We start from the raw sequence: 72,089 nt of genomic DNA on the forward strand, positions 1-72,089 counted from the left end.
CAGGTGACAAACTGCACAATGCAGAAGAGTTGTGGACAGCACTGAAAGAGCATTCATATATTTGGATGACACAGCTGAACCTACAGCCAGGTATGGTCGTGTGTGACAATGACCGGAACCTGGTAGCTGTTCTAAGGCAGGGTGAGCTCACACATGTACCATGCCTGGCCCATGTGCTTAACCTCGTCATTCAACTTTTTCTGAAAAGCTACCCGGAGCTGCCAGATCTGTTAGTGACAGTACGTCGTCAGTCTGCCCATTTTAGAAAGTCAGCAACAGCTTCAGCCGCCCTTGCCGTGCTTAAGCAGCATTTGCAGCTTTCAGCTCAATGACTGGGGTGTGATGTCCCCACTCATTGGAACACTACGCTTCATATGTTGGAAAGGATTTGTGAGCAGAAGAGGGCAGTTGTTGACAACCAACATCAATAAGGCCATCAATATTCAGTTCAGACTCCACACATAAGACCTCAGGAGTGGACATGGATGTCAGAAATGTGTACCATCCTACAAAACTTTGAGGACTGCACCAAGATAGTGAGCAGTGATCATGCCATAATTAGCATCACCATACCGCATCTCAGCATTCTGAAAACCTCTCTGCTCACTGGAGGAGGAAGACAGAGTAGTGTTGCTTGCTCTTGGCGGTTAATAGGTCATTGTTGACCTTAGTTAGGGCAGTTTCAGTGGAGTGGTGTGACTGGAAGCCTGATTGTAAGTGGTCGAAGAGGGAGCAGGAAGATAGATGGGAGGACAGTTCAAGATGGACATGTTGTTCCAGTAGTTTTGAGGCATAGGGGAGAAGTGATATAGGGCGATAGCTAGATACAGAGGGGTCAAGAGAGGGCTTTTTGAGGATAGGTGTGATTGAGGCATGTTTAAACCACCAGTTGTTAGTGATAGGTTAAAGAGATGGGTTAGGGTTGGGATGAAGACTATGGCGAGGTTTGGGATGAAGTGGGAAGGGATCGGGTCAAGTGCGCAGGTGGTGTGATGCAATCTTGAGAGTAGAGTGGAGGATCGATCTTCTGTAATGGTGGAGCAGTTGATTTTGGAGGTGGAGGACTGGGTAGTTGGGAGGAAGGGCTCTGGGGGTTGTCGACTAAACGTCTTCTGTGCTGCTACAGGCAGTCCAATTTTTGGCAATGGTGTCTATGATGCCCATAGTATATTTTTAAAAAATGTATCCCCTTGGGGAAATTTTTATCAGCCCATGCACTGCGTGTATGTGCATTACAAGTGTAGGAGACACACTCCTTTACATTGGGCCTAGTTTTTAATGAGGCCTTCAGCAATGTCTCCTCATTCTCCACCATTAGATCACCATTCACCATGCTTAACGTGTTCTGTGCTGCTCTAGGCAGTCCAATTTTTGGGAAGGGTGTCTATGATGGCCGTAGTATATTTAAAAAAAAATGTATCCCCCTTGGGGAAATGTTTGTCAGGCCATGCACGCATGGGCATTACAAGTGTAGGATACACACTCCTTTACTTTGGGCCTAGTTTTTAATGAGTCGTTCAGCAATGTCTCCTCATTCTCCACCAATAGATCACCATTCACCATGCTTAACGTCTTCTGTGCATCTACAGGCAGTCCAATTATTGGCAAGAGTTTCTATGATGGCAATAGTATATTTTAAAAAAATGTATCCACCTTGGGGAAATGTTTGTCAGCCCATGCACTGCGTGTATGGGCATTACAAGTCTAGGAGACATAATCCTTTACATTGTGCCTATTTTTTCAGCATTGTCTCCTCATTCTCCACCACTAGATCACCACGCTCAGTGTGTTGTGTGCAGCTACAGGCAGTCCAATTTTTGCCAAGCCTGTCTATGATGTCCATTAAAGATTTTTTAAAAAGGTACCCCCATGAGGAAATGTTTCTCAGCCCATGCTCTTCGAGTATTGGCATTACTAGCCTAGTAGACCTGCTCCTTATCATTGGGCCTAGGTTTTAATTGTGCTAGTTGGGCAGGGGAGTCTATGTGCACATATCCACATAATTTCAAGGATTGCAGGCACTGTATGTGAGTCTGTAGATCTCCCTGCATACATCAAAAGGCTCCATTACTGTCTGCTGATGCGTATTTTATATATACAGTACCTAGCTTCAATAGTTATCCGTGGCAATTTTTTTTTTACGATTATACCTGCTCATTTTCTTATAAAGCAATCCATAGCCTCCTTTTTTCAACATTTATTTGCTTGGTCATGCTGCAGACTACAGCCAGGTCATTGCAATACAAGAGCGTTAAAATATAATTTTTTACCTATTTTTGGGGGGGCCCAGGCATCAGATGTGAGTAGGCCTAACAATCTGCCCTTTTTTGGGGGGTACTATTTAATATTTTGTAGTGTCTTATAACATTTTTGGACACCATTTTGCGGCCCCAAAAAACTTTAGCTGGCCCCCAAAAAATTAGCTACAGTTGTTATATTTATCTCTGTGTGTTGCACGCCACACACAACGCATATCATTGCGCTAAATATCTTAAAGTTTTAGTACTCCAATTTTATTTTTGGGTGTCATAGCCAACTTCCTGACAAAATTTTGGTATGCCAAAAAAAGGCCACATTCTGATCAGTCTGTTATCTCTGGCTGACGCCTGGTGTATCAGTGGTGTCAAAATCCATGCATTGCAGGCATACATTGCATTCTTCTGTCTGCTACCTTTGGTCTACCCAGTATTTATTTATTTTTTGTTTTTTTTAAATATATATATATACAGTATATATATACTCACAGTCTGTTCTCTCCGTCACCCGCCTTGTGTATCTGTGGTGTAAAAATCTTTTGTTTGCAGGCATACGTTGCATTGTTCTGTCTGCTAGCCTTGATGAGCTCAGTCTTTATTGTTTTACAAAAAAATTAAGAAAATTCATTCAGTCTGTTATGTCAGGCTGAGGCCTATTATAGCTGTGGTGGAAAAACTGTTGCTTTGCAGGCATAAGTTGCATAGTTCTGTCTGCTAGCCTTGTTCCACTCATTTTAATTTTTTTCAAAAAAATCAGAAAAAAAAAATTATACAGTCTGTTATGTCACTCTGAGGCCTGGTATATCTGTAGTGGAAAAATCGTAGCTTCGCAGGCATAAGTTGCATAGTTCTGTCTGCTAGCCTTGTTCATCTCATTTTTATTTTGTTTTTAAAAATCAGAAAAAAATAAAAAAAATATGTGTACAGTCTGTTATGTCACGCTGAGTCCTGTTGTATCTGTGGTGGAAAAATTGTAGCTTTGCAGGCATAAGTTGCATAGTTCTGCCTGCTAGCTTTGTTCAACTCTTTTTTTTCTAATATTTACCTAAACCCCCCCAAAAAGTCCTTGATTTCAAGCAACACCACCCGCTTCATCTTGATGCGCATTTGCTATGGGATCTTGAATAGGTTCTGCAGAAGAACGTTCGCCACGTCCTATTTTCTCCAGGTGTAAAAGAGCAGCCAATTATTCATATCTCGTGGGCTGATCAGGACGGGTCCCCTCTGCTCTCGCAACCAATCAGCAAACTGTGGATTATATTCAGCAGATTTGTCTTTTTGCACGATTTATTTCCGGAGGTGTGATTCTCCCTTCGAACTATAGCATTTCGGTATCGAAATTCATTCCCCAGTCATGTATCTCTTTCTGAACGCTCTCATCCTTATGTATGTAGTTCATGAACTTCTCAACTTCTGGTTCTGGTGGTATGCGGGTGTGAACGGCCAGGTCTTTCATGACGTTGAAGTCGTTTCTCATTCTGTCGGTTAGACCTGTTGGGTTACAGAACTCTGGCACCAGTACGATGGCTCCGTCTGTGGCTCCTGGCTTGGACCTCCGGGGGATGTTTACAATTAGTGGCTGGATCATGTCTTTCACTTGTTCATTGTATTGTTTCTTATAGTAGTCCACAAAGCAGATCTCGCTTCTGTCTGCCATCTTGAACGTGGACACTGTAGTCATGTTCCTGGCGATCTCATCTAAATGGTAGGTTTTAGTGTTGGGCTTGGTGAGGGCGATCTGTCCGATCAGCTCCTTGCAGAAGGGGTCCTGGAACCGCTGAGGGCCACAAGAGGAGAAGAGTCTGCTAATGATGTCATGCACAGTCTCATTCCTGAGGACTTTATGGCTGACATCAATGCTCAACATGATGCTGGACCCGTACTGGAGGAAGGAGGTGGAAAATCCCAGGCAGATGGCAAATCGTGGGCTCTGACTTCGGTGGTGTCGCTCGGGTTGTAATAGTTGCATCCTATCTGCTTCTTATCCATTATCTTCAGGAGTCTTTGGAACATTTTCTCGAAATGGAAGCAGGTGGGTGAGGTCGGTGGAAGCTCATTGGTCAGGGTGATTGTTATCCGCACGCTTTCTCCATTTCGAGTTTGGCTGAACACCTCGGTGACCATATTCAAAAACAACACGGTTCCATCAAACACCCGTGCCTTCCTGATGGTTCTTCATGCTGGTACAGGAGGCCATACCGCAAACGCTTGGACTCCATGGTGGGGTTGAAGTCAACGTGATACTCGTACAGGGCCCACTGTGGTCAGGACACCAGCTTGATGTGGTTGGTCACAAGAGCAATCTTGGTTCCAGAGGTGCCAGCTTTCGATTTTTGGACGTATTCGATAGTCTGCCAGGTGTTCACCCTGACGTCGTGGAGGTCACGCCTATGGCCACCCCGTTCCCCGATAGACCCTTCTGCAAGTCCAGCTGACACCTGCAGAACCTCAGGTGAGGGTTTCTCTGCTGCCGCTGCTGGCAGACCTCTCTGGCACCCTCTTTCGATGAGCAAAGGCTCAGGCGCTGTCTGCTGAGATCTGACAGCTGGCTGGGGTCCTTGGGGCTGCTGTACCTGTCCAGGAGGTCTTTGTGGGGCTTAATCCTGCACATGAGCTTGGCCGCGGGCCGGGGATCTTGCTCGTCAGCTCATATTTTACTTCGTACACAAACCACTCACTAGTGTGTATTGTGCCTAGTTTTTAATTAGGCCTTCATCAATGTTTCCTCATTCTCCATCAATTTTTTGGCAAGGGTGTCTGTGATACCAATTAAATATTTTTTTAAAATGTATCCCCCATGGGGAAATGATTGTCAGCCCATACACTTAGTGTATGGGCATTACAAGTCTAGGAGACCATGTTCCTTTGTAATAGGACAGTTTTTTTATGAGGCCCTCCTCCATGTTTCTTCCAAGGGGGATTGGGGTGCGTGCAAATTTGGGTCAAGGCGGCCCTTGCATTCAATGCATAAGGAAACAGTATGGCAGGACCAACAGAAGAATGTGAAGTGGGTTTTCCTGTGGCCAGCCAGTACCTGGGTTCAAAGGCTTATTGGGGTGCATATGACTTGGTAGCAGGGCAGGCCTTGCAGTTAATACATAAGAAAACAGTATGGCAGGACCAACTGAAGAATGTGAAGTGGGTTTTCCTGTGGCCATCCATTACCTGGGTTCAAAGGCTTATTGTGGTGCATATGACTTGGTAGCAGGGCAGGCCTTGCATTCAATGCAACATTTTTTCAGGAAGCCCTCCTGTACCTCTTGTAAAGGGGTATTGGGGTGCTTTGCAATTCTTGGCAGCCCAGCCACTCACTGCATAGGCAATAACAGCATAAGAGACCCACTGTTTAATAATGGCCCTTTAAGAATATTAATGCTGCCTGATGCCTCACTAAAAATAGGCTTTGTGTCTTTTAGAGTCCCTCCTTCAAAAATGAAACAAGATGTGTCTCCTTATGTGTCACACACCACATGGTCAGCTAGGGTAGTTAAATGTTACAATGACATTTCCCAGTGAATGCATTTGCATTGGTTGAAAGCAATGTTAAATTTGAAAAACGCATCAAAAACGCTGCGTGTAAACATAGTGGTGGAGGAACATTTTGGTCTAGGGTTAATTATTTTGCATATATTCAAGTCATTACCCTGGAAAGGATGTACCTTAACATATTTCCCAGCAAAATCCATTTTGGGTTCGTTTTTGTATGTTTTTCGGTGCACCTGTAAAAATGGCGTAAAACTCTGACAACATTGCTTACATCTGTGACCTTGGAGTCAGAAATGCTTCCGGGGGTGATCCCCATTATGTTCCCATGTCATTTGAACAGTGTTTCCATCATTTTCATATGTTCTTAGACCTTAAAAGGACCCCCGGCGGGATCACGGTAAAAATACTTGGGTTTCCCATAGACTTACATTGGGCTTGTTGCTCGGGTCGAGTACCCGAATATTCCAATTTGCTCGACCCGTGCAACGAGCACCCAAGCATTTTAGTGCTTGCTCATCACTAGTAATCACTGTATGGTTCTTTGCTCCATGTCCTCGTGCTCCGGCAGCAATGCATCCTCTTTCATTGTGAGCAGAGAGCTTTTCAGAATGCAGAGAAGCAGGACGGTGATGTTAATTATGGTGTCATCGCCGCTCACCATCTTGGTGGAGTCCTCAAAGTTTTGTAGTATTATACATATGTCTGACATCCATGTCACTATTGAGGTCTTATGTGTGGAGTCTGAACTGAATAACAATGGCCTTGTTGAGGCTGGTAGTCAAAAACTGCTCTCTTCGGCTCACAAATAGTGTTGAGCGATACCGTCCGATACTTGAAAGTATCGGTATCGGAAAGTATCGTCCGATACCGGCAAAGTATCGGATCCAATCCGATACCGATACCCGATACCAATACAAGTCAATGGGACTCAAGTATCGGACGGTATCCCTGATGGTTCCCAGGGTCTGAAGGAGAGGAAACTCTCCTTCAGGCCCTGGGATCCATATTAATGTGTAAAAGAAAGAATTAAAATAAAAAATATTGCTATACTCACCTCTCCGACGCAGCCTGGACCTCAGCGAGGGAACCGGCAGCGTTGTTTGCTTAAAATTCGCGCGTTTACTTCCTTACGTGAAGTCCCGGCTTGTGATTGGTCGCGTGCCACCCATGTGGCCGCGACGCGACCAATCACAGCAAGCCGTGACGTAATTTTAGGTCCTTCAGGATTTTAAAATTACGTTCTGGCTTGTGATTGGTCGCGTCGCGGTCACATGGGCGACGCGACCAATCACAAGCCGTGACGTCACGGGAGGCAGGACATGCGCGCATTTTAAAATGCGCGCGTGTCCTGCCTCCCGTGACGTCACGGCTTGTGATTGGTCACGTCGCCCATGTGACCGCGACGCGACCAATCACAAGCCAGAATGTAATTTTAAAATCCTGAAGGACCTAAAATTACGTCATGGCTTGCTGTGATTGGTCGCGTCGCGGCCACATGGGCGACGCGACCAATTACAAGCCGGGACGTCACGGGAGGCAGGACACGTGCGCATTTTAAAATGCACGCGTGTCCTGCCTCCCGTGACGTCACGGCTTGTGATTGGTCGCGTCACCCATGTGACCGCGACGCGACCAATCACAAGCCAGAACGTAATTTTAAAATCCTGAAGGACCTGAAATTACGTCACGGCTTGCTGTGATTGGTCGCGTCGCGGCCACATGGGCGGCACGCGACCAATCACAAGCCGGGACTTCACGTAAGGAAGTAAATGCGCGAATTTTAAGCAAACAATGCTGCCGGTTCCCTCGCTGAGGTCCAGGCTGCGTCGGAGAGGTGAGTATAGCAATATTTTTTATTTTAATTCTCTCTTTTACACATTATTACATTAATGTTGTTTCGATACCGATACCCGATACCACAAAAGTATCGGATCTCGGTATCGGAATTCCGATACCCGCAAGTATCGGCCGATACCCGATACTTGCGGTATCGGAATGCTCAACACTACTCACAAATCCTTTCCAACATATGCAGTGTAGAGTTCCAACTCATGGGGACATCACACACCAGTCGGTGAGCCGGAAGCTGCAAACACTGCTGAAGCACGGCAAGTGTGGCTGAAGCTGTAGATGACTTTCTAAAATTGGCACACAAGCGGCATATTTTAACTAACAGATCTGGCAGCTCTGAGTAGCTTTTGAGAAAATGTTGAACGACAAGGTTAAGCACATGGGCCAGGCATAGTATGTACCCCCCCTCAGAGCCACCACCAGGTTCTGGCTATTGTCACACACAACCATGTCTGGCTGTAGGTTCAGTGGTATTGCAATGGATTATATACGGATCTCAAGGTGATTGAAATAGGTGCAAAAGTAGGGTATACATCCCAAAATCAATATAAGTAAAAAAAAACTTGGCACTCAAAAATGTATTGTTTGAAAAAAAGGTTCCAATTTATTTTGCATACAATGATCAATTTAACGTTTTCAGTCTGGGTATAGACCTTCATCAGACACTAAGGAGATATACAAAAGAAATATGTGTCAAAGAAGTGACAAATGCAAATACATCAAAATAAAGTGGTGGTGACGAACATAAAAATCGATTGACATCGTTGTATAGACAATAGTAGAATGTCCTATCTTCAATACATTATCAGCCTTAATACAGTCAGGGAGAAAATATTCAGAGTCACAGCTATTAACAACATAACATCTATATCAATCTTTTAGCTAGATTTTTAGAAGAGCTTCTAGCATAGCAATGACATATAAAGGATACAACGGTGTCCCATGGAAAAGTCAAAATAGGAGGTATTTCTGCCAGTATAGCAAAGAATAGAGCCGGAAGATCAGTGTTCTTTAGAAAGATCCCTGTTGTGAATTCCGTTCTTGGGCTCCATCCTGTGGTCATGAATGGTATTTTTGGGAGTTCTGCTCTTGGGCTCCCTCTGGTGGTTTCAAGTGGAACTTAGCAGCTGCTTTCACTAATCGGTGCCCTGGCCTTGTTATTTAACTGGGCTTTAGGCTGTAGTTGATGCCAGCTGTCAATGTTCCTTCCTGTGGATTCAGTCTTTTCCTGGAAGTTCTCTGTTGGCCAGTCCATTTCAGCTTAAGATAAGTTCTGCTAGTTTTTGGGTGTTTCCCTGCCTATGACCTTTTGTTCAGTTTAAGTTATGTCTCTTTTGTCCAGCTTGTCATCATGAAATATTCCGGCTAGTTGGAAGCTCTGGGGTTGCAGATTTGCCCCTCCACACCGTGAGTCGGTGTGGAGGTTATTTTTGTAAACTCTGCGTGGACATTTAGTTTTTATACTGACCGCACAGTAGCCTTTTCTTTCTGTCTATTTAGATAGTAATGGCCTCCTTTGCTAAAATCTAGTTTCATTTCTGAGTTTGTCATTTCCCTCTTCACTCACCGTCAATATTTGTGGGGGGCTATCTTTCCTTTGGGGGTTTCTCTGAGGCAAGATAGTTTTCCGTTTCCATCTTCAGGGGTAGCTAGTTCTTAGGCTGTGAAGAGGCGTCTAGGCAGAGATAGGAACGCTCCACGGCTATTTCTAGTGTTGGTGTTAGGAGTAGGGATTGCGGTCAGTAAAGTTACCACCTCCTCAGAGCTAGTACATTATTTGTTTTACCCACTAGGTCATTTCAGTGCTGCTCCGTAATCACTAGGTCATATAGGTGATTACTGTCTGTAGAGCTGCCACCTCCTCTGAGCTTGTCCATGATTGGTTTTACCCACCAGGTCATCTCAGTACCACTCTGTAACCACCAGGTCATAACAGTACAGCTGGCCCACAAAGTGTTAAATGCATCTCAAAAGAGGGAAGAGAAAGTTCTGAGTCATAGTTTTTTTTTTTCTTGTTGCTTGTTTCGTCTTTTTTTTCTCCTTGATTTTTGGATAGTGCAGGAGCTTGGTACTGATATGGAAGTTCAGGGTCTGTCTGCGCGTGTTGATCATCTCGCTGCAAGGGTACAGAGTATCCAAGATTATGTTGTTCAAACTCCTGTTTCTGAGCCTAGAATTCCTATCCCTGATTTGTTTTCTGGGGATAGATCTAGGTTTTTGAATTTTAAAAATAATTGCAGATTGTTTTTTGCTCTGAGACCCCGTTCCTCTGGTGACCCCATTCAGCAGGTGAAGATTGTTATTTCTCTGCTGCGTGGTGACCCGCAGGATTGGGCATTCTCCCTTGAGCCAGGGAATCCTGCATTGCTCAATGTAGATTCATTTTTTCAAGCACTTGGATTGCTTTATGACGAACCCAATTCTGTGGATCAGGCAGAAAAAATGTTGCTGGCTGTGTGTCAGGGTCAGGAAGCGGCAGAAATATATTGTCAGAAATTTAGGAAGTGGTCTGTGCTTACAAAATGAAATGAGGATGCCCTGGCGGCTATTTTCAGAAAGGGTCTTTCTGAAGCTCTTAAAGATGTTATGGTGGGGTTTCCCACGCCTGCTGGTTTGAACGAATCAATGTCTCTGGCCATTCAGATTGATCGGCGCCTACGTGAACGTAAGGTTGTGCACCATATGGCGGTGTCCTCTGGACAGAGTTCTGAGCCTATGCAATGTGATAGAGTTTTGACAAGAGCAGAACGGCAGGAGTTCCGACGTCAGAATGGGCTGTGTTTTTACTGTGGTGACGCTACTCATGCTATCTCTGATTGCCCGAAGCGAACTATGAGGGTTGCTAGTTCGGTTACCATCAGAACTGTACAGCCTAAATTTCTCTTGTCTATTACCCTGATTTGCTCATTGTCGTCCTTTTCTGTAATGGCATTTGTGGATTCTGGCGCTGCACTGAACTTAATGGACATAGAATTTGCCAAGCGCTGTGGTTTTTCCTTGGAGCCTTTGCAGAGTCCTATTCCCTTAAGGGGGATTGATGCTATGCCATTGGCCAAGAATAAACCTCAGTAATGGACACAGTTAGCCATGAACATGGCTCCAGCACATCAGGAAAATATTCGTTTTTTGGTGTTGCATAATTTGCATGATGTGGTTGTGCTGGGGTTTCCATGGTTACTGGTACATAATCCAGTACTGGATTGGAAATCTATGTCTGTGACTAGTTGGGATTGTCAGGGGATACATAGTGACATTCCTCTGATGTCAATTTCCTCGTCCCCTTCTTCTGAAGTTCCTGAGTTTTTGTCGGATTTCCAGGATATATTTGAGGAGCCTAAATCCAGTCCTCTGCCTCCTCATAGGGACTGTGATTGCGCTATTAATTTGATTCCTGGCTGTAAGTTCCCTAAGGGTCGACTTTTCAATCTGTCTGTGCCAGAGCATGCCGCTATGCGAACTTATGTAAAGGAGTCCTTGGAGAAGGGGCATATTCGCCCGTCTTCGTCACCGTTGGGAGCGGGATTCTTTTTTGTTGCCAAGAAGGATGGCTCCTTGAGGCCCTGTATAGATTATCGCCTTCTCAAAAAGATCACGGTCAAATTCCAGTACCCTTTGCCTTTGCTCTCTGATTTGTTTGCTCGGATTAAAGGGGCTAGCTGGTTTACCAAGATTGACCTTCGAGGGGCGTATAATCTGGTCCGCATCAAACAGGGTGATGAATGGAAAACAGCATTTAATACGCCCGAAGGCCATTTTGAATATCTTGTGATGCCTTTCGGGCTCTCTAATGCTCCATCTGTGTTTCAGTCCTTTATGCATGATATTTTTCGGGAGTGTCTGGATAAATTTATGATTGTATATTTGGACGATATTTTGTTTTTTTCCGATGATTGGGAGTCTCATGTGAAGCAGGTCAGGATGGTATTTCAGATTCTTCGTACTAATACACTGTTTGTGAAGGGGTCTAAGTGCCTTTTTGGAGTTCAGAAGGTTTCTTTTCTGGGGTTCATTTTTTCTCCCTCGGCTACTGAAATGGACCCTGTTAAGGTCCAGGCTATTTATGATTGGACGCAGCCCACATCTGTGAAGAGCCTTCAGAAGTTTTTGGGCTTTGCTAATTTTTATCGCCGCTTCATTGCTAATTTTTCTACTGTGGTTAAACCTCTGACCGATTTGACCAAGAATGGTGCAGATGTGGTGAATAGGTCCTCTGCGGCTGTGGAGGCCTTTCAGGAGCTTAAGCGTCGTTTTACTTCTGCCCCTGTGTTGCGTCAGCCAGATGTTTCTCTCCCTTTTCAGGTTGAGGTTGACGCTTCTGAGATTGGGGCAGGAGCTGTTCTGTCTCAGAGAAGTTCTGATGGCTCTGTGTTGAAACCGTGTGCTTTCTTCTCAAGAAAGTTTTCGCCTGCTGAGCGTAATTATGATGTCGGCAATCGGGAGTTGTTGGCTATGAAGTGGGCATTCGAGGAGTGGCGACATTGGCTTGAGGGAGCCAAGCATCGTGTTGTGGTCTTGACCGATCATAAGAATCTGATTTACCTTGAATCAGCCAAGCGGTTGAATCCTAGACAGGCTCGGTGGTCTTTGTTTTTCTCCCATTTTGATTTTGTGGTCTCGTATCTTCCGGGATCTAAGAATGTGTAGGCTGATGCCCTGTCTAGGAGTTTTTTGCCTGATTCTCCTGGAGTCCATGAGCCGGCTGGTATTCTCAAGGAGGGGGTGATTCTTTCTGCTATCTCCCCTGATTTACGGCGGGTGCTTCGGGAGTTTCAGGCTGATAGACCCGACCGCTGTCCTGTGGGGAAATTGTTTGTTCCTGATAGATGGACTAGTAAGGTGATTTCTGAGATTCATTGTTCAGTGTTGGCTGGTCATCCTGGGATCTTTGGTACCAGAGATTTGGTTGCCAGGTCCTTTTAGTGGCCTTCTTTGTCACGGGATGTACGTTCCTTTGTGCAGTCCTGTGGGATCTGTGCCCGGGCTAAGCCCTGCTGTTCTCATGCTAGTGGGTTGCTTTTGCCTTTGCCTATCCCTGAGAGGCCCTGGACGCATATTTCCATGGATTTTATTTCTGATCTTCCTGTTTCTCAGAAGATGTCTGTCATCTGGGTGGTTTGTGACCGGTTTTCTAAGATGGTCCATTTGGTACCTTTGCCTAAGTTGCCTTCCTCCTCTGATTTGGTTCCTTTGTTTTTCCATCATGTGGTTCGTTTGCATGGTATTCCGGAGAATATTGTGTCTGACAGAGGTACCCAGTTTGTTTCTAGGTTTTGGCGGTCCTTTTGTGGTAGAATGGGCATTAATTTGTCTTTTTCTTCGGCGTTTCACCCTCAGACAAATGGACAGACGGAGCGAGTCAATCAGACCTTGGAAACCTATTTGAGATGCTTTGTGTCGGCTGATCAGGATGATTGGGTTACCTTCTTGCCGTTGGCCGAGTTTGCCCTTAATAATCGGGCTAGTTCTGCTACCTTGGTTTCACCTTTTTTTTGTAATTTTGGTTTTCATCCTCGCTTTTCTTCAGGGCAGGTTGACCCTTCGGACTGTCCTGGGGTAGATTCTGTGGTGGACAGGTTGCAGCGGATTTGGACTCATGTGGTGGACAATTTGACATTGTCTCAGGAAAAGGCTCAACGTTTTGCTAACCGCCGTCGGTGCGTTGGTCCCCGGCTTCGGGTTGGGGATTTGGTCTGGTTGTCTTCTCGTCGTGTTCCTATGAAGGTCTCTTCCCCTAAGTTCAAACCTCGTTTTATTGGTCCTTATAGGATTTCGGAAATTATCAATCCGGTGTCTTTTCTTTTGGCCCTTCCAACTTCGTTTTCCATTCATAATGTGTTCCATAGATCTTTGTTGCGGAGATATGTGGTGCCCGTGGTTCCCTTCGTTGACCCTCCTGCTCCGATGTTGGTTGGGGGGGAGCTGGAGTATGTGGTGGAGAAGATTTTGGATTCTCGTCTTTCAAGGCGGAAACTTCAGTATCTGGTCAAGTGGAAGGGTTATGGCCAGGAGGATAACTCTTGGGTTTTTGCTTCCGATGTCCATGCTGCCGATTTGGTAAGTGCATTTCATTTGGTTCGTCCCAATCGGCCTGGGGGCTCTGGTGAGGGTTCGGTGACCCCTCCTCAAGGGGGGGGTACTGTTGTGAATTCCGTTCTTGGGCTCCATCCTGTGGTCATGAACGGTATTTTTGGGAGTTCTGCTCTTGGGCTCCCTCTGGTGGTTTCAAGTGGAACTTAGCAGCTGCTTTCACTAATCGGTGCCCTGGCCTTGTTATTTAACTGGGCTTTAGGCTGTAGTTGATGCCAGCTGTCAATGTTACTTCCTGTGGATTCAGTCTTTTACTGGAAGTTCTCTGTTGGCCAGTCCATTTCAGCTTAAGATAAGTTCTGCTAGTTTTTGGGTGTTTCCCTGCCTATGGCCTTTTGTTCAGTTTAACCCCTTCACCCCCGGAGCTTTTTCCGTTTTCGTTTTTCGCTCCCCTCCTTCCCAGAGCCATAACTTTTTTATTTTTCCGTCAATTTGGCCATGTGAGGGCTTATTTTTTGCGGGATGAGTTGTACTTTTGAACAACATCATTGGTTTTACCATGTCGTGTACTAGAAGACGGGAAAAAAATTCCAAGTGCAGTGAAATTGCAAAAAAAGTGCAATCCCACACTTGTTTTTTGCTTGCCTATTTTGCTAGGTTCACTAAATGCTAAAACTGACCTGCCATTATGATTCTCCAGGTCAGTACGAGTTCATAGACACCTAACATGACTGGGTTATTTTTCACCTAAGTGGTGAAAAAAAATTCCAAACTTTGCAAAAAACAAAACAAAACAAAATTGCGCCATTTTCCGATACTCGTAGCGTCTCCATTTTTCGTGATCTGGGGTTAGGTGAGGGCTTATTTTTTGCGTGCTGAGCTGGCATTTTTAATGATAGCATTTTGGTGCAGATACGTTCTTTTGATCGCCCGTTATTGCATTTTAATGCAATGTCGTGGTGACCAAAAAAACGTAAATCTGGCGTTTCGATTTTTTTTCTCATTACGCCGTTTAGCGATCAGGTAAATGCTTTTTCTTATTGATAGATCGGGCGATTCTGAACGCGGCGATACCAAATATGTGTAGGTTGGGGTTTTTTATTGATTTATTTTGATTGGGGCGAAAGGGGGGTGATTTAAACTTTTATATTTTTTTTATTTTTTTCACATTTTTTTTTACTTTTTTTTTTAACTATTACCATGCTTCTATAGCCTCCATGGGAGGCTAGAAGCAGGCACAGCCCGATTGGCTCTGCTACATAACAGCGATCATCAGATCGCTGTTATGTAGCTAAAATGCAGGTGTGCTGTGAGCGCCGACCACAGGGTGGCGCTCACAGCCACCGGCGATCAGTAACCATAGAGGTCTCCAGGACCTCTATGGTTACAATGTACAAGCATCGCCGACCCCCGATCATGTGACGGGGGTCGGCGATGCGCTCATATCCGGCCGCACGGCCGGATGCGGTAGTTAAATGCCGCTGTCTGCGTTTGACAGCGGCATTTAACTAGTTAATAGCGGCGGGTGATCGCGATTTCACCCGCCGCTATTGTGCGCACATGTCAGCTGTAAAAAACAGCTGACATGTCGCGACTTTGATGTGCGCTCACCGCCGGAGCGCACATCAAAGCGGGGGTCCCGACATGTGACGTACTATACCGTCACATGTCGGGAAGGGGTTAAGTTATGTCTCTTTTGTCCAGTTGTCATCATGAAATATTCCGGCTAGTTGGAAGCTCTGGGGTTGCAGATTTGCCCCTCCACACCGTGAGTCGGTGTGGAGGTTATTTTTGTAAACTCTGCGTGGACATTTAGTTTTTATACTGACCGCACAGTAGCCTTTTCTTTCTCTGTCTATTTAGATAGTAGTGGCCTCCTTTGCTAAAATCTAGTTTCATTTCTGAGTTTGTCATTTCCCTCTTCACTCACCGTCAATATTTGTGGGAGGCTATCTTTCCTTTGGGGTTTTTTCTGAGGCGAGATAGTTTTCCGTTTCCATCTTCAGGGGTAGCTAGTTCTTAGGCAGTGAAGAGGCGTCTAGGCAGAGATAGGAACGCTCCACGGCTATTTCTAGTGTTGGTGTTAGGAGTAGGGATTGCGGTCAGTAAAGTTACCACCTCCTCAGAGCTAGTACATTATTTGTTTTACCCACTAGGTCATTTCAGTGCTGCTCTGTAATCACTAGGTCATATAGGTGATTACTGTCTGTAGAGCTGCCACCTCCTCTGAGCTTGTCCATGATTAGTTTTACCCACCAGGTCATCTCAGTACTACTCCGTAACCACCAGGTCATAACAGATCCCGCATAATAAGAGTTGGGGGTAGGTAGTCACCAGATACCTGGAGGGTTGAGGAAAGGGTTAATAGAATAACCTGTATATGTTCTGTCACACAAGTTAGTAGTACAGTATGTAGTAAATTTGATTATGCGCATTTTAGTGGCCATAAGGTTTTGTAACGGCCGTACCTGTATGTTGCTTGTTTAGGGAACCATGTGTCCTAGCACAAGGAAAATTAACAGTGCTGTGGGTCTGTTAAACAGACCGGGTAAATGTAGTCCAATGTAGCTGATAGGGTAAATAGGATAACCCGTTGTATATTCTGTAATAAAGGATAGTGGCTCAGTATGAAAAAAAAGCCACATATAGAGTGGACAAAGTGGTCATATGGATTCAAAGGAGTTGTAGTACCTGTTTTTCGCTTGATAAATAAATCATGTGTCCTGGTGCAGGGAATATGGTGAGCTGCGTCACCTGTGAGATGCGCTGTTGGTCTATTGCACAGACCGGCTTTTTATAGCCTGGTAAAACCAGGAAGTGCATTGGTCAGGTGTGTCAGGTCATGTGATCTGGATGAGATCACAAGACCACGGCAGGTGGAAGGTCCTGCTATATAGTTTAGCAATGTGCAACCATGTGACAATAGGAGTAGTAAGGTCCTGAAAGCAGAGTGTGTACGCACTGATTGTTTTGGTTATATTGCCCTTGGCAATAGCATTTGTTATGCAGCTTAGGTATCGTGCCCTATTATGGAAATGAGACTATTATGCAAAAAAAAATGTACGGGAGGGACGACATACTGTACCATGTGATTGACAGAAGAGGATAGTGACAAAGGGAGAGTCTACCGGTTCTGAAAGGAATGAGAAAACAAGCATTAGTGCAAATGGAATATGTATTGCAATGCATAACACTGTACATATAAATATCAATGGTGGCATCATTATAACCAAAGAGCCACACATTAAAGAAAACTCGCTATGTCGTAGTATCTATTCAGACCTTTTGGTTCCAGGGTCTGTAAAAAATAAATCCAAAATGCTTCCCTTTTCTTCGGAATTTTTATCCTGTCCTGTCCCCTTCTGGATGGTTCAATTTGTTCCAAAACCTGGAATCTTAACTGCGTTACACTGTGACCCATTTTGTGGAAGTGGAATGGAAGTGGTAATTGTGTTTTGTTACATCTAATGTTTGATTTATGCTGTGAAATTCTATCCCTGACTGCCTGAGTGGTTTCTCCCACATATACAAGACCACAAGGACATTTGATGGCTAGTGTTGAGCATTCCGATACTGCAAGTATCGGGTATCGGCCGATACTTGCTGTATCGGAATTTCCGATACCGAGATCCGATACTTTTGTGGTATCGGGTATCGGGTATCGCAACAACATTAATGTAATAATGTGTAAAAAAGAGAATTAAAATAAAAAATATCGCTATACTCACCTGTCCGACGCAGCCGGGATCTCAGCGAGGGAACCGGCAGCGTTGTTTGTTTAAATTTCGCGCTTTTACTTGGTTACGTGAAGTCCCGGCTTGTGATTGGTCAGGGCGGCCATGTTGCCGGGACGCGGACCAATCACAGCAAGCCGTGACGAAATTACGTCACGGCTTGCTGTGATTGGTCCGCGTCCCAGCAACATGGCCGCCATTAACCAATCACAAGCCGTGACGTCACGGGAGGCTGGACATGCGCGTATTTTGAAAAGCGCGCGTGTCCAGCCTCCAGTGACGTCCCGGCAACATGGCCGCCATTAACCAATCACAAGCCGGGACGTCACGGGAGGCTGGACATGCGCGTATTTTGAAAAGCGCGCGTGTCCAGCCTCCCGTGACGTCACGGCTTGTGATTGGTTAATGGCGGCCATGTTGCCGGGACGCGGACCAATCACAGCAAGCCGTGACGTAATTTCGTCACGGCTTGCTGTGATTGGTCCGCGTCCCGGCAACATGGCGCCGTGACCAATCATAAGCCGGGACGTCACTGGAGGCTGGACACGCGCGCTTTTCAAAATACGCGCATGTCCAGCCTCCTGTGACGTCACGGCTTGTGATTGGTTAATGGCGGCCATGTTGCCGGGACGCGGACCAATCACAGCAAGCCGTGACGTAATTTCGTCACGGCTTGCTGTGATTGGTCCGCGTCCCGGCAACATGGCCGCCCTGACCAATCACAAGCCGGGACCTCACGTAACCAAGTAAAAGCGCGAATTTTAAACAAACAACGCTGCCGGTTCCCTCGCTGAGGTCCCGGCTGCGTCGGAGGGTGAGTATAGCGATATTTTTTATTTTAATTCTTTCTTTTACACATTAATATGGTTCCCAGGGCCTGAAGGAGAGTTTCCTCTCCTTCAGACCCTGGGAACCATCAGGAATACCGTCCGATACTTGAGTCCCATTGACTTGTATTGGTATCGGGTATCGGTATCGGATTGGATCCGATACTTTGCCGGTATCGGCCGATACTTTCCGATACCGATACTTTCAAGTATCGGACGGTATCGCTCAACACTATTGATGGCATATATAACGAATGTGGATTCCCACGTGTAAAAGCCTTTGATTGAATGCCCGCGTAACTGTTTCATAAAATGGCCCAGTGTTTTCTAAAAATGGTATAAATTCGATGGAAATATGGATGGTAGGTATGGACAAAAGCCATCCTCATTTGTAGTACACAGTTAGACCAGGCATCTTTTCAGAGAAAGCACAATGTCCAATATGTGGCCTGTATTTTTTACCCCAAAATACTGAATAGAACAAGGGTAACAGACAGCAACTGCAGTGGAATGGAGGCTTGAAATGCTCAAATTTGTAGCCCACAGAGAGATCAGGGGTCTGACAGAGAAACCACAATGTCCAATATGTGGCCTGTTTTCTTGTTTTTCCACCAAAATACTGTATAGAACAAGGGTAACAGGCAGCAAATACAGTGGAATGGAGGCCTGAAATGCCCAAATTTGAAGTCCACAGTTTGATCAGGGGTTTGACAGAGAAACCACAATGTCCAATATGTGAATAAGCAAAAAAGAAAAGGGGGCTCTGGATTGCTTTGGAATAAAATAATCAGGATTAAGATGCCAAACAAATTCTTCCTAGCCAATGATACCTGGGGCTAGGTACATATGTAATAGGTAGCAGCAGCAGACAGTAATGGGATGGACCCTCTTGATTTATGTAATGATATCTATATATCCACATACAGTGCCTTCATGCCTTGCACTGATATGTATAGAGCCACATACACTCCCCTGCCTACCTAGCACTGCAATCTATATACTCCGTAATTAGTCCTTAGAAGGACTGTTGGTTTAGCTGTATTTGTGGATTCTATGATGGTAGACCCGCACTAACTAATAAACCCCCAAATCTGACCCTATCTCAGCAGTAGCTCTTCCTACACTCTCTTAATCCAGAGCTGAATGAACTGAGCAGGGCGGCGCCAGGTCTCTTATAGACCTAATGACACTGTGCGGCTAGACAGTCACTGTAATACCACAACAAAGATGGCTGCAGCATTACAGTGCGTGGCACACAATCCCTGCATGTTGATTGGCTCTGTAAGGAGCGCCAATTATGCAAGGTGAGGACCCGAGCTCCCACCGAGCAAACCCGGAAATGCTCGGTGCTCGCCGAGTACCACAAGCACAGCGATGCTCCGCCGAGTAACGAGCATTACGAGTATGCTCGCTCATCACTAATGACTCAGGCCCAAGAGTCCTTTTTTGTCTCTAACATGGTTACTAAGGGGATCTTGTGATGCCATTGCAACAATTTAAATAACGCTGTTGCGATTTACAGAGGTATTTAAGTAGTTAATCTTTCCTGATTGGTTGCAAAACAAGCCATTTTCGATACAGGAGGGTGTCAGCTGTCATTTACAACTGACACCCATGGGAATCACCGGGTGGCGCTATTTCCTTATTCCTCATCGCTGTTTTAATGCATTTTGGCAGTCATTAAGAGTTTACCATGACTAGATGGGCTTGTATTTGCTTGTGATGTCTGGTCTGAGGTCTGTATTTTGGGATTAAAATGGGGAAATTGTAAACTAATGAGAAATATTTTGAAACATTGTACAACAATAATAATTGTAATTAATATGACAAATAGATAAAAAATAACTGTAAGGTGTTGTGAGAGAAGCAGTCCGTATTAAGTATGTAATAAGAATTGTGACATGAGAGAAGATAAGATTCTGAGGTTAGCCTTTATTGAATGCAAAAGTGGAACTAATTCTTCTAGACATTTTATGCCCTGGAACATAAGCAATTAGATTATGGCGACACCATATGTCTTCTTAGTATAGTGAGAAAAATTAGACATTATAACATGACATACTGCGCTATTAAGGGCATGTACTCTACATGTTCCAGATCTGTACCAGTAGTCAGCAGTGTAGCAGATGTTTAAAGATTTTTAACAAGTTCTTCAGTAACATTGCTTCAGAATACTTATAAGTAGATTATGTAAAGATCCCACTTTGTGTTTTAAAATAATAAAATAATAAGAATTGTCCAGGTACTTTTTTGTGATTTTCTTTTATAAAGAAATAAATAAAATGCATGCTGCAGAAGAAAAAAAAATATCAATATAACCAATTGTATATCTCTTTTGATGGAAACTTTCTTTTAACTTCACAGTACCCGGTATGAAGTGGATTCCTTGAGAAATATGTATCAAAGTGATTTGTCACTTCTTTTTTTCTGCAGATGGGTTTTCAAAACCTTGTTGGAAGAAGTAGTGAAAAAACTTGTCATATGGACAGTAAAGTGCATTTTCCTTTGTATTCAATAAGGATAATCAAAGCATATTTGAAGCAATTTTTGATGTGGATTTTGGCAGATTTGCTTAAAAAAATATGAATCTACACAAAGAGTAGGAGTACACATTTTATTTAGGCGGTGTAAGGTGGCCGTCAGATGAGACCTTGAGGGGCGATATGTGTCATTGCTAGTGTTGAGCATTCCGATACTGCAAGTATCGGGTATCGGCTGATATTTGCGGTATCGGAATTCCGATACCGAGTTCCGATACTTTCAATATATCGGATATCGGAATCGGAAGTTCCCATAATTCAAAGAGCCAGAATTCAGCCAATGAGGAATGATTACACTATGTTCCAAATTATTATGCAAATGACATTTTTCTCTGATTTTTCTAAATGGTTGGTGCAAATGACAGTCAGTCTAATAAAAGTAATCACCCGTTAGAGTATACATCGAATTTTATTGAATAAACCTCCCAATGATAACAGTATAATCTCCAAAACGAATAAAAACTTAAAATGCACTGTTCCAAATTATTAGGCACAGTAGAATTTCTAAACATTTGATATGTTTTAAAGAACTGAAAAGGCTCATTTGTGGAATTTGCAGCATTCACATTCACTGAACAAAAAAGCTATTTAACTCCAAAACATCCTAATAGGCCAAGTTACATGTTAATATAGGAACCCTTCTTTGATATCACCTTCACAATTCCTGCATCCATTGAGTTTCTGCTTGTATTTCTTTGCATGAAGTCAGAATAGCCTCCCAGAGCTGCTGTTTGGATGTGAACTGCCTCCCACCCTCATAGATCTTTTGCTTGATGATACTCCAAAGGTTCTCTATAGAGTTGAGGTCAGAGTTTATCTCCTTTTATGCCCATAGCAGCCAATGACTCAGAGGTATTCTTTGCAGCATGAGATGGTGCATTGTCATGCATGAATATGATTTTGCTCCTGAAGGCAGATTTCTATTTTTTATACCATGGAGGAAAGTTGTCAGTCAGAAACTCTATATACTTTGCAGAGGTCATTTTCACACCTTCAGGAACCTTAAAGGGCCCTACCAGCTGTTTCTCCATGATTCCGGCTCAAAACATGACTCCTCCACCTCCTTGCTGTTGTTGCAGCCTTGTTGGGACATGGTGGCCATACACCAACCATTCACTACTCCATCCATTTGGACCATCCAGGGTTGCTCAACACTTATCAGTAAACAAGAATGTTTGGAAATTAGTCTTCATGTATGTGTGGGCCCAATGCAACCATTTCTGCTTGTGAACACTGTTTAATGGTGGCCGAATAGTAGGTTTATGCACCACAGCAAGCCTTTGAAGGAGCCTACACCTTGAGGTTCGAGGGACTCCAGAGGCACCAGCAGCTTCAATTATCTGTTTGCTGCTTTGTAATGGCTTTTTAGCAGCTGCTCTCTTAATCCGATGAAATTGCCGGGCAGAAATCTTCCTCATTATGCCTTTATCAGCACAAACACATCTGTGCTCAGATACAGCCACAAATCTCTTAACAGTGCGATGATCACGCTTAAGTTTTCGGGAAATTTCTAATGTTTCCATCCCTTCACCAAGGCATTGCACTATTTGATGCTTTTCAGCAGCAGACAGATCCTTTTTCTTTCCCATGTTACTTGAAAACTGTGACCTGCTTAATAATGTGGAACATCATTTTTAAGTAGTTTTCCTTTAATTAGAATCACCTGGAAAACTAATTATCCCATTTGTTTAAGATTGATTTCAGTGATCCATTGAGCCCTGAGACACAATACCATCCACGAGTTTATTTGAAAAACAAAACAATTCAATCTTTATCACACTTAAATCCAATTTGCATAATAATTTGGAACACAGTGTAGAAGTGTGGGCACATCCTGTTCTGCATGGTAGGCATGTAACTACTGGCATGGCTGTGATTGGCTGCTGAAATGATGTCATGATGCACTATAAAAGTCGCCGGCGCCATTTTAGGTCCACTCTGCTGTGAATTCAGTTAGGGACAGGACGCTGTGTTCTGACTGAGGGCCAGTTTAGAGATAGCGATTTGATTCATTGTGCTTTACCCAGGCTAATTTAGCAACCGCTGTGTGAGAATCTTGTTTTTGCCTTGCAGCGCTGTTCACGGCTGTCTGCAAGGTGTCTGTGTGAGTGCAGCTCACTCTGTAGTCTGGTCTGCAGCCACCGCTGGTTGTAGTCAGCTCATGGTGCGTCACTGCCTCATACCGTTCCATTGTCCATTTTTCAATTAGTGCAGTCTGCTGCACATTTTTTCAAATGTATCCTATCAGTGGCTTTCTGTCCGTATCCAGCTAGATTGTGGAAAAACACTATATAGGATTACATAGAGGAGCTTTTTTTGGCCTTGCAGCGCCGTTTAGCGTTGTCTGCACGGTCTCTGTGTCAGTGCAGTTCACTCTGTAGTCTGTTCTGCTGCCACAGCCGGTTGTAGTCAGCTCATGGTGCGTCACTGCCTCATACCGTTCCATTGTCCATTTTTCAATTAGTGCAGTCTGCTGCACATTTTTTCAAATGTATCCTATCAGTGGCTTTCTGTCCGTATCCAGCTAGATTGTGGAAAAACACTATATAGGATTACATAGAGGAGCTTTTTTTGGCCTTGCAGCGCCGTTTAGCGTTGTCTGCACGGTCTCTGTGTCAGTGCAGTTCACTCTGTAGTCTGTTCTGCTGCCACAGCCGGTTGTAGTCAGCTCAGGGTGCGTCACTGCCTCATACCGTTCCATTGTCCATTTCTCAATAAGTGCAGCCTGCTGCACATTTTTTTCAAATTTATCCTATTAGTGGCTTTCCATCCATATCCTGCTAGATTGTGGAAAAACACTAAATAGGATTACATAGAGGAGCTTGTTTTGGCCTTGCAGCGCCACTTACAACTGTTTGCACGATCTCTGTGTGAGTTCAGCTCACTCTGTAGTCTGTTCTGCGGAAAAAAAAAGTTTATAAAGTTCACCAAACACTCCACTTTAGAGTTGTGTAAGCCACATTAGCTCATATTAAAGTCTAGTCCACACTTGATAAAATTAGTGTTCCTTATACCTGTTAGCAGCTGTTCAGGAGTAAGCACATTAAGCCCTTAGTACTTTTCTGCCTATCTTTATCAGTCTAACAAGATGAAGAAGGCAGAGAGTAAGGCACGTGAGCGTGGACGTGGAGGTGGAGCAGGGAGAGGACATGGGGATTCTGTGCCTGCTGCGGGCACCGGTGACTCATCATCCCCCAGTTTTAGCAGGGAACAGTCCTTCATGTGCAGCTTTGTAGGAGCTCGCCGTGCCCCGCTGCTGCGGGTCGAACAAATTGAAGCCGTTGTCGGATGGATGGAAGCTAACGCATCGACTTCAATTAGTGCCACATCCTCTCAGGCACAGAGCACTGAAGAGCACCCATCTGTCTCTTCACCACCTGCCAAATTGCCCAGGCAGTCAGAAAGCCCAGGACAGGAGCCATCTCTACTTCTGTTCTCTGAATCTCTTGGCTTGGAAAGAGGGGGCCAGCCAAGCAGCATTGGAGAAATGGAAGAAGAGGCAGTATGCAGTGATGCCCAACAGCTTTGTCTCTCTGACTTTGAAGAGACGGGTGGGCCAGTGCCTACGGTCAGCGCACCTCAGTACGCATCTGATTCAGGTGCCACTTTCAGGTGCACACTGTGCTGCCGAGACTACCCAGGAGAAGCATTTGGTGGAAGAGGGTAGTGTAGATGATGAGGTCCTTGACCCATCATGGCGTGAGGTACAGGAAGGTGGTGGGAGCAGCTCTGAGGAAGAGATTCCCCGAATGGCCCAAAGAGGGAGAGGGAGGGGGAAGACTGCGGTGCCTGTAGCCTCCACTTTGGCACCCATTAGGAGCATGCCTCTTCCAAAAGTCAAAACGGGTGCACCCAAGACTTGCAGTGCCTGGTCCTTTTTTGACACAGTTGCAGATGACATTTGTTTAGTCAAATGCAAGGTGTGTCATCAGAAAGTCAAAAGAGGGAAAAGTGTCAGCAACCTCAATACCACAATTATGTGGAAACATGTGCGGACCAAGCACGCGGTGTAGTTACAAAAACACACTGAAGACCTAGGCCAACCTACAGCGGCACTAACCACCCCTTCAGCTCATGTTGTTGCCTCTTCCTCCAGCTCACACACAGCTGGTTTGGCTTCCTCACAGGATCACCATGGAAGAACCTCTGGCACTGTTGTCCAGAGACCCAGTGTAATTCCACCCACAGCACCACGTTCCCAGTCATCCTCACACTCCCAGCCCAGTCTACAGCCATCAGTATCACAGGCATGGGAGAAAAGGTGGACATTCTCGGCAAACCCCCCCCGAGCACACGCTCTGAATGCTGGCATTTCAAAACTACTGTCCCTTGAAATGCTGTCATTCTGGCTGGTGGAGACTGACACCTTCCATAAATTGATGGCATTGGTAGTCCCACAATACAATGTGCCCAGCTGCTTTTATTTCAGCAGGCAAGCCGTCCCTGCCCTGCAAAAGCATGTGGAGGGAAACATAAAACACGTGCTACTGAATGCAGTCAGCAGCAAGGTCCACCTCACCACTGATGCTTGAACCAGTCACCACGGACAGGGGCGATACCTTTCCCTCACTGCCCATTGGGTAAATGTTGTGTAGCCGGGTACAGATCATGCGAGTGGAGCAGGACGTGTTCTGCCAACTCAAAGGATTGCAGGAATCCAGTCTGTACACATTGACTCCTCCTCATACTCAAGTTTCTCAGAATCAGCGCTGCAGGAGTCGTCACAGTCCACCTCCACATGGACCCATGAACGTTTACCTGTTATGACCGATATGAGCACAGCCGTGGCCAAATGACAACAGGCCATATTGAAATTAATTTCTTTGGGGAATCGAAGCCACACAGCGCAAGAGCTCTGGAATGCCATCAAGCAGGAGAGCGACGTGTGCTTTGTGCCAGCGAATCTCCAGCCAGGCATGGTAGTGTGTGACAATGGCCGAAATCTGGTGGCAGCTCTGGCCCTAGGCAACTCCACTCACATCTGGCACATGTCTGGCACATGTGCTCAACTTGGTCATGCAGAGTTTTTTGAGGGACTATCCGGATCTTGATGAACTGCTGCACAAGGTCCGCCTAGAGTGTGCTCACTTGTGGCGTTCCAGCATGGCAAGATCGCGCATTTCAGCTCTGCAGCGCTGATTCCGCCTTCCAGGACATCGCATCATATATGACCTACCCACCAGGTGGAATTCCACGTTACATATGTTGTAGCGGTTGTGTGAGCAGCAGCCAGCAGTAATGGAGTATTAGTTGCATCAGGCGCAAAGAAGTCGCACTGCGCGCCGTTCAGACTTCACAACCACTGAGTGGGCCACTATGAAGGACGTCTGCCAGGTTTTATGTGCCTTTGATGATTCCACATGGATGGCGAATGCAGATGATGCACTAGTCAGCATGACTGTCCCCCTTATCTGCCTGCTTGAAAGAACACTGCAAGCGCTAAGGGCTGATGTTGTGGAAGAGGTGGAGGATGAGGAGTCACCAATTCCATCTGCTTCTGGACAGTCAGCGCAACGTGGTTCTTCACAAAGGCCTAGGCAGGGGACACTTTGTGAGGAGGAAGAGGAGGAGTCAATGGAAGAGGAAGACATCTGTCCAGAGGAGGGAGTTACACAATTCTCCAGTAGTCAGTGTGTAGAGCTAGGGTGGGGTGATGCAGAGCAGGCAGAGATCATGCCTCAAGCAAGGGACAGCGTTTCTTGGCCAGTTGGCAGTCTGCAGCACATGGTTGATTTCATGCTGCAGTGCCTGAGAAACGACCGCTGCATTGCCCACATTCTCAGCAAGGCTTATTATTGGGTGTACACCCTCCTAGATCCTCACTACCGGGACAGCTTTCAAAGCCTCATTACACCATTGAACTGGGAGCGTAAAATGTGGGAGTACCAAGACACACTGGTGCAGTCCATCATCTTCTCCAGTCCAATTGAGAGCAGTGCTGCTAGTGTTTTACAAAGCAGCTCAGTGCGTCGAGGCAGTGGAGGAAGCTCTGCACAAAGAGGGAGCAGAAGCTGTTCCTCAGCACAAGGCAAGACCAGTATGGCCCAACTGTGGCAAAGTTTTGTGTGCCCGCCACAAATGTCTACACCATCACAGATGGCTCCAGTCAGCAGGAGGCAACATTTCTGTCAGATGGTGACAGACTACATGTCTTGCCCTCTCAGTGTACTCCCAGATGGCTCTTCCCCCTTCAAGTTTTGGGTCTCTAAGCTGGATACATGGCCAGAGCTTAGCCAGTATACTTTGGAGGTGCTGGCTTGCTCTGCTGCTAGTGTATTATCGGAACACGTCTTTAGTGCCGCAGGTGGTGTACTAACAGACCGTCGCATGTGACTATCCTCCGATAACGTTGACTGGCTTACTTTTCTGAAAATGAACAAGGCCTGGATCTCGCAGGAATTTGCCACTCCTCTTCCAGATTAAATAATTGGTTGGCTACAGTATCCAGGTCTCCTGTTGTGTTCATGTTTCTACCACCTGAACTTTAATCCCTGGGCTCCAACACCGCCAGTTGCTGCTCAGAAGTGCCATCAGCACAGTCAACACATGACCCAGTGTTATTGGGTTTCAGTAACGTCAGCTGATCCCCACCTGTGTATCCGGCAATGTGTCCTGCTACCTCCACGCTGACACTACAACAGAAATTTAAGGGAACATGTCCCCCCCGCAGTAATGCTGCACAAGGAAAAGGTGGCTCTTTAAGTTGTGCTCCTTGCACACGCTGAACTTAACACTTATAAAATGTGTCCCCTCATACCATGAAACCGTCCCGGAGGTGGGACTTTCCTTCATAATGAGACGTATCACAGCCGTCATTCCTACCCCCTTGGCGCCGGGCGTATCCTCAGCGTTGTTTGAATCTGTCCCGGAGCCTGAGCTGTTATGTTAAACCTTGGGCATGCGCAGTTAGCGCTGCCTGTCTTTTGACATCATTTGGTGTCAGGATGACTGCGCCTGTGCGGCTGCGCTGACCAAGATCCCGCCACGCAGTGTCTTCTGATTTATTCACACTGTGGGGCTGGGATTCATGGGCATGCGCAGTGCATATCTTCACCTCAGGCTCTCACTCATCTCCCTCCACCTTCTTCAGACTGTGCGCCGTCAGCTGATCCCTAATCGCATGCCACGGCCGTGACGCCGCACAGTCTTGCTCCCCTGCTGTGTGTGCGGCAATAAGTCAAGTCTGTTCTTCCTGCTGTCCCTGGGCTCCAACACCGCCAGTTGCTGCTCGAAAATGCTGTCTGCACAGTCAACAGTTTCTCCTCTGTTATTGGGGTTCAGTAATGCCAGCTGCTCCCCTGCTATGTGCGGCAATAAGTCAAGTCTGCTCCTCCTGCTGTCCCTGGGCTCCAACACCACCAGTTGCTGCTCGGAAGTGCTGTCTGCACAGTCAACACTTGCTCCTTTGTTATTGGGGTTATGTAACGCCAGCTGCTCCTCTGCTGTGTGTGCAGCAAGCAATAACTCAAATATGCTCCTCCTGCTGTCCTGGGGCTCCAACACCTCCAGTTGCTGCTCGGAAGTGCTGTCTGCACAGTCAACACTTGCTGCCATGTTATTGGGGTTCAGTTACGTCAGCTGCTCTCCTGCTGTGTATCCGGCAATGTGTCCTGTGACCTCCACGCTGACAATACAACAGAAATTAAAGGGAACCTGTCCCCCCCAGGCATTTGTAACTTAAAGAGCCACCTTGTTCAGCACTAATGCTGCATTTGGACAAGGTGGCTCTTTTAGTTATTCTCCTTGCACACGCTGAACTAAGCACTTATAAAATGTGGCCCCTCATACATTCAAACCATCCCGGAGGTGGGACTAAACCTTCTTTAGAAGACGCAGCACAGCCATCATTCCTACCCCCTTGGCGCCGGGCACCACCTCCTCAGCGTTGTTTGAATCTGTCCCGGAGCCTGCGCTGTTATGTTATCCCTTGGCCATGCGCAGTTAGCGCTGCCCATCTTCTGACATCACTTGATGTCAGGGTTGTCACTGCAGGGCTGGGATTCCCAGCCCCATAGTGTGAATAAATCATAAGACACTGCGGGGCTGGGATTCATGGGCATGCGCAGTGCATATCTTCTCCTCTCACTCATCTCCTTACGCCTTATTCAGACTGTGCGCCGTCACGTGCGTGGCATGTGATTAGGGATCAGCTGGCGCTGCATATTCTGAAGAAGGCGGAAGGAGATGAGTGAGAGGCGAAGATATGCACTGCGCAAGGCCATGAATCCCAGCCCTGCAGTGTGAATAAATTAGAAGACACTGGGGGGCATGATCTCGGGCAGCGCGACTGCACAGGCGCAGTCAGGCTGACATCAAATGATGTCAGAAGACAGGCACCGCTAACTGCTCATGGCCAAGGGATAACATAACAGTGCAGACTCCGGTACACAAACAAATAATGCCCAGGAGGCTGCGCCCGGCGCCAAGGGGGTATGAATGACAGCTGTGCTGTGCCTCATTAAGAAGGAAAGTCCCTCCTCCGGGATGGTTTCACGGTATCAGGGGCCAAATTTTATAAGTGTTTCATTCAGCATGTGCAAGGAGCATAATTAAAAGAGCCACCTTTTCTTTGTGCAGCATTACTGCTGCACAAGGTGACTCTTCTAGTTGCTAGCGCCTGTGGGGGGTGAAAGGTTCCCTTTCAACTTGCTCCTATTAGGCTTCAGCCTACACTCTGTTTGTTATGTAATCCCTGGGATCCAATACCGCCAATTGCTGCTCTGAAGTGTCTTTGGCATGGGTACACCCTCCTGCCTTCCTGGTTCCAGCTATCTGGGTAGTGTCAAGGTCACTTTGCCTCCAATACGTTGTCCTGTCGTGTTGCGGTCGGGTCAGCCGACTCTATGGTGCATGCAGTTTAGGTGCTTCTTATGTGGGCTGCGGGAACTGGCAATCAAGGCTGGTTCTGTAGTGGCAATAGGACAAGCTCCCCCTGTAGGACTGAGGATTTTTGGTTCGTGGCCTAGCAATTTTTTATTTTCCTGTGGACCTTCTGCTGCCTATCTGAGTTCCAGCACCATTAGCTGGTTCTTAGGAAGACAATCTTGAATAGGTTCCCCTGGTTCCAGTACCATCAGCTGGTTCAGGGCAGAGCCTTTGGCTTAGGTGCCTCCTTCTGGGTATCCGAGTTCCACCAATGTCAGGTGGTCCTTGGTAGTGCTTTCTGGCATGGGTACCTCCTGCTTAGTAACCAGGTTCCAGTAACGTCAGCTGGTCCTCGATAGTTCCATTGGCTCTTGGACCTTCAGCTACCCATCCGGGTTCCAGTACCATCAGCTGATTCCGGGCAGAGCCATTGACTGAGGTGCCTCCTTCTGGTTATCCGAGTTCCACCAACGTCAGGTGGTCCTTGGTAGTGCTTTCTGGCATGGGTACCTCCTGCTTAGTAACCAGGTTCCAGTAACGTCAGCTGGTCCTCGGTAGTTCCATTGGCTCTTGGACCTTCGGCTACCCATCCGGGTTCCAGTACTGTCAGCTGGTTCTCGGTAGTGTCTTTGGCTCTTATACCTTCTGCTCCCCATCCTGGTTCCAGTACCATCAGCTGGTTCCAGGCAGAGCCTTTGGCTTAGGTGCCTCCTACTGGGTATACAAGTTCCACCAACATCAGGTGGTGCTTGGTAGTGCTTTCTGGCACGGGTACCTCCTGCTTAGAAATCCAAGTTCCAGTACTGTCAGCTGGTCCTCGGTAGTTCCATTGGCTCTTGTACCTTCGGCTATCCATCCGGGTTCCAGTACCGTCAGCTGGTTCTCGGCAGTGTCTTTGGCTCTTATACCTTCTGCTCTCCATCCTGGTTCCAGTACCATCAGCTGGTTCCGGTCAGAGCCTTTGGCTTAGGTGCCTCCTACTGGGTATCCGAGTTTCACCAATGTCAGGTGGTCCTTGGTAGTGCTTTCTGGCATGGGTACCTCCTGCTTAGTAACCAGGTTCCAGTACCGCCAGCTGGTCCTCGGTAGTTCCATTGGCTCTTGGACCTTTGGGTAGCCATCCGGGTTCCAGTACCGTCAGCTGGTTCTCGGCATTTCCTCAGCCTTCTTGTACCTTCTGCTGCATTTCCAAGTTCAAGACCCTAAAGACGATGACCCTGAAGACCACCCCTAAGACGACGACGACCCCAGAGACAACGACCCCTGAGACGACGACTCTGGAGACGACGACCCTGAAGACCAACCCGAAGATGACGATGACCCCGGAGACGACGACCCCGGAGACGACGACCCTGGAGACGACGATCCTGAAGACCGAGAAGCAGAAGAACAAGAAGCTGCAGAACAAAGAGAAGAAGAACATTAAGCATATGACTAAACATCAGAGCTAAAGATATTATCTAAATTATAAGCAGAAGAAGACTAAGCAGTATATGGTGGTGAGTCCGTTCCTCCTCGTGGTGCCTCTGGAAAAAGCCTGCTGCTGCAGGCCAAACTGAACGCTGACAAATCCTGTTGTAACTCTTTTGTGACAGGCATAACAGAAGGTGTAATCTTCAAACTTTTATAGATAACAACTTCAGGAATGCCTGTCACAAATAAGAGTATGATGAAGAAGTAGAATATGAAAAAGAATAATAGTTTAATAAAAAGAATATGAAGAATGTAACAAAAAAGAATAATAGGAAGAAGGTGAAGAAGATGAATAAGGTGAAGAAGAAGTAGATGTAAAAGATGCTGCTGCTGAGGATGATGAAGAAGAAAGTGTCGGAGAAGTAAAAAAGAAGGCAAAGAGCATGGAATTAGTGAAACATCAATATCTGACAAAATATGAAAAATCTTAACATAGTCAACATCTTTGTAACTCCGAACGTCTTAAATTTTTTTTTTTAATTCCTGCTATTCAATTTGATTGGGCTAAACCTCTATGCCTTTAATGTCTCCTCCACCTCCCCCAATACATCCTATATTATTCTTAGTTGTTTTCCTTCATGTAGAATGAACCTACAAGGAAATAAATAATTTATTTTAATTCCGATATTTTGGTCCCATTGACTTGCATTGGTATCGGGTATCGGTATCGGCGATATCCGATATTTTTTGAATATTGGCGATCCAATCCGATACCGATATTTTCAAATATCGGAAGGTATCGCTCAACACTAGTCATTGCGTTTATAAGCTGCGGTGATGTGAGCTCGGAAGCATGCCAAGCACATATAGTGCTGAGAGAGTTATTTGGGACATTCCAGGGCTGGGTTTTAAGAGCTGTCATAAGAGATGGGTGGGATTGACAGCTCACATATCCCAACCCCAGGGGCATGGTTTGGCTGTGTCTGGAGCTGGATATGTGTGGATCTCCATTGTGTTGGTCTGTGCTAAGGATTTGTGCCGGATAAGGCTGTGTTTTCGTTTTGTCATCTGTAGTGGTTTATGAACTTTAAATAAACTAACCTAGACATTGCAGCAATACAGCTTCCTGTGCCTACCTCTTGCAGCTGAGTGAGCACAATCCTCTACAGTGGGTACATCCAAAACCCACCTGAAAGGTGGTAAGCTACTAAATGATCAAAAGATAGGAGGGGGCAGGAATAAACAAGGCTAGATGGAGGCCCCCCCCATGACTGTGCTTGGACATGGGCTTTTTTCAAAAAATTGTGCTGTGTCGAATAATTGGGTGATAGGAGGTGTGGGAGGGGTTGTTAGTGGGAGGCGTGGGGCTATATCAGGGAAAAAGTGCGGGAAAAGGGCACACTTGTTTACCAAGTAAGCATGGGTCAGAGACAGAGAGAGCAGCCCCCCCTAACGGTTTGCATTACCTGAGTGCGGGATGGAGTCGGTGGATGCATTGGTGGAGCGCTTGAGGGATGTGGCCAGGTCCAGGAGAGGAGGATGACTGGAGGAGCAGCTGGCGGCGCTGCTCGGATCAGCAGGAGCACCGGAGGCCAGCTGCAGGCTCGGCAGGCGCATGAGGCCCCCGCAGAGACTCTCACCTGAGGTGAGCGTGCATGGCAGGTCCAGGCCTAGGAGCCCCTCCGGGGACCCTGCAGAGGCTGGGTGCAGCAGTGCGGCGTCCCCCCACTGTGCTCCTTCCGGCAGGAATCCTCCTTGCCGGCCGGCTGGCGCTGGTATCAAGAGCAGCGTTCATGGAGGAAGAGCCGCACCGGAAGTGAGGCTTGCAGCAACGCAGCAGGCTGCACCGAGGACCAGGAGTGCAGCGGTGGGAAGAACGGAGCCCAGGAGAGGTGTCTCGGTGGCCAGGGCAGGAGGGAGCACACCTGGGGCGGCAGACACCAGCACAGATGATGGCGTGGCAGACAGCAGAGGAATGGCTGCAGGAGCAGGGCCCATCAGAGGGCGCACGGGAGGACGGATTTCGGCGGGCGCTGCGGTGCAGGCGGCTTCTAGGCAGAATGAAGCAGAAGATGTGCATCGGACGGGAAGGGCTGCGGGCAGTGGGGCCCCACTGCCTGACAGGCATGGAGGATGTGAGCCAGACAGGGAGCAGCGGACTACGGAGCAAGTATGGTCCAGGTCCGGGAGAAGGTCAGTCGAGCGAGGTTTGGCAGACGCTCCGGTCCCCCCTGGTGACGTGGAGGCCAGGGGCGTGGGCCAGGAGCAGCGCAGGGGTGCTGAAGATTCATTTTCTGACAACTAGCCAGAGGTGGTGGATGATCGGTGGGATTCAGGACGCACGGCTGGCAGGGACACAGCACCTGCGCAGCTCGGTGAGTACCAATCTATGTCTAGTTTGTTGCCCAGGGGGGTTTTTGGTGCAGAGGTTAGGGGTGATCAGGCGTCAGGTGGGCGGGCGATGGATATTGGAGGGAGCAGCGGGTCGGCGGAGCCTGGGCTGCGTGATGTATTGGTGAGCGTGTCGCAATTGTTGAGCAGTTTGCAGAGTGGGGCAGTGAGAGAGGCTGGGGTGTTGCTGGCCCGGGCATGGCTTCCAGGGGCAGGGGTTTCGGTGCAGTCTATACGTGATTCGGGTAGTTTGTTAGTGGCGAGCAGTCGCCATCGGTGTCTGGAGTGTCCGTATCTGTGCAAACGGAGAAGGATAAAGGGGACACGGTGAAGTTGGATGATAGAGCTAAAGTCGAGGTGTACATTTGTTTTGAGGGGCTGTTGGGGGCTCATTTGAAGAAGGAGGTCAAGGAAAAGATTTGGCGCGACGATTATGTGGAGATATTTTCCCTACTCCCGTTAGAGAAGTTTAATCTCAATAAGGGAAAAAAGGACGATAGCAAGAAGGAGGAAGAGGAGAAGAGGAGGTGGCGACTTATACCACAGACATTTGTTAATTTGTTACGAGTGTTTGCAATCCTAGCAAGCGTAATAGGTGAGAAGGCTCTGGAGAATTGTTCCGGCTTATTTTGTTATCTGGATGCGATTGGGGAAGCGCAACGTACTTATGGTGGACAGGCCTGGTTGCGCTATGATGAACAGTTCAGGCAGAGGAAGGTGGTCAGGCCTGAGATACGCTGGGATCAAAAGGACATAGGACTTTGATTAAAAGTGATAGCGCCAAGCAGGTACGGGCAGTCCTTTCACGGGAGCGGAAGTAGTGCCAGCCAGCAGGCGGGACATGCCAGTAGTGGTCAGGGGTCGCAGGGATCAAAAGAAAAAACAGGAACGTGCTGGCAATTTAGTGAGGGCCAGTGCAAATTCAGGAACACCTGCAAGTTTAAACATGTGTGTTCCCACTGTAACGGAGGTTCACATGGGGCTTCAAAATGCTTCAAAAAAGCAAGAGGCAAGCCGGCAGTGGGTGCCGGTCAAGGGGGAGACGCCGGTGAGGTTGGAAAAGATGGCCCCCTTTCTAAGTAGGTATCCTGATCGGGAGAAGGCCAGTGTTATTAGTAAGGGTTTTGCGGAGGGTTTCACATCCCTCCTCCTGACCATGTGGTTTCGTTTTTGGTTAAAAATTTGAGGTTGGCTGCGGTTCATGCAGTAGTGGTTAGTGACAAGTTGAAAAAGGAGGTGGAGTTGGGGAAAATGGCTGGGCCGTTTCCTTGTTTATCGGTTGAAGGGATGATCGTCTCCCCGTTGGGGGTGGTCCCCAAAAAGGAACCAAATAAATTTCATTTAATTCATCATTTGTCGTACCCAAAGGGGTTGTCTGTGAATGATGGCATTTCGCAAGAGTTGTGTTCAGTTGTTTATACGTCATTCGACATGGCGGTGCACTGGGTGCGTCGTTATGGGTCGGGAGCTTTGTTGGCAAAGACGGATGTGGAGTCTGCCTTTCGTTTGTTTCCGATTCATCCGGACAGTATCCCGTTGTTGGGATGTTTATGGAATGATGGTTATTATGTGGACAGATGTCTACCGATGGTTTGTGCCATTTCATGTTCCTTGTTCAAGATGTTTAGTACCTTTCTAGAATGGGCCGTCAGAGAGGTGGCTGGTGTTCCGTCCGTCATTCATTATTTGGATGATTTTTTGTTCATAGGTCCTCCCGATTCGAATGTGTGCAGAAACATTTTGGCGGCCATGGAGTGGGTGGCAGATCATTTTGGTGTTCCCCTTGCTAGGGAAAAAAACGAGGGCCCTTGTACGATTTTAAGTTTTTTGGGTATCCTGATAGACTCAGAAAAAATGGAATGCTGGTTGCCTGATGATAAATTGTTGTCCCTGAAGCAGGAGGTGGGTCGCGTTGTTAGGCTCAAGAAGGTAACGTTGAAAGAGTTGCAATCTTTGCTCGGTCGGTTGAATTTTGCGTGTAGGATTATGCCCATGGGACGTATATTTTGCTGGAGGTTGTCCAGGGTGACGGCGGGGGTGCAATCCCCGCATCATTTCATTTGACTTGGTCAGGAGCATAAAGACGATTTGTTGGTATGGCAGAATTTTTTGGTGCAATATAACGGTCGCTCTCTGATACAGCAACAGTTGGTTAATAATTTTGATTGCAAGATTTATACGGATGCAGCCGGCAGTGTTGATTATGGGGCTTATTGCGCAGGTCAGTGGAGTGTTGGAGCGTGGCCGGACAGTTGGCACAAGAGCGGTTTCACAAGGAATCTCGCTCTGTTGGAGTTGTTTCCCATTGTGGTGGCTGTGTTAATTTGGGTGACGTGTTTGCGAATCGCAGAATAACATTCCATTGCGACAATATGAGCGTGGTGTCCGTGATCAACACGCTATCGGCATCGTCGCCTCCCGTGATAAAGTTGGTGAGAGAACTTGTTTTAAGATGTTTGAGGATCAATACATGGATTTCAGCGGTGCATGTAACTGGTGTGCAAAATTAGTTAGCAGATGCCTTATCTCGTTTACAGTGGGAGAGTTTCCGGGAGCTGGCACCAGAAGCAGAAGCATCAGGAGCGGTATTGTCACCACCTAGCGGTCCGGGGTGCCTACTTTCTCTTCCCCGCCTGTTCTTCCCTCCTCCGGTCCTCTCCTGAGCCAGCAGGGTCATGCTCCGGTCATGCGCCGGCACTCCGGGGTCCGTCCCTGCAGACATGCTGCCCGGGTCCTTGCTCCCTTGTCTGCTGCACTTCCTCCTTCCTCTCCCTCTCCTAGGGAGTGCATAGGGGGCGGGCAGGCAAGCTCTCTGGCTTCTTAAAGGCCAGTCCGACCCTACTCACCGCCCCTCCTCCCGGCCTATCACTTTGAGGCTGGAGGGATAAAAGGATCTCAGTCACTCCTGGTCGTCGCCTGGGCAACTTCTATTATCCTGAAGTTGCTTCTCCAGGTCTGGTCTTGCTTGTCTTTCCAGTCCCATTTCCCTGTCTTACTCTGTGTACCTTTTTCCCTAGGTTCGAGCCTGGTCTTCTCAGCATTCCTAGTCCCGGATCCTGTGCGGTTCCCTGCAGTCTTCTGCCTGCTTCCAAGTTCCACGTTCTGCCCTGTTTTGTCTCTTCATTTCTTCCCAACCTCCTAGGTTGGTTTAACACAGGAGTCTGCCTCATCGGACCCTCTATTGGTGGTCAAGGGGAAATCCCTGTATAGGGGTCACTCCAAGCCTTGGACTCCTTAGAGGCCCTCTGGTGTTTTGGTCCTGTGGCCTTCCTTTGGGGTGTCTTCCCTAGTATATGTGTATTTCAGTACAATAAAGCTTTTGAACCTGCTTTCCTAGTCTGGCTCTCCCTTCCTGGTATCAGCAACCATTGTATTTGCGGTCCAGTGGGTCCACCCGATAGATCCATCTATAGGGCGTGACAGATTTTGCCCAGGCCATGGACCCCGCTGATGCCAGGTTCGATGCTCAGAGGGAGCTCGCTAGTCTCCGCCAGAGCCAGGAACAGGTTGTTGCGTTCATGCGTACCCTTGAGGCCCGTCTAGGTTCCCCTCAGGGGGTGGATGCATCTTACTCCTCTCATCTTGCAGATCTCCATCAGGAGCTGGATCAACAAGGACGGATGCAGACCCAGATGCTGAATTACATGACGTCTGTGGACGAGCGGCTCTTGAATATGCAGCGGTCTTCTCCTGCCCCAGTTGCTGCACCCGTGTTGGATCCCGGTGCCGTAGGAGGCGTCTTCTCTTCCCCTCGCCTCTGCAAACCTACCAGGTACTCTGGGGATCCAAAGATGTGCAGGAGATTCATCAACCAATGCCAGCTGCATTTCAGGCTTCTCCCTCATCAATACCCTACGGATGTGGCGAAAGTGGCCTTTCTGGCATCACACCTGGAGGGCGAGGCCTTGGCCTGGTTCAACCCACTACTAGAGTGAGAGGATCCCATTGTATCCGATCTGCGGGCCTTCTTGGACACCTTCCGGAAGATCTTTGATGAGCCAGGTCGGGTGGCTTCGGCCACGGAGGAGTTGTTCAACTTACAGCAAGGTACTCTCTCGGTTGGCCAATACGCCATACAGTTTCGCACTTTGGCTTCAGAGCTTCGCTGGTCTGACGAGCCCCTGATCGGTGTCTTCCGGAGAAGGTTATCCAGTCGCCTGAAGGACGAGCTTGCCGTACGAGACCTTCCCGGTACCCTGGACGAATACATCTCCCTTGCTGTCCGGATGGACCGCCGCCTACAAGAACGCACCAAGGAGAGAACCCAGGAGAGAAGACCACCTCAATTGGCACCCTCTTTTCAGAGGCCCCTGTTAAAAGGTAACGCTTCATCTTCCATAGCACCCGAACCCATGGAGGTGGATCATCTCCAGCTGAGTCCCCGGGAGCGTGAGGAGAGAGTCGCCCGGAGGTTGTGTCTCTATTGTGGTGGCTCCAACCACTTCCGCCAGCAATGTTCCAGAAGACCGGAAAACTCCTCCACCTAGGACAGGTAAGAGAGGCCATCCTAGGTGAGAGTGATACCTCTCAACCGTTAACTGTTTCCATACAGGTGAGAGTCGGTGACAGGCGGTTTTCAGAGTTGGCGTATTTGGACTCGGGATCTGCAGGTAACTTTATTCAGTGAGACATGGCTCTCCGTCTCGGCATCCCTATACACCCCCTGCAGCATCCCCGCATCATCACCACCATTGACGGGAGACCCCTACAAGATTCCGTTGAGGGCATTACCAGTGAGGTGGAGCTTCAGATCGGAGCTCTCCATACTGAGAGGATTGCCTTTTATGTGCTACCCTCTCTCTCCCCACCTTTCATGCTCGGTCTGCCATGGCTGCGTACGCATGAGCCAGTCATAGACTGGCGAAGTGGGGAGGTCCAGCGTTGGGGCTCGGCCTGCCATAGCCGTTGCCTGCTGTCCGTCCGGCCTATCCGTTTGCCTCCCTCACCTACATCCTTGCCCGGACTTCCAGAAGCCTACTGGGCATATGCGGATGTCTTCGATAAACGAGAAGCGGAGGTCTTGCCTCCGCACAGGCCTTATGATTGTCCATCGATTTGGTTCCAGGTGCTTCTTTTCCTACAGGACGAATCTACCCTCTGTCCCCTGCTGAGACTCAGGCGATGTCAGAATACGTCACTGACAGCTTGGCCCGGGGATTCATCCAGAGGTCCACATCCCCTGTTGGAGCCGGGTTCTTCTACGTGAAAAAGAAGGACGGGTCTTTGCGTCCTTGCATTGACTACCGTGGATTAAACGCCATCACGGTAAAGAATAAGTACCCACTGCCTCTTATTCCAGAGCTCTTCGATCGGCTCCGGGGAGCCCGGATATTCACCAAGCTGGACCTATGAGGGGCTTACAACCTTGTCCGCATCCGGGCCGGTGACGAGTGGAAAACCGCCTTCAACACCCGTGATGGTCACTTCGAGTACCGGGTGATGCCCTTCGGACTGTGCAATGCACCAGCCGTTTTCCAGGAGTTCGTGAACGACATCTTCCATGACCTGCTGTACGTATGTGTAGTGGTATACCTAGATGACATCTTGGTTTTCTCCCCAGACCTACCCACACACAGAAGAGACGTCCGACGAGTTCTCCTTCGATTACGGGAGAACCGCTTGTACACCAAGTATGAGAAATGCCTCTTCGAGCGGACTTCCCTGCCGTTCCTTGGACACATCGTCTCTGACTCTGGGCTGGAGATGGATCCTGATAAGGTGTTGGCCATCATGAACTGGCCTTGGCCCGTCGGGATCAAAGCCATCCAGCGGTTCTTGGGATTCGCCAACTACTACCGGCAGTTTATTCCGCACTTCTCGGATCTGGTCAAGCCCCTCACAGCACTCACACGCAAGGGAACACCTGCTAATGGATGGACTCCAGAGGCTGAGTGCTCCTTCCTGGCACTCAAACGGGCCTTCTCCTCCGCACCAGCCCTACACAGGCCTGTCGCGGAGAAGTAGTTCTTTCTGGAGGTGGACTCATCCTCCACAGGAGCCGGGGCCGTCCTCACGCAGAAAGCCGCCTCCAGACGTATGGTCTCTTGCGGTTTCTTTTCGAAGGCCTTTTCCCCCTGTGAGCGGAATTACTCCATTGGTGACTGTGAGTTGCTTGCCATCAAAATGGCCTTGGAGGAGTGGCGTTACCTCCTAGAGGGAGCGGTGCACCCAGTGGTGATCTACACTGACCACAAGAACTTGGCCTATTTCCAGTCTGCCCTGAGGCTCAATCCTCGCCAGGCCCGTTGGTCCTTATTCTTTGCCCGGTTTGACTACTGTCTTCATTTTCATCCCGCAGTTAAAAATACCAAGGCTGACGCTCTCTCCCGGTCTTTTCTTACCGATGATCAGGAGGAGGAACCTCGTCCCATCATCGATCCATCCAAGGTGATCATGGTTGCACCTGTTGTGAAATTGGATTCTGGGCTCCCCCGGTGGCCACTTGTGGAATTTAACTTGTGTGCATCATCCCCTCTGTTCACCTGCTCCTATCAGGATGTGGGAGTCGCTATATAACCTTGCTCCTCTGTCAGTTTCATGCCGGTCAACAATGTAATCAGTAGCCTTTCTGTGCATGTTCCTGCTACTAGACAACTCCCAGCTAAGTTGGACTTTTGTCCTTGTGTGTTTTTGCATTTTGTTCCTGTTCACAGCTGCTGTTTCGTTACTGTGTCTGGAAAGCTCTTGTGAGCGGAAATTGCCACTCTGGTGTTATGAGTTAATGCTAGAGTCTTAAAGTAATTTCTGGATGGTGTTTTGATAGGGTTTTCTGCTGACCATGAAAGTGCCCTTTCTGTCTTCATGCTATCTAGTAAGCGGACCTCGATTTTGCTAAACCTATTTTCATACTACGTTTGTCATTTCATCTTAAATCACCGCCAATATATGTGGGGGCCTCTGTCTGCCTTTTGGGAAAATTTCTCTAGAGGTGAGCCAGGACTGTCTTTTCCTCTGCTAGGATTAGGTAGTTCTCCGGCTGGCGCTGGGCATCTAGGGATAAAAAAACGTAGGCATGCTACCCGGCCACTTCTAGTTGTGCGGCAGGTTTAGTTCATGGTCAGTATAGTTTCCATCTTCCAAGAGCTAGTTCTCATATATGCTGGGCTATGTTCTCTCGCCATTGAGAATCATGACATGCACCACTCCGACTGTCGCAGGTAACCCCAGGTAAGACGCTGGTGCCCGAACTGAATCGAGAACGTGTCCTTCGCTGGGGACATTCCTCCTTACTAGCCGGTCATGCGGGTCTGACAAAGACTCTACAGTTGGTCGGTCGGCACTACTGGTGGCCTGGGATGCGTCAAGAGGTGACAGACTACGTCTCTGCCTGTTCTTCCTGTGCCCGCAACAAGACCCCCAAACGGCTTCCCACCGGTCAACTCTTACCCTTGCCTATACCATCAAAACCATGGCAACACATTGCGATGGACTTCATCACGGATCTTCCCACATCCTCCGGGAATACTGTCATCTGGGTCGTGGTGAACAGATTTTCCAAGATGGGTCACTTCGTTTCTCTGCCTGGTCTTCCTTCGGCACCCAAGCTGGCCGAGTTGTTTGTTCAACATATCCTCCGGTTGCATGGGTTACCCTCCAACATTGTTTCCAATAGGGGAGTTCAATTCGTGTCCCGATTCTGGCGGTCTCTCTGCAGGAAACTCGATATTGCCTTGGACTTCTCTTCGGCTTATCATCCACAGTCTAACGGACAAGTGAAACGGGTAAACCAGGTGTTGGCAGGTTTTCTACGACACTTTGTCAACGCACACCACGACAACTGGACGTCCCTACTGGCTTGGGCGGAGTTCTCGTACAATAATCATGTTGGTGAGTCTTCACGTAACACTCCATTTTTTATTGTATATGGGCAGCACCCGAGGATCCCGACTCCCTTGAATATCATGACTTCCAATCCTGCAGCAGAGGCCGTGGCCCGCGACTTCGCCAACATCTGGAACAAGACTCGTGTAGCTCTTGAGAAAGCATCCCAGCGTATAAAGGACCATGCCGACAAGAGAAGACTTGATGCCCAGATGTTTCAACCGGGTGACAAGGTATGGTTATCAGCCAAGTACGTCCACCTTAAGGTGCCCTCCTTCAAGCTTGGACCTCGGTACATCGGACCGTTCGAGGTATCCCGGAGACTCAAAGATGTGTGCTATCGGCTACGTCTGCCTCCTTCTCTGTGAATACATAATTCTTTCCACCGTTCCCTCCTCAAGCCTGTGATCCTCAACCGCTTCTCCCAGGATCCGGGAGAGCGTCCTCCTCCGATCTCGGCCTATAACGAGTATGAGGTCAGTGCCATTCTAGACGTGAAGAAGAGAGGGTGTGCCACATGGTACCTGGTCGACTGGAAGAGGTTTGGTCCTGAGGAGAGGTCCTGGGAACCGGAGGGCAAAGTCCATGCTCCTCGTCTCCTACGTCGGTTCCTTGCCAGTCGCCGCCTGGAGGGGGGGTACTGTCACCACCTCGTGGTCCGGGGCGCCTACTTTCTCTTCCCTGCCTGTTCTTACCTCCTCCAGTCCTGTCCTGAGCCAGCAGGGTCACGCTCCGGTCGTCCGCCGGCGCTCCGGGGTCCGTCCCTGCAGACATGCTGCCCGGATCCTTACTCCCTTGTCTGCTGCACTTCCTCCTTCCTCTCCCTCTCCTAGGAAGTGCATAGGGGCGGGCAGGCGAGCTCTCTGGCTTCTTAAAGAGCCAGCCCGACCCTACTCACCGCCCCTCCTCCCGGCCTATCACTTTGAGGCTGGAGGGATAAAAGGATCTCAGTCACTCCTGGTCGTCGCCTGGGCAACTTCTATTATCCTGAAGTTGCTTCTCCAGGTCTGGTCTTGCTTGTCTTTCCAGTCCCATTTCCCTGTCTTACTCTGTGTACCTTTTTCCCTAGGTTCGAGCCTGGTCTTCTCAGCATTCCTAGTCCCGGATCCTGTGCGGCTCCCTGCAGTCTTCTGCCTGCTTCCAAGTTCCACGTTCTGCCCTGTTTTGTCTCTTCATTTCTTCCCAACCTCCTAGGTCGGTTTAACACAGGTGTCTGCCTCATCGGACCCTCTATTGGTGGTCAAGGGGAAATCCCTGTATAGGGGTCACTCCAAGCCTTGAACTCCTTAGAGGCCCTCTGGTGTTTTGGTCCTGTGGCCTTCCTTTGGGGTGTCTTCCCTAGTATATGTGTATTTCAGTACAATAAAGCTTTTGAACCTGCTTTCCTAGTCTGGCTCTCCCTTCCTGGTATCAGCAACCGTTGTATTTGCGGTCCAGTGGGTTCACCCGATAGATCCATCTATAGGGCGTGACAGGTATGCCCTTCGCACTTGTGGCGGATTCCTACAGAGGAGCGGGACAGTTGATTCGGGCCTCGGTTACGAGTCAGACTTGGGCGTCATACGAAGCATCTTGGAATATTTGGCAGAGTTTGGTGTTACATTGGGGGGAATTAGGGTCTGAGGATGACAAATTGTTAGCCGTTTTGTGTTTGGTTGGTAGGGCGGCTGAGGCAGGCTGATCGGTCTCTTAGGTAAATAAGTTTGTGACTGGGTTAGCTTTTGGTTTCAAGCTGGAGGGCTCGGTTGATGTGACAAAAATTTTTTTGGTGCGGCAAGCATTGAAAGGTAATCGGAGGGATATTAGAAGTGTTGACGGGCGCAGGCCTATATCGTTTAATGTACTTGAATGTTTGGGCGGCATTTTGGATGGTATGTGCTGCTCTCATTTTGAAATGGTATTGTTTCGTTTGGCTTTTTCTTTGGCCTTTTTCGGGGCTTTACGAATAGGGGAGTTGGTGTCACGTAGCAGGGATAGCTAGGGTGGTTTATTGGCTCAAGATGTTGATTTTTGGAAGGGTGGTATCGTATTTTGTATCCGGCGTTCCAAGACGGATCAAGCAGGGGTGGGGAAAAGGGTTGTGTTGGGTAGAGTCACGGGGTTATTGATGTGCCCGGAACAGTGTTTACGGGCAAATTGGAGTTTATGGGCCGGTCGCGCGGGCCCATTGTTGTGCCATCAAGTTGGGGTTTCTTGTCCCGTTTTCAATTTATTGCGATTCTTCATAAAAGTTTGAGGTCCTTGGGTTTTTCACGGGATGAGTTCGGATCGCATTCGTTCAGGATAGGGCAGCGTCGGAGGCTGATAGCCTTTGCCTGGGGTCCGAAGTGATAAAGCGGATTGGACGCTGGAGTTCAGGCCGTTCTTTGTCTTATGTTCGGCACTAAATTTGGTAGTTGTGTAGTGTAAGTGGCCTTATGTTAACGGTTACTGTTATTGTTATATTTCAGGTCAGGATCCATACCTTGTCTGGATTTTTGGACATTCCTTTGTTTATTGGGGGGCGTTTCGGTCGGACGCCAGGCCGGATGGTAGGCAATTGGGTTTTAGCCGAAAGGAAGTGGTCGTGCGGTGGCTCGGTTTTCGGGGCATGGTTTGGAGCAAGGCGATTTCTTATTTTTCCCGGGCTGCCCACTTGGATAGAGCACCAGATATCGTGGTGGTTCATTTGGGCGGGAATGACTTAGGTTCCAAACCAGTAAGGGATTTGATAAGGAATATTCGTTCTGATTTTCTCCGTTTGTGGACAGCTTTCCCGGGGGTGTTAACGGTATGGTCGGACATTGTCCCTCGTAAAAAATGGAGGTGGGTGCGATCCATTAAAGGGATCAACAGGGCTCGTGTGAAGTTGAATAGGGCGCTTACCAAGTTCGTATCCAGAAATGGAGGTATAAGTGTTCGGCACTTTGATTTGGAGGTGGGTGTTGGTGAATTTTGGAGGGAAGGCGGGGTGCACCTGAAAAAGATTGGCATTGATTTATGGGCTCTGTCCATTCAGGAAGGAATTGAGAAAGCGTTGGTGGCATTGGGGCACTCACAGGCCTGAGGTGTTCAGGGCTGTGAGTTTGTGGCGGGGGGTGGGGTTCTTGGAGTTGATGCGGATTCAGCGGCGAAGGAATTTGAAGGAAATTCATTGTCATCCCCCATAGTCAGACCCTGTAAAAAGGCAGCCCCCATAGTCAGACCCTGTAATATGGCAGCACCCCCATAGTCAGACCATGTAATAAGGCAGCACCCCTATAGGCAGATCCTGTAATAAGGCAGCACCCCCATAGTCAGACCTTGTAATAAGGCAGCACTCCTATAGCCAGACCCTGTAATAAGGCAGCCCACATAGTCAGACCCTGAAATAAGGCAGCCCCCCCATAGGCAGTCCCTGTAATAAGGCAGCAGCACCCATTAAAAATAAATAAATAAATAAATACTCACCTCTCTTCTTCCTGGTTCCTGTGGTTCCCACATGTCTACTTTACATCAGCACAATTTTGTAACCATTTTTTTTTTTTGTTTGGGAGTTATAAGGGTTAAAATTTGACTAGCGATTTCTCATTTTCACAATACAATTTTTTTTTAGGAGCCACATCACATTTGAAGTCACTTTGAGGGGTCTATATGATAGAAAATACCCAGAAGTGACACCATTCTGAAAACTGAACCCCTCAAGGTGCTCAAAACCACATTCAAGAAGTTTAATAACCCTTCAGGTGCTTCACAGGAATTTTTGGAATGTTTTAAAAAAATGAACATTTAACTTTTTTTCAAAAAAAATTTACTTCAGATCCAATTTGTTTTTATTTTACCAAGGGTAACAGGAGAAATTGGACCCAAAAAGTTGTACAATTTGTCCTGAGTATGCCGATATCCATATGTGGGGGTGCACCACTGTTTCGGCGCATGGCAGAGCGCAGAAGGGAAGGAGCGGCGTTTGACTTTTCAATGCAAAATTGGCTGGAATTGTCGCATTTGGAGAGCCCCTGATGTGCCTAAACAGTGGAAATCCCCCACAAGTGACATTATTTTGGAAAGTAGACCGCCTAAGGAACTTATCTAGATGTGTGGTGAGCACTTTAAACCCCAAAATGCTTCACAGAAATTTATAATGTAGCACCGTAAAAATAAAAAAAAAATTCACAAAAATTATCTTTTCGGCCCCAAAATTTTATTTTCCCAAAGGTAACGGGAGAAATTGGACCCCAAAAGTTGTTTTCCAATTTGTCCTGAAAACACTGATACCCTATATGTGGGAGAAAACTACTGTTTGGGCACACGTCGGGGCTCGGAAACGAAGTAGTGACATTTTGGAAAGCAGACTTTGATGGAATGCTCTGCGGGCGTCATGCTGCGTTTGCAGAGCCACTGATGTGTCTAAACAGTAGAAACCCCCCACAAGTGACCCCAATTTGGAAACTAGACCCCCGAGGAACTTATCTAGATGTGATGTGAGAACTTTGAACCCCTAAGTGTTTCACTGAAGTTTATAATGCAGAGACGTGAAAATAAAAAAAAAAAACATTTCCACATAAATTATTTTTTAGCCCCCAATTTTGTATTTTCCTAAGGGTAACAGGAGAAATTGGACCCCAAAAGTTGTTGTTCAATTTGTCCTTAGTACACTGATACCCCAAATGTGGGGGAACTAACGTTTGGGCACATGGCAGAGCTCAGAAGGGAAGGAGCACCGTTTTACTTTTTCAACCCAGAATTGGCTGGAATTGAGATGGAATGCTATGTCAAATTTGGAGAGCCCCTGATGTGCCTAAACAGTGGAAATCCCCAAATTATAACTCCAACCCTAACCCCAACACACCCCTAACCCTAATCCCAACCATAACCCTAACCACACCAATAACCCGAACACACCCCTAACCCCAACACACCTCTAACCACCACACACCCCTAACCCTTATCCCAACCCTAACCACACCCCTAACTCTGACTCTTGCTCCCTGCCAGTGTCATGCCCACCTACATTCCACCCTCCGGGTCTTGTCCCGTGGCTACTTGACCCAGGAAAGGTCAATTTCCTGTGACTTTCACCCCAGACACCTACCTTTCTTCCTGGTGTCCCCCCCCATCTCTGAATAAAGGACAAGCCACAACCATTTTCTTTTTGGATAAGAATGGCCTCAGCAGCAAATTTTTATTAATAATTAAAGACACTTGGTGGGTCCCTCAAAGCTACCACAGTCCTCGTCTGGTGATTGTTGCATTGGCATTGCCCATTCCCTCCCAGCCTTACTTCCAGCTGCATTTTTTCCAGGCTCGGAAGCACCATGAATCGAGGGAAGAGGTTGCCTCCACACCGTTAACCTGTACCCGACTTCTGTCATCGGGTACTCAACCATCATTACCACGCACCTGACTTCCAACATTGAGTGGCCCCCGGATCTCATAATAATGTGACCCCGAATTGCCTCGCCGGATATCACCCACATCTCACCAGACCACCACCAACACATAACCATGCAATGAAGGGGATCCCGCAATGAAGGAATCCCTCATTTCATAATTTTTACCAGCTTTGAGGACCCACCAATGCCACACTGAGAGCTTCATGACCCCCTTCAAGTGCTTGAGACCCCTCCTGATGTCCTTGGTCAAAGAGGGCTATGGTCCCTCTCCGCGTCCTTTTTGTTGCTCCAGACCCAACCTCTGCCTATGTCACTTCCCCTATGTATTTTCCTTTCCCCCTCACTTCTCATCCCGCCCCCTCTACCAAATTCCCCCATTTTGTCACTTGCTCCCTGCTGTCACACCCGCCTACCTCACACTCTCCGGTGTGGCTACAGTACAGGCAATGGAATGTTGATGTTCTGCAAGGAACCTTGTGCTGTTTCTGTGACTGAACTGGATGAACTGAATAAAGTTGCTTTGCTGAAACTGGATTTGGACTCTGCCTGTCATTTCGTGGTGCTTAAAAGAAAGGAGCCCCAGCAGACTGAGATGGACCCTAATGTTTAACCACCAAGTGCACCACAGAAGGGACAATGTGTTAATGTGATGGAGGGCCAGGGTGTGATAGAGCAACCACTGTTAGCCACGACTACCCCCCTGGCCTCCGTTTGTCCTTGGTCAAAGAGGGCTATGGCCCCTCGCCACATCCTTTTTGCTGCCCCCGACCCCACCTCTGCCTGTGTCATTTCCCCTATGTAATTTCCTTCCCCTGTCCCTCACTTCTCATCCCCCCTCCCAATTTCCCCCATTTCATCACTTGCCAGTGTCATGCCCGCCTACCTCCCACCCTCTTGGTCTCGTCCGGCAGCTACAGTACAGGGAATGGAATGTTGATGTTCTGCAAGGAACCTTGTGATGCTTCTGTGACTGAACAGGATGAACTGAGTAAAGTTGTTTTGTTGAAAATGGATTTGGACTCTGCCTGTCATTACGTGGTGCTTAAAGGAAAGGAGCCCCTGCAGACTGAGATGGACCCTTATATACAAGTAAGTGGACAACAAGTGCACCACAGAAGGGATAATGTGTTAATGCGACAGGGCCAGGGTGTGACAGAGCAGCCACTGTTAGCCACAGCTACCCCCTGGCCTCCGTTACACTTGGCATAGTATGGCAGGATTTTGAAACCTTGCAATGTGAAGATTAATTTAATGTGACCAGGATACACGCTCTGAATGTGACAGATACCCTGAATGTGACACATACTCTGAATATGACAAAGATGGCGGAAAATGGTCTGTGACCTGAAAATGGTGCAAAATTCTATCTGGCAGAAGCAGTGGTCAAGGCCTGAGATGCATCCGCTTGTGAGTGGTGCCCTCCCATGGTGGGCACGATGGAAGAAAAGAAAGCCTTGCCCCTTTACAGCAAATCCACAAAGAACAGGTGGAGTCTGATGCTGAACGGGTGGAGCAGCCAGAAGTGGCTCCACCCTGAAATCGGTGGGTTCCAGAAGAAAACCCCGTGTGCAGCTGAGCGGTGCCTATGCAAGGCATGGCACCGGCACCAATGGCACACTCCTGCATCCACTGCTGCATCAGCTTCAGCTGCATAGAATGGAAATGGCAGCAGGTGGAGGAAAAGGCCCGACCCTGTGGAAAGCATCGATGATCCATGGATTCCTGGTACCTGCTGGAGAACAGTGGTAGTGGCTGCCGAGACTGGAATGTCGCGAACCAGAGGGGGTCGGTGATCGGAAAGAGGCCGCCTTGGTGCAACTCGTCTGCGAGGAGCCTGGACCAGAAGAGCCTGTGATGAAGGAGCCTGACCTTGGAGGGCCGGTGCCTGAGTCGGAGGGCATAGCAGCTATGAACCTGACGATTACCGAGCGGTGAGTGACCCTGGGCCCCAAATCCTGGAATACAGGTCTGTGTTCAGTGGCACCCCATCCCTCAGCCCATCACTTTACCACCAAGACACAGAGGGTCCCTTCCCATCTCCTGCACAAGCGACATGGATCGCGGGGGTAATTGAGTGGAAAAAGCAGCTGGAGAGGGAGATTTGGACCGAGCTACGCCGACCAGGAGGGGGCGCAATGGCCAGATGGTGTACCAGCGGGCTGCTGGTCTATACCATCCCATCTCGCAGGTATGGCTTTATCCGTGAGGTGGACACCGATGGCAAGGTATATGTTAATGCTAGCTCTGTGAAATTCCAAAGGCCCCTGAGAGAAAGAAACTGAGTCTCACTTATTAAAGAGGATGGACCTCGGGGGTACTTTGCAATGGCAGTCAGCTTGTTCCCGGAGGATGAACTGGAACTGTAGGCGGGCCTGAAACAGGCGCAGTAGGCCCCATGTTCGTTGGCAACTGAACAGCTGAGGCTTACCCCTCCCCGGTCCCTGCGGCTGGGGGAAGTGACACCTGTGGTGGCAGAGCTGTTGCCATCTACTGGAACACGTTGAAACTAGATTTGGACTCTGCCTGTCATTACGTGGTGCTTAAAGAAAAGGTGCCCCAGCAGACCAAGATGGACCCTGATGTACAAGTTAGTGGACCACGAAGTGCACCACAGAAGGGACAATGTGTTAATGTGATGGAGGGCCAGGGTGTGACAGAGCAGCCATTGTTAGCCACGACTACCCCCCTGGCCTCCGTTACACTTACACAATGGCTTGTCCTAACAACGAAAGCAATTGTTACCATCCACCTTTCGTTTCTCCCCTTTTTCCTCATAGATTGTAAGCTTGCGAGCAGGGCCCTCATTCCTCTTGGTATCTGTTTTGATCTATGTGTTTATTGTTATGCTGTAATGTCTATTGTCTGTACAAGTCCCCTCTAAAATGTAAAGTGCTGTGGAATATGTTGGCGCTATAGAAATATTATTATTATTAGATGCAAATGTAAACAATGAATCCTTTAGTTACAGAAAAGATCCATATATGTTTTGAGTAGATTTTCCACGAGCTCTTCAAACTAATTTGCTCTTGAGCTTTTAAAAAAATTAGTTACCACTAATGTGAATACTACCCATGCAGCCTTTTCCTTGCCCTGCAATAAATGGAGAAAATCCTCATCTCGAAGAAGCTAACGAATCTGAGGTCAAATAAAGACTCTTTGCTTTATCTTAGCTTCACTCCACCTTGGAAGTTTGGCAAAAGGATACTTGAATGCTTATGCATTTTTATCTATTGCCTTAACAAAATTCTTCATTAGACCCAAATTGATATGCAATGGTAGTTAAAAAATATTATGTAGCTCAACAAGTGCTGGATGCTGGACATTTTTACTCCCTGACTGAAAAGAAGTCGAAGAGGCTTGTTTTTTATTTTGTACTGATATTCTCTTGTATGACTATCCCACTCCCGCATAAAGCAGCAGTACTTTGCATACCCACCATAAAGCAAAAAGAAATAAACAACAACTGTTGCAGAGATATAAATCGCATAGGTTAAATTCCAATTCAGAATAAAAAAATTCCATTCAAGCCGGGAACCACCTCCCATCCAAATCAGGAGAAAACAAGTGCCATGGTATTAATTTTTGCCTTGGGAAGCTCATATAAACTACTAGACATGGTGGAGTTTTCTTTTTCTGGCTGCCATATCCCTTGATGAGTTTCGGTGGGATGAAATGTGTTGGGAGGCGGTCCTGGCTGGAATGGCACTTGTTTTCTCCTGATTTTTATCTGAGGTGGTCCCCAGCTTGAATGGCAATTTTTTATTCTGAATTGGAATATGGTGTAATGCCTTTAGCTCAACGGGAGAATTTATGTATACTCTGGAGATCTTATTCCTGACTGGATGGGTGAGATTGTTCCGATTCCCTATTATTGATCTTCATTGTATATATGGGGCAATGTGAGTAACTTGTTGTTTCCATAATACAGATAACTCTGCCCTTATGGTTCATTTTGTCTATTCTTTGCTACATTGCCAGTATTATTGATTTTGGTGGCCTTATGATAGACAGTCAGTCTTCTGACTCGACTATTTTGGTTTATATTTAGGAGTCTTGATCAGGGATATTAACTTTTATGGTTGTTGTGTCCATACATTTTAATTCACTAATAAATGTTGAGTTTTAAAGGTCCCTAATTTGCTAATTTTGACTTTGCATATCCACCTTTAAGCCACCACAGAGGGGCCACAAATTTTGCTCATAGTTCAGGCACAACAGCTGTTTCATGGTGTCATAGTTTGCCATTATGCAGAAAGATTGTGATCAAGCTTATTTTAGATGAATAGGTAAAAAGCCTCCATTTTTCTAGATTATGACTTGTTTTCAGAGCTTCCATTAAATTGTGGATGTTGTAGCATGCAACAAGATCGCCTCCATTAAGCAGAATTGGGCAAGATCTCTATCATGGTTGCGGAACAAAGAAATCTGAATACTGACCACTAGAAGAACTCTGAATACTGACCACTAGAAGAACTCCAAACCTCCACTCAAAGAAACCTGCAGGGTTTCATAATAATAATAATAATATTTATATAGCGCAAACATATTCCGCAGCGCTTTACACAGACTGTCCCCAATGGAGCTCACAATCTAAAATCCCTATCAGTATGTCTTTGGAATGTGGGAGGAAACCCACACAAACACGGGGAGAACATACAAACTCCTTGCAGATGTTGTCCTTGGTGGGATTAGAACCCAGGACTCCAGCGCTGCAAAGCTATCCACTGAGCCACCGTGCTGCCCATTCATCATAGTGTGTCCCATTCTGAATGATTACTTGGCTATGTGGTTAGCTGAAAATGGTTAGATCATTGCAAGTTGTAGCTTTAGCTTCAGTGGTGTGTGCCATGTTCTCTAATGCTTTGTTATTCTGCTCTTTTGCTGCCTAGTCTTGGACCTTGCCTTTGGCCATCTGTTTGCCAAGCATCTTTGTCTTGATCTGCAAACTCCCTGGAATTCTGTCCTCAGACTGTGATGTTTCTCCTCCTTTGTTTTGCTCCTCTGTTTATCAAGAGCTCTTTTGGTATTTGACCACAGACCTCTTGTCTCTCTTGCCTGACGGCTTGTCCAGAAGAAGTGACATTTACAAGCATCGCACAAATCAAGTGAACACATATAAAATAGACTTAAAAAAGTGCAAATGAAAAGATGAATTTGGTGCAAACAAACAAAACCTGGCACAATTACAATGAATGAGACCCAAAATTACCACTTTTTCTCCTTTGAATGTTTGCTGATGTTTATGTACACATCTAAATAAGAATTATGACTATGACTTCACAAGTTACTAAGTATCTTCATGCCATACCATCATTGCTCAATCATATCAGCTTTGCAGAAGAGAAAATAGATTAAATTTTTCTTCCACATATTCTGAGTAGGCTGGAGATTGGACCATGGTTATTTTTAAAATTACCATATATACTTGAGTATAAGCTGAGATTTTCAGCCCACTTTTTTTAGGCTAAACGTGTGCCCCTCTCGGCTTATACTCGAGTCATTGTCCCAGGGGGTCGGTGGGGGAGGGGGAGTGGCAGTTGTCACATCATACCTACCAGCTCCTGGCGCCATCTCTGCACGACCTTGCTTCTCCAATGGTCTCCGGTGCCCACAGCTCTCCCTGTGTTCAGCAGTCAAATGGTACCGCTCATTAAAGTAATGAATATGAACACAACTTCACTCCCATAGGCATGGAGTGCGTATTCATTACTTTAATGAGTGATACCATGTGAACACAGGAACAAGATGCCGGCACCAGGGACCATCAGAGAAGCAGGGACCGTGCCAGGATGGGGTGAGTAGGACTGGGGAAGGGTGAACCATGCGATATTCACCTGTCCCCGTTCCACCGTGGGGCTCTGTTTTCCGTGTCCTCTGGCTATAACGTTCAGGTCAGAGGGAACAATGATGTGTTTAGTGCGTTCCTTCTGCCTGAACAGTCATTGCAGAGACCAGGAAGACACAGCGGCGCACGGCGGTGGAACAGGGACAGGTGAATATCGCAAGTGCCTGGGGCCTGAGCCAGCGGCAGCTCCAGCACCCTGCCCCCATAGCGCACCGGTGTCCCTGCCTACTCAGGACCATGGCACCAGCCCCCCAGCGATGAGAGATGAGTATGTCATTTTTTTAAATTAATTGCAGCAGCAGCATATAGGGCATATTATTCTATGGAGCATCTTATGAGGCCATCAACCTTTGTGCAGCATTATATGGGGCATATTATTCTATGGAGCATCTTATGGGGCCATCAACCTTTGTGCAGCATTATATGGGGCATCATATTCTATGGAGCATCTTATGGGGCCATCATTAACCTTTTATATAGCATTATATGGGGCATAGTTTAATATGGAGCATCTTATGGGGCCCATCATGAACTTTATGGAGCATTATATGGGGTGTAGTTTGTATGGAGCATTTATGGGGCTCATCATGAATTGTATAGAGCATTATAAGGATCTCCTGATTCAATATGGATATTCAAAAGCACTTAAACTACTGGTGTCTCAATCAATTTTACTTTTTTTGGTATATATTTTTATTTTTGAAATTTACCAGTAGCTGCTGCATTTCCCACCCTAAGCTTATACTCGCGTAAATAAGTTTTCCCAGTTTTTTGTGGCAAAATTAGGGGTCTCAGCTTATACTCGGGTCGGCTTATACTCGATTATATACGGTACACAAAAAGAGACAAGATAAAGAGCCCTTGTTTCATTTTAGGAGAATTGTCAGTAATTGAGGTCTGAACATAAAATCAAGACAAGATCCAACAAATTACGGTACTTCCAATAATAGGATAAACCTGCATTATAAGTGAACTGAAAAAAAACAGAAATCATTCTGCAACATAAAAAAAATAATAGGCTTTACAAAAACCCTTGTGAAATAACATAGATATTTGGTATGATGATCTTATCTTGCTTAGCAACATACATTATAATCCACCTTTAGGGTATTTCTAGATATATTTGTTATACCAAGGCAAGATTCCATGGTGCAGCAAAATACTCTTTATTTAAAAACAATATAAAACTGATTGATGTTCACCCGAGATAAGTATTTAAAACATTTTTGAGTTTAATTTTATTTGTATCTCAGCCCTGGCTGCAAAATGGATAATGAATTCCTGCAGCTCATTGTTCTTCAGCCAAATTGGTTCAGAGACGAAAACGGTTGAACATAACTAACTTTGTGGTGCTAAAAATGAATATGACGCCTAAGTTTGCTGATTTACTTTAATTTTTAAGATCCAGAGGAGGTTGTAATGACTTGTGACACCTTTCAGGCAGGCGTACAGAAAAATTGCATTGTTTGTAGCTAGCCTATTACATCATCTGCTTAGTCTGTTGAGTCTTCATTATTCTATCATCTTAGGGTGACCAATCAAAACATGCTAACTCCGCTCTGATGACATAGTTCTAATTAGAGTTGCATCAACTACTTTTATAAATGCTCTTCGTCTAAAGTATTCTATTTTGCTATTTCTTGGCTTGGCTTCTTAGCATATTGACAAGTTTCTGTATGTTTTTTTCAGTTAACCTCACTTTTCCCTTAACAAAGGGGATAGTGTACCTAGCAGTGTGTTTCAAACATCCATTGACAGAAACCGGAGGAGGAGGAGGAGGCGGAGACGAGGGAGACAATACAGAAAGCACAATCTCTTGTAATAGGGATCTGTGGAAGACATTTGGAATGCGAAGAGGAATTTTAATCTAAGGTCACTGGATTGATTACTTCTAGAATCTCACAAGTGCCAATAAATTGAGGACACAACTTAGTTTAAGCTTCCTATTTTTGGAAGATTACCAAAACTTCTCACCTATTTTATAGAAATACCTGTTGAACATTTCATAACGGCTTTTCATTTTTGGAAAAGCTGAGCTACCTCAATAAAAAAAATCAGTCTGAAAATGGCCCCAGCCGTCACTCCGGACCTGTGTGCTCCGGGCGCTGCCTCCTCTTGCTGCATTATCGTCCCCGGTGCCTGCGCTGTAAGTACGAAGGGCAGCGCAACTGCGCACGCTCGGAAAAAAAAACTTATTGCACAGGCACCGGGGATGATAATCCAGCAAGAGGAGGTGGCGCCCGGCGCACAGGTCCGGAGTGACGGCTGTGCTGCGTCTGATTAGGAGGGAAAGACCTGCCTCCGGGAACATTTCACAGTATGAGGGGCACATTTTATAAATGTTTATTTCAGCATGTGCAGGCATCATAACTAAAAGAGGCACCTTGTCAGAATGCAGCATTTGTGCTGCACAAGGTGGCTCTTTTAGTTATAAACGCCTGAGGGGGGTGACAGGTTTCCTTTAAGGTATGCACTCCACTGCAGCTCATTCTTTGCATTAAGAAGCCTCATCATGTAGGCAGTGCTCAGATTAAGAACATTTATCCCTCACTTCAGTCTCTAATGGCACAGTGTGCAAACCACCCTTGAATTGTCAGAGAGCTCCTTTGAGCTGACTTTGGTGTGCTCAGTTCGTCGGCGAGGAGGCCCGTAGCAGCCGACGTACTGATTAGAAGCTGCCCACTTTGCTTTTGCATCCTGCTCCCTATTTTGCTGTGAAGCCTGTGCAGCATCACCTCTTCCTTTGACTACCCACGTCACTCAGATGGCATTGATCACATGTGGGCCTTAGAACTCAACATCCCTCATTGCATCATTGTACCTTTCTAGTCTGTCCTTAACTCTGGTGCCCTACTAATCCTCTTCTGTCCTCACTACTCCGTCCCTACTCCTCTCTTCAAATCCCATCATTGTATATCAATTAAAAATAGTATCTACTTCAAGCTACTTACACTGACCTACAAAGCTTCCATAATCTGTCTTAACCATATATCTCTGAACTAATCTTCCTCCTCCTCCTCTTTCTCATATCCCAACACCTGATCCATCATTGCCTGAAGGTTTATTTCAAAAAAGCATAGAAGTGGGATAATAATGCTTATTATGGCATTATCAGTGCTGGCCATGTTTATGAAGTACTCGAAGAAGCACAACACAGCACACACGTCACGCATGGAGGCCCACTCTTTGATCTTGAAGTGGTATTCTACAGAGTGAGTCACCATTGTGTGCTGCAGCTGAGGCTCCTCTATTGCGTGCTACTGCTTGCACAGTTTCTCCAGCATATGCAAGGAGTGGGTACATCACATATGAGGCAGGGAGCAGGAAGGCAGAAAAGACACTACACTGCAGACAGGCATTGGAGGAAGTAGAGTAGGGGTAGGAAGCTATTTGGACAAAGAAAAGGCAAGGGGCCAGCCACGGTGCACCGTAGCAGCCAACTGAATGTCTAGGGGCCAGCCTAAGCATCGTGGACATTAGCAGTCAACATACTTGCTAGGGACTGGCTTCTGTGCTTTTGCACCCTGCTCCCTCGTTTGCTGTGCAGCTAGAGCAGCGCGACCACCACTACTTCCTCTGAAACACCCACATCACACCTCTCCAGTCTGTCTGTAATTCTACTGCCCTACTAATCTACTTCTGTCCTTGCTACTCTTCTGCTTATACCCGCTACAATCCCCTTCATTGTCTCCCAGTTCCAGAACTTACCCAATTCAAACTACTAACACTGACCTACAAAGCTATTCATAACCTATGTCCCTAATATATCTCTGAATTTATCTCCTGAGTCCTGATATCTCCCTGCATGTATTCTCTGGTCCTTCCAAGATCTCCTTCTCTGCTCCACAATCATACATTTCTCATCCAATACAAGACTTCTCCTGAGTAGCTACTATCCTGTAGAATTCTGTGGCCCAACACATCTGATTATCCCCTGCATTCAGAACTTTCAGAATTTAACAACCCATATCTTCAGTACAGCTTACAGTCTGCAATGACCCCACTACCACCTCACCAAAACCAGAGCTGCTGCAACCCCTGAACCTAGTGTCTCCATCCCCATAATCCTGTAGAATGTAAGGCAAGAAGGGTCGGGCCCTCTCCCCCCTTTACCTGTCTGTCACTATTATTTTTTTCATTGTCATTTCTGCTTGGGTTTTGTATGTAACCCCTTCTCTTGTGCAGCACCATGTAATCAATGATGCTCTAAAAATGGATAATAATAATCCTCTGCATGATGTTCTACTCTGTGCTCTCCCCTGCCCTTCTTGTAAGACTACACAGAGCAGATACCTGCAGCACTTGCCACCTGTCTTTCATAAATATCACAGATGTGCTGTGGTGGCCTGCTGACCTCCTAAGTAGTGTAACATATAAGGAAAACCAGCAGGGTGCAAATTTTAATCAATATACTAACTCAGTTAAAGCAATGATAAATATAGGAGAACTAGAGTTTTTTGTATAAAAATATTATTTATTAGTTACAACCAATAACAAAACAAGAAAATTACATATGTTACATAATTTATATATTTAGCATAGATATAGATGGAAAATGTGATCCCAATAGGTGCAAACGCACAGCGGTCACTATCCTGGGCTGATTAGAGCAGCTATCAATTATTTAGCTTGAAGATGGCCATAATTAATGGCATAAAAATAACCTCCACTACACATGCATAAGTAAGGGAAGAAATTTCCTCCCCTATGTAAGTACAGGTATTATAAGCCGGATTGTCACATATATTAACAGTGATTGCTGCCCTGAAGTGATGAAAAAGTAAAAGGTTAATTACCCATGATGTGTTGTATTCAGACCAGGACCGGACGGCTCTCCCCGACGCGCGTTTTGCAAGAATTACTCTCGCTTCCTCAAGGGGGCGTGGTCTCAAATGAATGGACGTCGGCATTATATACACGGCCGTTCCGGTCAGATGACCAGGAAGAGGCCAATTGCATTTCCTGCCCTCGCGCATGCGCGGACGCAACCCCTCGGTGCCGCAGCTGTGACCCTGCGTCACCAATGCACATGCCGGATACAGCGGCCGGCACCAAGCCGCACTATACCCGACACGAGACAAGGAGGCGCAAGGGGCACAGACGGCCCCGAAGCACAGCGTGCACGCAGAAGCAAATGACAGCACACCAGGAAATCAAAAAGCCATGTATACAGAGCATAAGTAACGTAATGGGTAGATGAGTAAAACTCATATTGGTATTATTAAAATAACTAAAGCATTATACATAAAGGAACTAATTTAACAATAATTTGCTGTGTATACATACAGTGAGAAAAAGATAAAAATATAAATATATTATCACGTTCTTATTTGTGGCATACACTAGTGATGTCTCTTTTAGAGGACAATGTAAAAATATAACTGCATATACATATTAATTCAAGTTATAAATAATAATAGTAATAAATGCGTCATCAATGCCTAATAATGGCTTACCATAATATTGTGAAATTGTCCATAAAAGGTGATATAGAAAACCACCGTGATTGGTTTAAAAACTGTGCTATACATACATGTCTAAATAGTGAAACTAAATAGAAAGTGCCGACATATACCTATTTATGATTAGAGATAATACAGTGAAATCTCCATATGTAATACATATAAATGACTCACAACATAACTACATGAATATTTACACATAGACATTAATGCATCATGTATACTAATAATAGAAAAAAGAAAGACTGTGATGTAAGATATTTAGATGAATTTTCCTGAGGATCGTCACTTGCGTAAACAGATGTTCAACAGTTTATTCAGAATCTTTACATATTCAGATCACACCACGCCCCCTTGAGGAAGCGAGAGTAATTCTCGCGAAACGCGCGTCGGGGGGAGCGGTCCGGTCCTGGTCTGAATACAACACATCATGGGTAATTAACCTTTTACTTTTTTCATTACTTCAGGGCAGCAATCACTGTTAATATATGTGGCAATCCGGCTTATAATACCTGTACTTACATAGGGGAGGAAATTTCTTCCCTTTGTAAGAATCATGTCGGTCTGGTAGTCGGGGGCAGGTATATCTCGCCCAGGTATTTGTCCTATGTGAATTAGGCTGCTCAGTATCTTCAGGATAATGATGGGTTAATGAGTGCAGGAATAAAGGATGACCAGCTGAGGGTTTCCAGCGTCAGCCTGGGGCACACAGATTGCCTGTCTGTGTGAGACAAACGTGAGTGAGAGCTGTGCTCAAGGACTGTGTGTTGTTCACTGGGAGGGAGAAGCCCCCCCAGTTGTTGAGATAGCATCGTATCTGTTTAGTTAGTGCCGGACAGGCTAAGATTTTTTTTTATGCTTTGTTTTTTCTATGTTGCTTTCACGTTAATAAATCTGACCTGAAGTCAGTCTGCTAAGAAACCTGCTGTATGCCTCAGATTCAATGCACAAACCACGTGACCTTTGACCCCAGCAAAGGCGATCCCGGAGTGTTTTGTCACATTGTGGTGGAGAACGCGGGCAATTACGTGGCACAGGCGACAGTATGGAAGACGTGGTGAAAGCCCTAGTACAGTCCACTGCCGTACAGCAGCAGGCCACTGTCGCACAGCATGAAGCTAATCGCTTGATGGCCGCACAGCTGAAGGAGTTAGTGGACATGACGGCTGCAGACCGCCACCTTCTCCAACAGGTGGAGCAACGCCTGGTGAGCATGCCTGAGGTGGACCCGGAAACAGAGACCCGAAGGATCCATGTGAGTCGGTACTGGCAAAAGTTGACTGCAGAAGATGACTTCGAAGCATACCTGACAACGTTTGAGCGGACGGCGTTGAGGGAGAAGTGGCCGAAGGCACGATGGGCCGATTTGATTGCTCCGTTTCTCTCCGGCGAGGCCCAAAATGCTTACCATGACTTGGACCCGGAAGTTGCTCAGGACTTTGAGAAGCAGAAAGTTGAGATCCTGGCCCGGCTGGGTGTAACGACGGCTGTCCGTGCACAGAGGGTACACCAGTGGACATACCAGCAAGATAAACCGGCGCAGTCTCAGATGTTCGACCTGATCTGCTTGACAAAAAAATGGCTGCAACCCGAGGTACTGACAACACCCGAAATAATTCAGCGGATTGTCTTGGACAAGTACCTGAGAGTACTACCACCAGCGCTGAGAAGGTGGGTAAGCCAAGGAAATAACACGACAGCGGATCAACTTGTGGAGTTGGTCGAGCGTTATTCCATGGCAGAAGGACTTCCCGACGAAACCGCTAGCACCCGGTCTGTGGCTTCTCCTCGTGGAACCGGTAAGACTGTTCCAGTGACTACGGGTGAAGGAAAATTGCCAAAAACTGTGGGGGAGGAACACGGGACTGCTCGCACTCCGAGACCGAGAGTGTTGGACGGTGGTCTCAGTAGAGGGCCTGTTAGGTGTTTCCGTTGCCATGAGAAGGGCCATATTTCTGCGAACTGTCCTGTTACCACTAGTGTTGAGCGATACCGTCCGATACTTGAAAGTATCGGTATCGGAAAGTATCGGCCGATACCGGCAAAGTATCGGATCCAATCCGATACCGATACCCGATACCAATACAAGTCAATGGGACTCAAGTATCGGACGGTATTCCTGATGGTTCCCAGGGTCTGAAGGAGAGGAAACTCTCCTTCAGGCCCTGGGATCCATATAAATGTGTAAAAGAAAGAATTAAAATAAAAAATATCGCTATACTCACCTCTCCGACGCAGCCTGGACCTCAGCGAGGGAACCGGCAGCGTTGTTTGTTTAAAATTCGCGCTTTTACTTGGTTACGTGAAGTCCCGGCTTGTGATTGGTCAGGGCGGCCATGTTGCCGGGACGCGGACCAATCACAGCAAGCCGTGACGAAATTACGTCACGGCTTGCTGTGATTGGTCCGCGTCCCGGCAACATGGCCGCCATTAACCAATCACAAGCCGTGACGTCACGGGAGGCTGGACACGCGCGCTTTTTAAAATGGGCGCGTGTCCAGCCTCCCGTGACGTCCCGGCTTGTGATTGGTCACGGCGCCATGTTGCCGGGACGCGGACCAATCACAGCAAGCCGTGACGAAATTACGTCACGGCTTGCTGTGATTGGTCCGCGTCCCGGCAACATGGCCGCCATTAACCAATCACAAGCCGTGACGTCACGGGAGGCTGGACACGCGCGCTTTTTAAAATGGGCGCGTGTCCAGCCTCCCGTGACGTCCCGGCTTGTGATTGGTTGCACCGCGGTCAACCAATCACAAGCCGGGAGGCTGGACACGCGCGCATTTTAAAATTTTAAAATGGGCGCGTGTCCAGCCTCCCGGCTTGTGATTGGTTGATCGCGGCGCAACCAATCACAAGCCGGGACGTCACGGGAGGCTGGACACGCGCCCATTTTAAAATGCGCACGTGTCCAGCCTCCCGTGACGTCACGGCTTGTGATTGGTTGCGTCTCCCATGTGACTGCGACGCAACCAATCACAAAGCCGGGACGTAATTTTAAAATCCTTAAGGACCTGAAATTACGTCACGGCTTGCTGTGATTGGTTGCGTCTCCCATGTGACTGCGACGCAACCAATCACAACGCCGGAACGTAATTTTAAAATCCTGAAGGACCTGAAATTACGTCACGGCTTGCTGTGATTGGTTGCGTCCCGGTCACATGGGCGGCACGCAACCAATCACAAGCCGGGACTCACGTAAAGGAAAGAAAAGCGCGAATTTTAAACAAAGAACGCTGCCGCTTCCCTCGGTAAGGTGCAGGCTGCGTCGGAGAGGTGAGTATAGCAATATTTTTTATTTTAATTCTCTCTTTTACACATTTTTACATTAATGTTGTTTTGATACCGATACCCGATATCACAAAAATATCGGATCTCGGTATCGGAATTCCGATACAGCAAGTATCGGCCGATACCCGATACTTGCAGTATCGGAATGCTCAACACTAGTTACCACTGAACCTATGCAGTGCGATGTTACAGACTCTAAGAAACGCATGTCTTTGGTTACACGGCTAGTGAATGTGAATGCGGGTCAAAATGATACAGAGAAGCACCTGTGTGAATTATCTGTTGATGGGAAAAGTGTTGTGGCATTACTAGACTCTGGAAGTGTGGTGACTAGGGTTGAGCGACTTTCATTTTTTTAAGATCGAGTAGGGTTTTGGGAAACCCGATTTTGTCCAGAGTCGAGTCGAGTGCAGTCGGCCGATTATCGCTAAAAGTCGGGGATCGACCGAAACACGAAACCCAATGCAAGTCAATGGGGAAGCATAGTCGGCAGTGAGTGGAGGCCAGGAAAACACCTACAGTGCCCATTTTAATGCCAAAAAATCCATTCTTGTTTCTGAAGCTTGCCAATCTTAATTAACTGTATAATAATAGTTGGGCATAGGGAATTGGGTGAAAGTTGTGGGGGGAGTAGGGCTGGCTCAAGTTTTTCGTGGGCCCAGGAAATGCGGACTACGTCACGGCGGTGTTGCAGGGAAAGGTAAGTATTTAAAAGTTGCAAGTGCTGTGATCCTGAGCAAGCAGGGGGGGGGCCCACTCGTTCGCATTGCCACTGGCACAGGGCCCCTCAAAGTACGGCGGTGTGTTTGCATGGCGGGGGCGCCTCCCACCAGCAGCGACACTTTTGCGTACTCTGAGGGGCCCTGTGCCAGTGACGTCGCCAACGAGTATGCCCCCCCACCTGATGAAGGAACCTGCACTTTCATCTGCACCTTCCTCTTTGTCCCTGTGTAAGGTGGTATAACATGCGGGAAGGGGAACCTTACTTTCAGCAGGGACAGATTCTGGCTGTGTAGAGTACAAGGGGAATGTAGTGGTCTAGGTCAATGTACCAGCAGACTCATTTAGCAGTGGCTGGGCAATGGGCAGGATGAGGAGGAAACAGATATAGGGCCAAAGAATAAAGTAGGCTACATGCAGTTCAAAATTGGTAACAGGACTAAACAGGCGGCATTGCTTTGTTCAGTGGAGTAGCAAACCCAAGAGCAGCAGACACTGTTTCAAGGGCCTAACCACACTAGTAGGCCAAATGCAGTTTAATATCTGATAGTATAGGGCGAAAGCCAGAATGTGGAAGCTCAGCTTTGTTCAGTTGAGGACAACACCAGGGAGGGGCAGACACCTTTAGTAGGCCGGAAAAGCCTATTGCATTTTTTAAAATGGTAATTTGGAGCAGAAGGTTGAAGCTCAGCTTTATTTACTTGAGGGCAACACCAGGGAGGGGCAGAAGCCGTTAGTAGGCCCTAACCACCATTTTTTTTTTTTAAACCACATAATGAGAGCCGGAAGGTTGAAGCTCAGCTTTATTTAGTTGAGGACAACACCAGGGAGGGGCACACAGACAGACACCTTTAGTAGGCCTGAAAAGCCTATTGCATTTTTCAAAATGGTAATTTGGAGCAGAAGGTTGAAGCTCAGCTTTATTTAGTTGAGGGCAACACCAGGGAGGGGCAGAAGCCGTTAGTAGGCCCTAACCACCATTTTTTTTTTAAAACCACATAATGAGAGCCGGAAGGTTGAAGCTCAGCTTTATTTAGTTGAGGACAACACCAGGGAGGGGCAGAAGCCGTTAGTAGGCCCTAACCACCATTTTTTTTTTTTAAACCACATAATGAGAGCCGGAAGGTTGAAGCTCAGCTTTATTTAGTTGAGGACAACACCAGGGAGGGGCAGAAGCCGTTAGTAGGCCCTAACCACCATTTTTTTTTTTAAAACCACATAATGAGAGCCGGAAGGTTGAAGCTCAGCTTTATTTAGTTGAGGACAACACCAGGGAGGGGCACACAGACAGACACCTTTTGTAGGCCTGAAAAGCCTATTGCATTTTTCAAAATGGTAATTTGGAGCAGAAGGTTGAAGCTCAGCTTTATTTAGTTGAGGGCAACACCAGGGAGGGGCAGAAGCCGTTAGTAGGCCCTAACCACCATTTTTTTTTTAAAACCACATAATGAGAGCCGGAAGGTTGAAGCTCAGCTTTATTTAGTTGAGGACAACACCAGGGAGGGGCAGAAGCCGTTAGTAGGCCCTAACCACCATTTTTTTTTTTAAAACCACATAATGAGAGCCGGAAGGTTGAAGCTCAGCTTTATTTAGTTGAGGACAACACCAGGGAGGGGCAGAAGCCGTTAGTAGGCCCTAACCACCATTTTTTTTTTTAAAACCACATAATGAGAGCCGGAAGGTTGAAGCTCAGCTTTATTTAGTTGAGGACAACACCAGGGAGGGGCAGAAGCCGTTAGTAGGCCCTAACCACCATTTTTTTTTTTAAAACCACATAATGAGAGCCGGAAGGTTGAAGCTCAGCTTTATTTAGTTGAGGACAACACCAGGGAGGGGCAGAAGCCGTTAGTAGGCCCTAACCACCATTTTTTTTTTAAAACCACATAATGAGAGCCGGAAGGTTGAAGCTCAGCTTTATTTAGTTGAGGACAACACCAGGGAGGGGCAGAAGCCGTTAGTAGGCCCTAACCACCATTTTTTTTTTTAAAACCACATAATGAGAGCCGGAAGGTTGAAGCTCAGCTTTATTTAGTTGAGGACAACACCAGGGAGGGGCAGAAGCCGTTAGTAGGCCCTAACCACCATTTTTTTTTTTAAAACCACATAATGAGAGCCGGAAGGTTGAAGCTCAGCTTTATTTAGTTGAGGACAACACCAGGGAGGGGCAGAAGCCGTTAGTAGGCCCTAACCACCATTTTTTTTTTTAAAACCACATAATGAGAGCCGGAAGGTTGAAGCTCAGCTTTATTTAGTTGAGGACAACACCAGGGAGGGGCACACAGACAGACACCTTTTGTAGGCCTGAAAAGCCTATTGCATTTTTCAAAATGGTAATTTGGAGCAGAAGGTTGAAGCTCAGCTTTATTTAGTTGAGGGCAACACCAGGGAGGGGCAGAAGCCGTTAGTAGGCCCTAACCACCATTTTTTTTTTAAAACCACATAATGAGAGCCGGAAGGTTGAAGCTCAGCTTTATTTAGTTGAGGACAACACCAGGGAGGGGCAGAAGCCGTTAGTAGGCCCTAACCACCATTTTTTTTTTTAAAACCACATAATGAGAGCCGGAAGGTTGAAGCTCAGCTTTATTTAGTTGAGGACAACACCAGGGAGGGGCAGAAGCCGTTAGTAGGCCCTAACCACCATTTTTTTTTTAAAACCACATAATGAGAGCCGGAAGGTTGAAGCTCAGCTTTATTTAGTTGAGGACAACACCAGGGAGGGGCAGAAGCCGTTAGTAGGCCCTAACCACCATTTTTTTTTTTAAAACCACATAATGAGAGCCGGAAGGTTGAAGCTCAGCTTTATTTAGTTGAGGACAACACCAGGGAGGGGCAGAAGCCGTTAGTAGGCCCTAACCACCATTTTTTTTTTTAAAACCACATAATGAGAGCCGGAAGGTTGAAGCTCAGCTTTATTTAGTTGAGGACAACACCAGGGAGGGGCAGAAGCCGTTAGTAGGCCCTAACCACCATTTTTTTTTTAAAACCACATAATGAGAGCCGGAAGGTTGAAGCTCAGCTTTATTTAGTTGAGGACAACACCAGGGAGGGGCAGAAGCCGTTAGTAGGCCCTAACCACCATTTTTTTTTTTAAAACCACATAATGAGAGCCGGAAGGTTGAAGCTCAGCTTTATTTAGTTGAGGACAACACCAGGGAGGGGCAGAAGCCGTTAGTAGGCCCTAACCACCATTTTTTTTTTTAAAACCACATAATGAGAGCCGGAAGGTTGAAGCTCAGCTTTATTTAGTTGAGGACAACACCAGGGAGGGGCAGAAGCCGTTAGTAGGCCCTAACCACCATTTTTTTTTTTAAAACCACATAATGAGAGCCGGAAGGTTGAAGCTCAGCTTTATTTAGTTGAGGACAACACCAGGGAGGGGCACACAGACAGACACCTTTAGTAGGCCTGAAAAGCCTATTGCATTTTTTAAAATGGTAATTTGGAGCAGAAGGTTGAAGCTCAGCTTTATTTAGTTGAGGGCAACACCAGGGAGGGGCAGAAGCCGTTAGTAGGCCCTAACCACCATTTTTTTTTTTTAAACCACATAATGAGAGCCGGAAGGTTGAAGCTCAGCTTTATTTAGTTGAGGGCAACACCAGGGAGGGGCAGAAGCCGTTAGTAGGCCCTAACCACCATTTTTTTTTTTTAAACCACATAATGAGAGCCGGAAGGTTGAAGCTCAGCTTTATTTAGTTGAGGGCAACACCAGGGAGGGGCAGAAGCCGTTAGTAGGCCCTAACCAAAGTTGAAGGCCAAATGCAGTTTAATTTCTGATACTATAGGCCGAAAGCCAGAAGGTGGAAGTTCCGATTTAGACAGTGGAGGACAATTTGAATTAGGGACTGCAGACAGACTTAGTAGGCTGTCCCCTGTGGACCATGCATCCACCACATTAACCCATTGCGCCGTAATGGACACGTAATCTTCCGTGGCCATGCCTACAGGTCCATGCGTCTGTTGTCAGGTGCACCTTTGTACTCACAGATTGCCAGAGTGCATGGACAATGCGGTCTTCTACATGCTGGTGGAGGGTTGGGATGGCTTTTCTCGCAAAAGAAGTGTCGACTGGTTAGCTTGTAGCGTGGTACAGCGTAGTCCATCATGGCCTTATTAATAGTAAATAAAATATATAACTAGGCTCTATGAACTTTTAAATAGGTTCCAGGGGTACACGGGCAGCATTGGTGTGGTCAGTGGAGGAGTATTGCAAGTAGGGGCTGCAGACAGGCTATCAAAGGCCTAAAATAACAAACAGTAGGCAGTCATGGCAGTTTTACATCGGTTACATGGATACACAGGCAGGCACTCCAGGCAGCATTGTGGTCAGTGGAGGAGTATTGCAAGTAGGGACCGCAGACAGGCTTCAAAGGCCTAACATAAAAAAATGGGCTGGCTGTAGGCACTTTATAATTGGTTCCAGGGGTACACGGGCAGCAGTGGTCTGGTCAGTGGAGGAGTATTTAAAGTAGGGACCGCAGACAGGCTATCAAAGGCCTAAAATAACAAACAATAGGCTCATGGCAGTTTCACAGCGGTTACATGGATACACGGGCAGGCAGCTTGGTGGTCAGTGGAGGAGTATTGCAAGTAGGGGCCGCAGACAGGCTATCAAAGGCCTAACATAACAAACAATAGGCTCATGGCAGTTTCACAGCGGTTACATGGATACACGGGCAGGCAGCTTGGTGGTCAGTGGAGGAGTATTGCAAGTAGGGGCTGCAGACAGGCTATCAAAGGCCTAAAATAACAAACAGTAGGCAGTCATGGCAGTTTTACATCGGTTACATGGATACACAGGCAGGCACTCCAGGCAGCATTGTGGTCAGTGGAGGAGTATTGCAAGTAGGGGCCGCAGACAGGCTATCAAAGGCCTAAAATAACAAACAATAGGCTCATGGCAGTTTTACAGCGGTTACATGGATACACGGGCAGGCAGCTTGGTGGTCAGTGGAGGAGTATTTAAAGTAGGGACCGCAGACAGGCTTCAAAGGCCTAACATAAGAAAATGGGCTGGCTGTAGGCACTTTATAATTGGTTCCAGGGGTACACGGGCAGCAGTGGTCTGGTCAGTGGAGGAGTATTTAAAGTAGGGACCGCAGACAGGCTATCAAAGGCCTAACATAACAAACAATAGGCTCATGGCAGTTTCACAGCGGTTACATGGATACACGGGCAGGCAGCTTGGTGGTCAGTGGAGGAGTATTGCAAGTAGGGGCTGCAGACAGGCTATCAAAGGCCTAAAATAACAAACAGTAGGCAGTCATGGCAGTTTTACATCGGTTACATGGATACACAGGCAGGCACTCCAGGCAGCATTGTGGTCAGTGGAGGAGTATTGCAAGTAGGGACCGCAGACAGGCTTCAAAGGCCTAACATAAAAAAATGGGCTGGCTGTAGGCACTTTATAATTGGTTCCAGGGGTACACGGGCAGCAGTGGTCTGGTCAGTGGAGGAGTATTTAAAGTAGGGACCGCAGACAGGCTATCAAAGGCCTAAAATAACAAACAATAGGCTCATGGCAGTTTCACAGCGGTTACATGGATACACGGGCAGGCAGCTTGGTGGTCAGTGGAGGAGTATTGCAAGTAGGGGCCGCAGACAGGCTATCAAAGGCCTAAAATAACAAACAATAGGCTCATGGCAGTTTTACAGCGGTTACATGGATACACAGGCAGCTTGGTGGTGAGTGGAGGAGTAGTGCAAGGAGTGTCTGTCCCAGTACTCCCAAAATATAAATAGATGTTAATGTCTCGCAAAACAACCAAAACAAAAAAAAAAGGTGGCATACTTAGGTACAGGGGTGGGCTCATCTACTGAGTTTCTGACATAGTAATTTGGCAGTAACTATTTAATGGTGCCAATATAGGACACAGACACAGACTACTTTAAGTTGCATCATAGATGTCTACAAATTTGTATTGTCAGTGCCAGACATTGAATGATGTCAGCGAATAGACTAAAGATTGGTGGAGCTGTGCGACATAATTTTGCACGTGGTAGAGCACATTTTGAGCTGGGGTAGGGGGGAACTCTCTTGAGGCCGGCGGGACCGCCCCAGGGCCCCTCATGTTACAACGGTGTGTCTGACGTTGGGTGCGCACCACCACCGCCAGAGACACTACATTGTACTATGAGGGACCCAGTAGCAATGCCGTCAACCAAAAGCGAGCACACCCACCTCTTCAGACAAACAGCAGTCTCACGGGTGCTTGCGCCAAGTCGCGATACCACGGCCCCGTGTGGGGAGTTTTGCCATTTAGGGAGGTGTAAACATGTCGTATGCTGTACAATCAGCTGCAGCAAATTAGACATTAGAAAAGTAATTCACAGGCAAGAGCTTTTCATAGGAAAGCTAGGTGTCGGCCGGGCAAGGTGGGGCAAAAGATTTCGAAATCCAGTTGTGGTTCATTTTAATGAATGTTAGATCGTCAACATTTTGGGTAGCCAGACGAGTCCTTTTTTCGGTTAATATTGAACCTGCAGCACTGAATACTCTTTCTGATAGGACACTTGCTGCCGGGCAAGCAAGCTCCTGCAATGCATATTCTGCCAATTCTGGCCAGGTGTCTAATTTGGAGGCCCAGTAATCAAATGGGAATGACGGTTGAGGGAGAACATCGATAAGGGATGAAAAATAGTTAGTAACCATACTGGACAAATGTTGTCTCCTGTCACTTTCAATTGATGCAGCAGTACCTGTCCTGTCTGCGGTCATAGCAAAATCACTCCACAACCTGGTCAGAAAACCCCTCTGTCCAATGCCACTTCTGATGTGTGCACCCCTAACACTCCTAGTCTGCTGCCCCCTGGAGCTCGTGTGAGAACGATCACGTGCGCTGTGTGCTGGGAATGCCTGAAGCAAACGGTCAACAAGAGTTGATTGTTTGGTTGCTAATATTAGTTCCAAGTTCTCATGTGGCATAATATTTTGCAATTTGCCTTTATAGCGTGGATCAAGGAGGCAGGCCAACCAGTAATCGTCATCGTTCATCATTTTCGTAATGCGTGTGTCCCTTTTTAGGATACGTAAGGCATAATCCGCCATGTGGGCCAAAGTTCCAGTTGTCAAATCTCCGGTTGTGATTGGTTGAGGGGCAGTTGCAGGCAAATCTACGTCACTTGTGTCCCTCAAAAAACCAGAACCCGGCCGTGACACGCAACCAAATTCCTGTGCCCCCGGGAAAGGTTCGGCATTAAAAATATACTCATCCCCATCATCCTCCTCGTCCTCCACCTCCTCTTCGCCCGCTACCTCGTCCTGTACACTGCCCTGACCAGACAATGGCTGACTGTCATCAAGGCTTTCCTCTTCCTCTGGTGCAGACGCCTGCTCCTTTATGTGCGTCAAACTTTGCATCAGCAGACGCATTAGGGGGATGCTCATGCTTATTACGGCGTTGTCTGCACTAACCAGCCGTGTGCATTCCTCAAAGCACTGAAGGACTTGACACATGTCTTGTATCTTAGACCACTGCACACCTGACAACTCCATGTCTGCCATCCTACTGCCTGCCCGTGTATCCTCCCACAAATAAATAACAGCACGCCTCTGTTCGCACAGTCTCTGAAGCATGTGCAGTGTTGAGTTCCACCTTGTTGCAACGTCTATGATTAGGCGATGCTGGGGAAGGTTCAAAGACCGCTGATAGGTCTGCATACGGCTGGCGTGTACAGGCGAACGTCGGATATGTGAGCAAAGTGCACGCACTTTGAGGAGCAGGTCGGAGAACCCAGGATAAGTTTTCAATAAGCACTGCACCACCAGGTTTAAGGTGTGAGCCAGGCAAGGAATGTGTTTCAGTTGGGAAAGGGAGATGGCAGCCATGAAATTCCTTCCGTTATCACTCACTACCTTGCCTGCCTCAAGATCTACTGTGCCCAGCCACGACTGCGTTTCTTGTTGCAAGAACTCGGACAGAACTTCCGCGGTGTGTCTATTGTCGCCCAAGCACTTCATAGCCAATACAGCCTGCTGACGCTTGGCAGTAGCTGGCCCATAATGGGACAACTGGTGTGCAACAGTGTCATCTGCCGATGGAGTGGTTGGCAGACTGCGTTCTGTGGAAGAGCTGTAGCTTCTGCAGGAGGACGAGGAGGAGGAGGAGGAGGGGGTGCGAACGCCTACAGCCAACTGTTTCCTAGACCGTGGGCTAGGCACAACTGTCCCTAAATTGATGTCGCCTGTGGACCCTGCATCCACCACATTCACCCAGTGTGCCGTGATGGACACATAACGTCCCTGGCCATGCCTACTGGTCCATGCATCTGTAGTCAGGTGCACCTTTGTACTCACAGATTGCCTGAGTGCATGGACGATGCGCTGTTTAACATGCTGGTGCAGGGCTGGGATGGCTTTTCTGGAAAAAAAGTGTCGACTGGGTAGCTCGTATCGTGGTTCAGCGTACTCCATCAGGGCTTTGAAAGCTTCGCTTTCAACTAACCGGTAGGGCATCATCTCTAACGAGATTAGTCTAGCTATGTGGGCGTTAAAACCCTGTGTACGCGGATGCGAGGATAAGTACTTCCTTTTTCTAACCAGAGTCTCATGTAGGGTGAGCTGGACTGGAGAGCTGGAGATCGTGGAACTTTCGGGTGTGCCGGTGTACATGGCAGACTGAGAGACGGTTGGAGACGGTATTGTTTCCGCCGGTGCCCTAGATGCAATATTTCCTCCTACAAAACTGGTGATTCCCTGACCCTGACTGCTTTTGGCTGGCAAAGAAACCTGCACAGATACTGCCTGTGGTGCGGAAAATGGTGGCCTTACAGTGACGGAAGGGATGTTGCGTTGCTGACTAGCTTCATTGGCCGAGGGTGCTACAACCTTGAGGGACGTTTGGTAGTTAGTCCAGGCTTGAAAATGCATGGTGGTTAAGTGTCTATGCATGCAACTAGTATTTAGACTTTTCAGATTCTGACCTCTGCTTAAGCTAGTTGAACATTTTTGACAGATGACTTTGCGCTGATCAGTTGGATGTTGTTTAAAAAAATGCCAGACTGCACTCTTCCTAGACTCGGATCCCTTTTCAGGGATTGCAGACTGAGCTTTAACCGGATGGCAACGCTGTGCTCCAACAGGTTTTGGCTTTGACACGCGTTTTGGGCCAGATACGGGCCCGGCAGATGTAACCTGTTGCGATGTTGATGCCTGCTGCGGCCCCTCCTCCACCTCCGCTTCTGAACTACTGCCGCCTGCACCCTGTTCCCCCAATGGCTGCCAATCGGGGTCAATAACTGGGTCATCTATTACCTCCTCTTCGAGCTCGTGTGCAACTTCGTCTGTGTCACTGTGTCGGTCGGTGGTATAGCGTTCGTGGCGGGGCAACATAGTCTCATCAGGGTCTGATTGTGGATCTGTACCCTGAGAGGGCAATGTGGTGGTCTGAGTCAAAGGAGCAGCATAGTACTCTGGCTGTGGCTGTGCATCAGTGCACTCCATGTCAGAATATACTTGTAATGGGCATGGCCTGTTAAATGTTTCACTTTCTAAGCCAGGGACGGTATGTGTAAAGAGCTCCATGGAGTGACCCGTTGTGTCGCCTGCTGCATCCTTCTCTCTTGTTGTAGTTTTTGCTGAGGAGGACAAGGAAGCGACTTGTCCCTGACCGTGAACATCCACAAGCGACGCGCTGCTTTTACATTTACCAGTTTCGGAAGAGGAGGCAAAAGAGCTAGAGGCTGAGTCTGCAATGTAAGCCAAAACTTGCTGTTGCTGCTCCGCCTTTAAAAGCGGTTTTCCTACTCCCAGAAAAGAGAGCGTTCGAGGCCTTGTGTAGCCTGACGACGAAACTGGCTCCACAGCTCCAGACTTAGGTGGAATATTTTTATCCCCACGACCACCTGATGCTCCTCTACCACTACCATCATTACCAGCTGACAATGAACGCCCACGACGACCTCTTGCACCAGACTTCCTCATTGTTTTAAAATCTTAACCAAAGTAACTTTATTTGTTGCTGTCAAACAACTTACACGGTGAGCTATAACTTCAGTATGATTTCAATATCCCTTAACAGGTTGGTGAGACCACAAGGAAAATCAGGCACAATGTTACACACTCTGTTTTCTGTGGCACAAAATCACAGAGATGACACACACGCAGGACTGTCACTCAAGCACTAATGTCAATATTAATCTCCCACACCTAATTTATTTTTTTTTTTTTCTCAGGGAGACTTTAGAAACCAAATAATATTAAAAAAAAAAAAAA

At 47.2% G+C, this 72,089-nt stretch overlaps 1 pseudogene; it reads right to left on the minus strand.

Moving 5' to 3' along the window:
• Positions 1-3,296: 3,296 nt before the first annotated feature.
• On the minus strand, positions 3,297-32,615 carry LOC143774900 (piwi-like protein 1 pseudogene; annotated as a pseudogene).
• Positions 32,616-72,089: the final 39,474 nt, after the last annotated feature.

The sequence above is a fragment of the Ranitomeya variabilis genome, chromosome 5 (genome assembly GCF_051348905.1).
Source record: "Ranitomeya variabilis isolate aRanVar5 chromosome 5, aRanVar5.hap1, whole genome shotgun sequence".
Classification (NCBI taxonomy): domain Eukaryota; kingdom Metazoa; phylum Chordata; class Amphibia; order Anura; family Dendrobatidae; genus Ranitomeya; species Ranitomeya variabilis.